Source organism: Pelecanus crispus, chromosome 10 (genome assembly GCF_030463565.1).
Source record: "Pelecanus crispus isolate bPelCri1 chromosome 10, bPelCri1.pri, whole genome shotgun sequence".
NCBI classification, from domain to species: Eukaryota; Metazoa; Chordata; class Aves; order Pelecaniformes; family Pelecanidae; genus Pelecanus; species Pelecanus crispus.
In genome coordinates, this window is record NC_134652.1 from 28,732,713 (window position 1) to 28,804,445 (window position 71,733).

General features: G+C 41.0%; 3 protein-coding genes and 1 pseudogene across 3 annotated transcripts in view; 1 reads left to right on the plus strand and 3 right to left on the minus strand.

The window, feature by feature from the left end:
* PLAC9 (placenta associated 9) overlaps window positions 1-5,332 on the minus strand; it is a 6,297-nt gene extending 965 nt beyond the window's left edge. The window contains exons 1-3 of the mRNA XM_075717925.1: window positions 5,299-5,332; window positions 2,956-3,056; window positions 1,301-1,421 (exon numbers count right to left, since the gene is read on the minus strand). Of these exons, the coding sequence (XP_075574040.1) occupies window positions 1,301-1,421; window positions 2,956-3,056; window positions 5,299-5,332 (256 nt within the window). The remainder of the gene's footprint in view (window positions 1-1,300; window positions 1,422-2,955; window positions 3,057-5,298) is intronic.
* Window positions 5,333-26,613: 21,281 nt separating this feature from the next.
* Window positions 26,614-57,421, plus strand: LOC104031036 (L-threonine ammonia-lyase). The gene is made up of 12 exons (XM_075718002.1): window positions 26,614-26,747; window positions 30,940-30,966; window positions 34,268-34,610; window positions 39,038-39,154; window positions 40,121-40,362; window positions 44,610-44,775; window positions 45,258-45,354; window positions 46,238-46,313; window positions 47,512-47,637; window positions 48,886-49,053; window positions 49,368-49,425; window positions 57,323-57,421. Exons 1-12 carry the CDS (start codon window positions 26,614-26,616, stop codon window positions 57,419-57,421), a joined length of 1,653 nt encoding a protein of 550 aa, XP_075574117.1.
* Window positions 46,669-46,815, minus strand: LOC142594503 (U1 spliceosomal RNA; annotated as a pseudogene).
* Window positions 57,422-67,391: 9,970 nt separating the features above from the next.
* The window catches only part of TMEM254 (transmembrane protein 254), a 5,748-nt gene continuing 1,406 nt past the window's right edge, over window positions 67,392-71,733 (minus strand). The window contains exons 2-4 of the mRNA XM_075717955.1: window positions 71,137-71,240; window positions 69,855-69,914; window positions 67,392-67,512 (exon numbers count right to left, since the gene is read on the minus strand). Of these exons, the coding sequence (XP_075574070.1) occupies window positions 67,392-67,512; window positions 69,855-69,914; window positions 71,137-71,240 (285 nt within the window). The remainder of the gene's footprint in view (window positions 67,513-69,854; window positions 69,915-71,136; window positions 71,241-71,733) is intronic.

The window sequence follows — 71,733 nt, forward strand, 5'->3', positions numbered from 1 at the left end:
TGCAAGCTCCATCTGAGTAGTACTTACTATAGATGTGCTGCAAATATGCCAAGGTTGACTTAGGATTTCCATTTTAAATTCACTGTGACACTTTACTGGAGTACTTTTCTTTTTAAAATAAATTATCGTTGCAGGGGAGTAACTTAGTTGTTACCTATTAACTGGCCCTCACAGAAAACTGGAAATTTTAATGAAAACAAAGTTGGTGAGGACATATCAGTCATGGTGACCAGATCCATACAGCAAGAACTAAAAAACCAACATTACTGCTGTCCACTTCGAGCCCACCTTCTGTCATGTTAAGTGCACTATAGTATGCACGTGTGTATGTACCCATGTACAGCTACCTTAAATGAACAAACAAGAAAACCAACACTGACAAAACTGACTTCACAAACATGTCTGTGGATGCTCATACCTTTCCACAAGAGGTTTATTTTCCAGCAGGAGTGTCTCTCACCTTGTTAAATGCACTATTGATATTTGGGCAGAGAATGAAGGGGACAGAGCATTGTAAGAAGCTGTGTAGAACAGGTGGTCTCATCCAAATAATTTCTGTTGTGGTTTAATTTCTTCCAAAAATGTTTATCCGGGAGCATGTTTTGTGTGAGGGGCTTGCGTGTCAAAATTGGATTTAAGATACCAAAATGGTAATACTTCCAATAACTTTGATTGTGTTTTGTTGCCCTCCTTTCATTTGTCACACACGAAACTGAAGAATCACAGGATCTTAAAACAGAAAGAGACCTTGAGATTGCTTAATCCATCCTGCTCTTTTAAGGTGTGATGCTTTTTTAACATTTCCAGTAATGGGGAAACTACAGTCATATCATTTCAGTGGCTCACTGTCCTTGTAAGAAAGCTTTGCATTGTGTTTTGCTTGAGTCTTTCTTGCTGCATTGTTTCTTGTTTTATTCACTTTTGCAATGGGGAAGAAAACACAGCTTTCATCTTTGTGGCAACCTTACTTGTTCTGATGGGATACTTCGATAATTCTTTAGACTAAACATCCCCTATTTAACAACCTTTCTGTGTAGCTCATGAATCTAGCTCCTTGGCTGGGTTTTTGTTTGGTGGGGTTATTTTTTTCTCCCCTCTTCTGCCCCCGCCCGCCCCCCCCCTTTTAGTGATTGTTGAAATCTGGGTGTTCAAAACTGGACCCAGTATTTCAGCTGAGGCCTTAGCTACCCTGAATTGAATGAAGGAATTACTTCACATCTTGGGGGGAGAAAAGATGACATATTTGGTAATAACATATGCAACACATTTCAGCTTAGTTTATATCCCACTAGATACTTACCATCAAAAATGTCTATAAGTGGGGTTCCTGGAGCGATGGGGATATTCGATGTTGTCTCACTGATGATGTTGAGGAGCGATTTGACTTCTGATTCTAGATGCTCCACTGTTTTTATTACCTTCTAATGAAAACAAGGGAGACAAATGAAGAAACAGGGTACTCATAAAGGTCAAGGGGAAGGAATTGTACCAAATGCACTAGCAGTAGTGCAATCTAATGTCCCATAATGCTAACAGCTAATTTAATTTATATTGCGCATTGCAGATTTAAATATTTCTTGTGTTATGCTGGCCTCTAGTGGCATGAAGTATTAAAACTTTGTTTCACAAGACTTAGATTACAGCAACTCTGTATAGAGAGTCACCTGCAATTTGACTTCTTGGAGGGAACTTTGCATTAATTTGTTTTTAATTCTCTCTCATTTCTGAGCCACCATCATATCCAAGAAGATGGATGCATGGAAGATGAGAGGAGCTAATGGGGTGGAAAGAAGAGGGCTGGGACTAGATCAGGGAAGAGGTAATGTTGCCGTTCGAGAACCAACAGCATGTAGTTTGGCAGCTACCCAGCTGGGAATAGTTAGCACTGGACATGTATCTTCTGAGTGCTTAAGACACTGTCCTGGTTTTGGCTGGGATAGAGTTAATTTTCTTCCTAGCAGCTGGCATAGTGCTGTGTTTTGGATTTAGGATGAGAATAATGCTGATAACACACTGATGTTTTAGTTGTTAAGTAGTGTTTGTACTAGTCAAGGAGTTCGCTTCCCATGCTCTGGCAGGTGCACAAGAAGCTGGGAGGGGGCACAGCCAGGCCAGCTGACCCAAACTGCCCAAAGGGCTATTCCATACCATACGGCGTCATGCTCAGTATAGAAACTGGGGGGGGCTGGCCGGGGGGCAGCCATTGCTGCTCAGAGAGTGGCTGGGCATCGGTCAGCAGGTGGTGAGCGGTAGCATTATGCATCACTTGGTTTGTGTATTCTTTCATGATCATTATTATTATTACTATTACTTCCTCTTCCTCTGCTGTCCTATTAAACTGCCTTTATCTCAATCCACGGGTTTTACTACACACACACCCTCCCCCCACCCCCCAATTCTCTCCCCCATCCCACTTGGGGGGGGGCAGGGGCGAGGGTGAGCGAGCAGCTGTGTGGTGCTTAGTTGCCAACTGGGGTTAAACCACGACAGACACCAGGGAAAAATACTAAAACTTTGCAGCTTTCCTAGAATCCCAGTCATAGAGTTAATTTAGCTCTTGAGTGTCTGCAGGAGCAAGCAGAAACTCCTCCGTCAGTCTTAGAGTCACCTGCAGAATTCACATCTAGCCATGAGCAGATGTGAAACTACAAGTATCAGTTCTGAGATTGTTATATTAAAGGCACAGTTATAAACATTTTAGAAAAGGCTAACATGTAATAGTGAGTGATTGCTTAATCAGTTGTTTGGAATTCATCAAGTTCTATATGTTTCTGGTAATAATGGCTTTATGGATAGTTACAAACCATGACATCTTAAAAAAAAATAGTCAGCCCTTGAATAGAATAAAATCAAGAAGGGACAGTGCCTGGGAACATCATTCTTCTTTCTTTTCTTTGGTCAAAAGGATGGGGCAGAGGTCTGGTAAGGTCCAGGAGCCAGTGCAATAGCTCTTACCTCTTCAATAATATCTAAGCGTTTGTGGATCATATCATGTTCATTACACCAGTGTCCTCTTCCCAAACTTCCAGGTAACACACTGACAGGATCTGCAGCAGCTGGAAAAACAGCCACAGTTAATTAGCAGAAGCTTTTTAATAGCAGTCCTTGCCTTTCTGACTTCTGAAGTGGTATTTTGTATGCTAAACAGCATTGTTTATGAAACCAATGTAGGAGTCCCAGGTAGAAACTGAACCTCTCTCCCAATAACTACAGCTATACCCCAGTGCTGTGAATGTCTCCTTGCCCTTACACATTGTCACAGTGGGTTGGAACAAGGTGTTTTCTATTGCCAGGCGTAGTTTTTTGTTTTGTTTGTGTGTGTTTTATGCAATCTGTTTTTTCCTACCTGTGTAGGAACTTTGTCTCTACAGGTATAAAACCCAAGCATTGGGAAGATCTGCCTTACGCATCAGTTCCTCTTAGACTTTCTCCAGAAGCAGCTGGTACGGTTAAGCTTTGAAGAGTAGCTAAGTTTGTTTGTTTATGCCCCGAATGGATACAAGCCGGTCATTCCACTGTGCCAGAAACCTGTCCGTAACAGTTTGATTTTGCAATGGGAAGGGAAACAATAAAAGTGTGTACAGCTGATGCCATTTTCTGACCAAGCCGCTCGTATATGGTGCTATATACAAAGTCACTTATCTCTGTCAGTTGTCTGTATTTACCTCTCAGTACTCATGAGCTCTTGCTCTTTGGACGTTCCATTCTGCTGGCTCTATTCCACGAAAGGTCAGTGTCTGCTAGTGTCCATGCTTCAATGGAGCCAATTTCCTTTTCATAACTTTTGTCCAACATTCAGTAACATTTAGATTTTAATAGGTGTGCATAGAACCGTAGCGGAGTATTTTAAACCCCACTAAAGCGATAACATATCTTGCTCCATGTAAAGTTAGGTATTGTTCTTGTTTGAGGCGTGAAGAAGCTATGATAATGAAAAAGCAGCAGTAACACTTTCTGTTGTCGTTTGTAACAAAGAAGAAACTGTGAGCTTGTGTTACAATGAACAGTAAGAAACATGAGAAGAGCAACTAGTTCTGTCTTCAGTACTGTTGTGTGAGAGCAGTGATTTGGAACTGCTGCAGTGCTTCACTGCAAGTCTGTGCCAAGATTTCTGGAGTGTAGGTATCAGATGATGGCAAACACATGTCAGTAAATATTGTAGCCATTGCAGTTTGATGGGACGAGAGATGTACTCTGAGTTGGAATGGTATCCTTGAAATTGGAGGGCAGAGGGCGCAGAGGAGGAGAGGATTAAAATGTGATCTGATGTGCTAGGCATTATTTAGAAATTGGTTTGGCAGAGCTTAAGAGAGGGTTTTTGGTTGGTTGGTTGTAACAAGATTTTGATTTGGGTTTTCTTGGTGCATTCACCAGGAGGTGGTGCTGTTCGGACAGAATCCCAAAGAATTAACCTACCTGTTTACAGAAGACTGCTGAAATATGGCAGGTACTTAAACACTAGCTGCTTTGCAGTTGCTCTTTTTTTACCCTTTGCTGCCGTTGGTGTTTTGGGAGTGTTGTTACCTTGTAACTTAGTGGTCAAGTGAACCATCCTACTTTTCAAATTTTTTGCTTATTTCATGGTTTTTCCATCATGGCTGGAACAATATGGAGATACTGAAATTCTGTGTCAGAAATGGAGGTTACAAAGCAGTGGCCAGTCTTTGTCTACAAACCTTGGCTTTCCTAATAATAGGATAATGTCAAGGTAAGCTCCATTTTACTGTCAGAGATTAAAAAATTTTCCACCTTTCCAATATTCCCAGCTCTAGCTCTCAGTGTCAAGCCTGATGGCCCAGTTCAGCTGTACCCTGAACTGCCACCCGTCATGTTGGAGAGAGGACCAAGGGCAAGCAGAAGGCATGGTGATAAGGCAGCTGTGGATCAGTTGTTGATGGGTTGGGAACATTCCCAGATCTAACTACAAATGAACTGTGAAAAGAGGCAGCAGAAATCATTAGGTGGATTAAGAGCAAATGGAAGAATTTAAGAATCCCCCAGGAGGTTATTTTTCACTGTATTTAACCTAGCTGTAGATGGCTGGATCACAAGGTTGGATGGAAAGTTTGTATGCAGTTGTTAAAAGAGCTTTTGGCTGGCCCTAAGTTACATGTCAGGCTTATTTAGTTTTGTCCATTCCCTAGAAATGGAAATGCAAGAGGGTTAATGTTGGCTAGCTCACGTTAGTGTTGGCCACTCCTCTTTCTCTGGTCATGCATCTTGTATCATGCTGGTCCATTAAAGAAAGCCCAGAGCTCTGCTGTAGGAGAAGCAGAAGTAGCCAAATCAGACTCTGACCCAGAGACTCTCTTTCCAAACTGCCTAACGGCATGGTGGGCATGCCTGCTGGCACTGTGCAGGGGCTCCTTTCACCTTTTTCCTGATACAGGACCTTAAATCCACAAAGTGACTTTTTGAAGCAGAAATTACATAAGGTCTTACCCAAAATACCACTTTAATCATTCCTTTAGCTTAGTTCTCTGTGAAAGAGGATTCCGTTCAGCACAAACCTCAGCATTGTGCTGACTGCTACTCTAGGCAGGTGTATGTAGATGGGGAGGTTAGATATGATGACTGTCATTTGTTCAGAGCAGGATGTGCCATGATAGGTATGTATAGCCAACATAAGGTTGTTGCATCTCACTGTGAGGTTAGCAAAACGCTTTGTGTGCGCATGCACAACTAAAGAACTAGGTAAAGGGGTTGCTGTGAAATGCAGGACTCAGTAGTGTATGGTTCCTTGGGGTGGTTAGTTCCTCTCCTCTGACATGGAGACAGACAGCTTTTCGGCACTCGGAGCACATTGCTGCATTGTAAACTAATGGGCTTACCAAAGGAGGAGGGAGTGTCTCGTCCTAGTTTGATAGGACTGTAAGATGTTACCCAGAACCACAGGACTAGTGCAGTGCCTAAAAAATTTGACAAATAGTCCAAGCCTAAGTGTCTCAGCAAGCACCTGATAGCTGTTGTTAGCAAGTGGTAAGAGACAGAAGAAACCAAAGTGTGTCTAGTTCCCAGACCTCACAGTATGGAGTTGGCAGAGGGCAGACCCAGCAGAAACCCTCGCAGCCAGGGCCTGCATGTCTGTGTCTGGTTAACAACTTTCACGCCGGCGCAGAGGTGCTTTTGCACTTGTGATTGCCCCTTCACCACCATGCCAGAACAAGGTACTTCAGGTGAGCAGTTGCTGCTGCTGGCTGGGCAGCCGGTGCTTTGGTCAGTGTAGTCGTCTTCTGTTTTCTGAGCCTTGGCTTGAGGCTTTGGCTGCTAAAAACCCTGATTGTTATTTTGTTGTCTGGCTTTAGCTTTTAACCCACAGCCGTTTTCTCTGGGATGGGCTGTGCACAGGACACAACCAGTCCCTTGTAAATATGGCACGTATCTGGGTCACTACAGTCAGACAATTCAGCTGAAGCAGTAATTTCCATGTGCTCAAAGAGAATCACATGTCACTTATGAGCGCTGTCCTTCTCTGTTTTGCAGTTGGTGAAAAAAAATGACACAGTCTGCCTTTGGCACTGACCTTCTCCAGCAGCATCTCTACCTCATGTAGTAATAGCGGTCACCTCGTAAAGACAGTGAAGAATGGAAGGCTGCAAGCCATGTAAGCAAAAGACTAATAGCCTTTTAGGATACTTCCATGTACTTGCTCTCTTGTTGCTCAAGAAACATTTTAAAAATGTAAATTAGAATTTTTACTTGTCTATGTGTCAAAGCACATGCATAAATGCAGAAAACGTTGACAGTAAATTTTAAAGCTTTTAAAAGGAAACTGTTCTTTGTATGCTGTATAAATTACATATTTAAAATGTGTGGGTATTTGCAACTTCTGACAGCTTAAGCAAGTGTATAGGAGGCATATTTCAATGTCTTAAATATCTCATTTGAAACCTTACGGAGTACTTCAGGCAGATATTTGTTGTAATGTTTCAATATGGCAGAGAGAACATTACCTTTCAGTTAATTTCCCATTGCAAATTCCCACCTGATGCTTCCTGCAAGCGAAATGCTTAGTTCAATTCTTGAAGTCCATTCTATTTGATATATAGGTGGTTATTTTCCATCAAGAATCAGAACTCTCTTGTTCAAGATAAGAAAATGACCCGTGCCTTTTTCCGCTGATTCAGTCCTCTATGCTACGTTGATGGTGCCCATAAAGCTGCGTAGTTCTGACTGTCCTGTGCTGTGATACAGTCAGACACCAGTAGATGGAGTAGGAAAATGGAGAATGAGTTGGTTGCTAATCTGGATATGTTTAATAGAATATGCTTAATGTTTGAAAGAAGTAGGTTGAGGAAGAGTAAAGATCTATGTATCATGGTCAGCCTGACTGTACAAAAATTGATCTTATAGCAGGGGATAGAAAGAGCAATGAAGTAAGAATTAAAACAACCTCAGCAAACAGGTTAAGAGCAAAGGCCTTAGTTTGAGAATACCTCTCAGTTAAGCTCCTCTGCCTCCTGTACATTTGATATATTCCCCCACACCCCCCCCAGGATGTTACTTCTACACACTCCCTGAAGTCCCCTTCTAGGACCATCAGGATTCTGTCTACCCAGATGCTGTTAAACGGTTCATTTTTGATCATCCAAGTAGTTGCTGATGTTAAGCATCAGAATAAACCTGAGCAACTGTCTCTTCACTGTCATTTGCTGCTGTTACTAAGACTGACAGAACTGAAGTATGCGAACACACAGATCTCGTAGGTCTTTATAAGTATCCTTCCTAAAGAGGTATTGCTGGTCAAACTGAAGTTACAGGCTTGATACAGAAATTACTAGGTTGCATTCTTTGGTCTGTGTTATGGAGAAGGTCAAGCTGAGTAACCATAATGTTCCCTATTGGTCTTAAAGTCTGTAAAATTCCTTTTGCATCATTCTATGATCGGTGTGGTTTTGAAAGTCAACTGAGAGTTCATGCTGTGTTCAGTGGGGAGGGAGGGGTAAAACAAAGCAGGCCACAAGCCAAATGAAAGACAAGTGAGATTGAAACAGGAACCAGATGGCAAATAAGGAAGCCTGAAATCATGTGAAAGACCAAGAGAACTAAAGAGGAACATGTATAACTCTTCAAGAAGGCGTACCATGCCGTGTGTTCTTGTTTGCACTGCCTTAGGTTTAGCAGTATCATTTTATTCCTGGAACATATAGCATAAGGTGGTCAGATAGCTTTTAATGAGAAAATGAAGGGAGCAGTAATGGATTTATGTTCCAGTAAGAAAAAGGTCATGAACTTGAGTATCGAGTTCAAATGGTGAACCCCCTAACCAGTTTGGGAAGAATGCAGCAGACCTCTGAAGGGATTTGCTGATCCTCGCTTAAATTATTCCTTGTCTAAATATAAGTGTTGGAGTCTACTTTAACATATGTATGTAACTTTGAAGTGTTAGCTCAAGAAATTACACTGTTTACAAAAGTGGTTGGTGAAGTTAACTTGCAGCTGCATACAGGAAAGTTTCAATTGCTTTGAACCTAAACTGATACTCATACTATGAGTATTAGTGCTTTCAGACCTAAGACCATGTTAAGCCAAGACTGTTAGTCATTTAATTTTGGGAGCTGTTCTTAAAGGCATCAAACTTAGTTTCCAGTTGTGTCAACCCTTAATTACATTGGCATCCTTAGATACGGAAGTACTGGATTAACTTTCTGTACCACTACTGGTTTCATTATCACCAGTGTCCCCAAATTCATTTTACGCTCTATTACATATAACTTAATCCATCTCAAATTTTACTGTTAGGACACCAAAGATAATTGGTTTGGATAGAACGTGTTGTATTGGAAATGCTTTTTAAAGCACAGATTGTCTTCCAATTCTTACATGTTCAGGAGCGTATCTTTAACTGGACATAGGGCATCTTCCAGGCTGTAAGTCATAAAACACTGCCTAATGCTTAGCTGTGATTTAGGCACCTCTGAACCTCCTTCTAGAGTTTAGTTTCTAGCTGCTTAAAGATAAGAGAATTCTTGCCTTTAGTGATTGCAATAAAGACTGCGGGAATTGTAATAAATATGTAAAATGTCTTCGCTTCTTACTCGCATAGGTTACTGTGCTTTATACTGGAGGCAACTGCAGGGGTTTGCTTATATATACATCCAAATACATACACACACACGTAAATATACGTATGTACACACACCTTTATTAGGCTCTAGCTTTTGTGACAGAACGACATTGCAAATTCCCTACAGGGCAAATGTGGAATATCCAAAGTGGGAGACGGAAGGTAGGCATTGTATATTAGACAGAGAATGGACAGTAGAAAGCTCTTCTGGAACTTGGGGGGTGGGGGAGGATTGGTTTGGTTTGGCGTTTTTTTTAAAATTGTTTCAAGAAGGTACATTGAAAGTTTCTAATGCCTGATTAGGGATTAATCTGTAATCTACACATTCACTGTATACTTCAGCTGCTACCTGAATGCCAAGTCTTGGAAAGATTTCAAACATGGAACAAAATCCAAGGGATTCTTCTGGTATCAGAGATTCATGAGCCTCTGATAATAATGTAAATATCCTGAAATAAGTTTCTTCCATGAAACTAATTATTTTTAATACTAATTTTAGAAGTTGAGTAACCATATCAGAAAGTCAAGTTCCAAACTTGCAGACCTGCTTCATACTCTGTCTATCAAGATGTAGAATGCGCTACTATGAATATTATTTTAGATCCTAGATCAGCTAAGATTGAACTTATTTTAATTCTTTTCTTTCCCTGAAAGAGAAGGACCAAAGAGGACTTATGCATTGTGGGATGTATTGCATTAGTGAAGGTAGGTCAGGGTATCAGCCTACCAGTTCTCCCCTCTCTAACTTGTCTGTCCCATCAGCCTACACGTGAGATGCCATGTTGTGGTGTGTTCTGGTCCCACCGTGCCTCACTTGTGCTTGTGAAATACACAAAATCAGAAATGGGACTTGATAGAATTTGTTCCTGACTAGGAGATGGCTGCCATGTATTTCTGCGTAAAGCAACTTAGTTTGGAAGAAGTTTTTGCCATCGTGGTCCATGTCATTCTTGTTTCTTAAGTGAGCTTCAGCTCTTGCTTATCCAGCAGTGGAGACTGAGAAGGAGTGTACAAGGCCAGGGATAGTTTGTCCTGCCAGTGGGCACTGGTTTTTTCAGGCACAGCAAAATCTGGGGCCCTTGCCATGGCTGTCTACCAGAAGCAAAATTACTACTTGAAAAACCACTTTTCTACTTCTGCTGTGTTACCATATTTGTGATTGTAAGAAGCACTTAAGTTTTGTATACTTTCATTCAAGGGAAGGAGGATAACAAAAAAATGTTCCTGTGTGGGAGCTGTTGGCTGGAATATGTTTCCAGGATGCTGGTGTTCTGAACAAGCAGCTGGGGAATATCCTCTTGTGCTTGTTGCCACAATGGAAAATGGCTACAGGGAATTGGACTGATAAGAGACGTGAGCTACGTAATTTGCAGGTAGGTTACTCTCATTCATTCTATAACTTATTGATGGAATACCCTGATGCTTTGGGCTGCAAATGAAGTTTCCCTTTACTATGTGTTTATTTCTGTGTGAATATATATTTGTTTTGGAAACTAAGGCAAAGTGTTAGGAGGAGGTTTATAGCTAGTAGCTGTATAGGACATACTTGTGTGTGGAGAAGGGGATGAGCCGTTTTAGGAAGAAGAGGAGCCGTGTTGTAGCATATGTAAAGAATGTAAGTTGTGTAGAATGAGTGAGCTTAAGGCTGGTTTGAGAATGGAGGAGGTGAGATACATGGGTATTTGATGCCACCACCAATTTGAGGATTACTACTGGTATCTGTGGTTAAAGAGTTTTTTAATTTTATGAGGACATGGCTTTTGGTCTGTGTTTAGTAATAGGAGCTACAGTCATGGGGAATGGGTGAGGTGAATTTGTGACTTATTAGTCAGCTCTGTGGTTGTGTGGTTTGCATATGAGTAAGTTATGGTAGTAGAAAGAAATATGATAGTACAATGAAAGAATATCCTTGTAGGTTTTCTTTTCCTAATACTTAAACAAGTCTAAGAACTGCTGTGTTTATAAATACAGATGCGTGCTGCAGATGAACAGCAGGAGTCCTGTATTTCTAAACCCCTGACTTTGAGTTTGATATTAACCTTTGCTTTACACATGGAGGTTACATAGTCCACAGAACTTAATAAATTCCTTTTAACTAAATATAACAAAACACGGGGTTTTACAGATATATAACATCTGTAAAAAGGCTCACTTCTGTACAGAACCCCTATCTTCATATGCCTCATGGTCTTAAGAAGCACACCTACATCTGGGTACACTTTGTTGTGACAAACTTTCTTTCTCCTTCCTCATTGATGCTGAGAGATGAGTGTTTGCAAAGACTGTAATCCTTGCATTGGAGACAATAATGCTGGTAGGTTGCTATAAGGACAGAAAATACCTATAACATGGGGTATAGGTTAAACCACTACTAGTTTATTAGTAGAGAAATATGAGTGCAAGTCTGGTTTAAGATAAGACATCTCTCATAAATTTTTATTGTGGATTTAATTCTACAATGCAGTAGTTTAATCTCCTGGAGGCAAAATGCTGTTCTGTGAGAATGCAAGTGGTCCATTTTGGGCAAAAGTAGGCTGTTCTGAAGGGATTTTTTTCGCTCCAGTTTCTAGGCAATGGTCTAGCTTACAGATCTCAGCTTTGATACTCCATGTGGATATCAGAGGATCCAAAATATTCTGAGAAGTCATGATATGCTAGCTGAATGAAGAAAAACATTCTTACACTTGGTTTACTTTAACTTGTCGTTAAAACCGAAGGAAACTTCTGCTGTTTAAAAATAAATCACGCCACAGTGTGGAGTGTTGAGCAGCAATGCCTCCACTGGAGCTCTCCCGTTGCTGTCTCCCTAGTAGCATGCTCGGTATTTGGTTTGCACAGCTAAATGGAGCATGTCAGTGGGGCCAGCCGGCTGGCCAGGTACTTGTTTGCCTGAGGACTCCAGGTCACCTCTCTGCCACGCATAAACATGCAGCAAAGACTTTGCTGTTGGGGTGCTGCACCCCTCAGAACAATTTGCCTGGAGATTTCTGTAAGAACAGAAACACGTTTAAATGGGGCAGGTATCGAATGCTCCAGTGCCCTGGGCTACGTTGTATGCTACATTTGAGCAGCACCCCACAAACTAACCCAGCAACAACAGCAAAGAACTAGAAACTGCAGCCATTAGGCAGGAGGTCGTGGTTGCATCCGGGGGGCTCCCGTGCCATCCTCTCCTCTGGGTACTAGTCTCCACTGCAGTTGTTATTCAAGTACTATTCTATTTAGTTGGATTTTATCTGAGTTTGCTAATGATTTCAGCTTAAAACCATACTTTTGGGGGGAATAAACAAAAACGCTCTTCCAGCCTTTTTTTTCCTTCTCTAATTTCACAATTTTTTTGTGAAGCTTGCAAAGCTCACGAGAGGATAGTGAGTACTTGTGGAGTGAAAACAAGTTAGAGTGCCCTTGCTGGGGTATTGATATTTCAGTTCATTGCTGATAAACATTACAAAGCCAGTTGGGTGGCAGGGAGTCAGGGCAAGGAAGAGTGACTAGGACTTGGGGGCAGAAGGGACTAACAGTTTTTCAGGAAATGTTTTGATTGTAATGGAAACTTACTACCCTGCCATGAAATACAAACATTGTGTGTTGTCAAGAAGCAAGAGCAGAGGGAAAATAAAGCTGAGCCTCAGCTAGCAGAAAACACGTAATACAAACAGGCTGGGAAGCCAGGTTTGTGGTTACACAGGGACTATAAACCCTTGAACTAGCCAAACTGAATAGCTTTCAGTCACACTGTCAGCTACAACGTGATTACAGGTTATTCCAGCACTAATGTGTTGTTAATGAAAGTAAAATTCAGATGCAAGCTTATCAGATGTTCTGTGTTTATACTTCATATTCCCAAGGCATTTGGAGAAGGCGTTATGTGCCTCAAAATCTCAGGAATAAGTAATCCAAAGCAGAAGAGGAAAAAAATGCAGTGCTATTACCAGCAAATCTAAAAAGAAGGGTTAGAATAAAGGAAAATCTTTCTCTATTCACCTTGAACTTCGATCTCATTTCTGAGTGGATTGGTGTGTATGTTAATAAGGCTGCCAGAACAATAATTATGGAAATGCAGGGCACTGGCTGCAGCACCTGAATGTGGTTCTGAATTTCTGAAAATACAGTATCTCCCATGAGAAGTGAAAAATCTCTACCAAAGCAATATGCCTCCACGACTACAACAGCACAAAAATGGAGTTTTTCCTGTTAAAAACATATTCCCACAGACTTTTGGCACATACCTGTGTCACCTTCATATAAAACTCAGAGTAAGCAATTCTTTACCTCCCCCCCCACCATGCAAACGCTTTGACAATGCTACAGTTAAGCTATAGTTTCTGCTTTGCAAGCTCGGAATCACTTACCTAAAAGATTTTGCTCCTGCAGGACTAAAATAAACGCCAGTGCCCAAAGGAAAAGCATGGCTTCAGCCTCTCCAAGCTCTGCCGTAGTCCTGGTGGAGAGCCCCACAGCCTCCCTTCCCAGCTTCGCATCGACTCCTCCGTCCAGCCCTTGTGCTGAGGTTTAGCCAGAGTTAGGAGGAAATATGCCCAGGCTGAGCCAAGATTCTTGAGCTGTTCTCTTCTGCTTCCCTCCTTTTAAAAAACACTCTTCCAGCTCCACGCAAAGGCCAGTTATCCAGGCAAGCTGGCAGTGGTCCAAGCTCCCCAAAGTTATTTTTCTTTACCCTTGTATTTATTTACGCAGACTACAACTGGAATGTGCTGAAGAGCTTTGGATCCTGTAAATACAGCAAGCGGGGCAAGAAAAGGCAGGGGAAAAAAGGAGGAGGAAGGGGTGCTGGCTGTTTGTTTCCCTCTAGGATTTCATCTAGGGTGGGGAAAAGCAGGAACACTGGAAAACACAGTATCTTTAGATCTTGTGAGCTTACAGGGCTTTTTCCATTATTTGCTCATTTTGAAGACTGCCAAAACATCTTTTCTGGGCAGTACGAAGCACGGCAGTGTTGTGGTGGGGGGCAACTGTCTGTGGTGCTTTATGTTTGGAGGGTATCATAGGAGCTCCTGAGGAGCCATCTGAGCTCTCTTCAGTTTGGCAGGTTTTTGAAATAGGTTACACTTGGTAACGTCGCATGCAAAAATAGCACTGCCAATGGTATTCTGACAAGGTGTGTGATTTTTAGCAGGATCTTAATTAAACATTAATTTTCTGACTTGAGGGTTCATGGGTGCTGACTGGATAAGCGCCAGTCTTTGATACAACTACAATGGTGTTTGAAGACTTAAGGTATCTCCTTCCTGGTATTGTTTCTCGTATTCATTTAAGTTGAGTTACCTTTTTCAAACAATTGCAAGTAAAAGGTGAAAGGCCATTAAGGTGTCCTACTTAATCCTAAAGGCCATTGTCCAGGATAACCAGGTTGTCCAGGATAAACAGTGTTCTAACTATTGAAAATAAAAACCTGCAGACTAGAACAGATTTCCTTAGTCTTTACCACCTCTCTAGCAGTCAGAGAATCGTGTTATTTGACTAAGATATCTGAAAGTGAGCCTGTAGAGATGCTATCGTAGAGTTCAAAGTATAATCATCCTCAGTGACTTCCAAACTGAGTTAGATTGTAAGCTCAATTACAAGGCAAAATAGCCTTGTAAAGATTCTGCGATTGGAATTTAGCTGGTAACTTTGCTGAAAAACGAAACAGGGCACAGAACAACCTCAGTGTGTATTGAGCCCTCAGGGCTGGTGCTAGTAAGCTAGCATTTTTATCAAATAAAAATGAAATTGGTTATGAGAATTAGAGTGGCAGCATTTTTCTGGGTGTTTCGGTTTAAATCACTACATAGCAATACTGCAATTTTTACAAATTCTTTTGAGAATAAATATGATCATGCCTTCTGAAAAACTACATAAATTTTAATTTTGTTATAAACAGGTCTTTAGAGAAGAACTACGACAGGTAACAGTGAGTCCACTCTCTGGTTTATTCTGTGTTTGAATATGAGATGCTGACATGGCAGGCTATGATTTTTGAAGTAAGAGATTAGCTGCATGTTGTCTGCACTTTGGAGAGAGGAGACTGAGCAGCAGAAGAATATTTATTAATAGTTGGCTGCTGTTTTCTGAATGTGTTTGTCTTTTACCTTTGTCCTTTCTTAAGCAGAATCACCTGATGCATTCTCTGTATTGCAAAGGGAGCCTGTTTGTGGATGCTTTTCTGCATGCTCTCTGCCGTCCTCTATACAATACTATTAAAAAGCAATGAACGGTCATTGAATCAGTTTTCCCTTCAACACACTATAAAAAATAACGCAATTTCCATTCCAGACCATCTCTGCTGAGGTCACTCACCCCCTTTACAGCACATTTCCTCAAGGTTCCTCCTGAATTGCTCTCAGGCTCCTGGAACCGTTCAGTCCCTCTAAGGCACTTACTTCTTATTTTTACATATTGTGTTGTGTTTGACCATAGTGAGGTGCTGGTCTGATAGTCGTGGAGAACTAAACAGAATAGTGAGGGGTTTCTCTAGTATCATACTCCAGGGGTTGTTTCTGTCGTGAGAGAGAACCTTTTCCCAGTGCAGGAAAATGCAGCCAGGAAGAGTACTTCTGCCAAGTGGGATTCTGGTTTTCAGTAGGACTACCTGTCCTGAGAATTTTGATGATCTTGGTTAATTACTGAAGATGGCTTTTGTTACTTATAAATACTCAGAATGAAGCTACAGCTGAAGACAACTTCACTAGCAACACGAAGTACAAAAAATCCAGGGTGTGTGACAGAAATCATTAAACTGCAAAGTAGATTTTTCAGTGCAAGACAGAAGATTTGAGAGCCACAGAAAGAATGTGATACAAACCTATTTGTCTCTGAGAAATTAGTCAGTAACTGATTACAATCAGAGAAAGCATTCTTCAGCACATTCATCTTGAAAATGTCCATATATGAGAATATAATGAGATCCTATGAATATAGGTTTGCACAAAATCCAGCTGTTGAGATATTCCCAAGATACCAGCAGCCAAAAAAAGCATACCAGTGAACAGGGATGTGAATTTTTGCCAGCAGGCAGTCTGGTGAAGGGGAGAGCAAACATGAGGATTAAGTCTATTTTGGGAGTGGGTTTTTTTGTACAGTCTTTCTGTATCTCTTTCTTGGACAAGTCAAATGCTTGGCAAAAGCAATAAATAAGTGCACAGTGATCCCACTGAGTGCACAGGGAGAAGGAACAGAATAAACAAAGGGCATGTGTTGGCAGAGGACGTGTGCCATGTGAAAAAGATCATATTGTTATTGGGAATGAAATCCTGCAGCATGGGCCGACAGAGGATATAGCTGAGCATACGCTTGGCAAAAGCTGTAGTGCACTGTACTGCGGTCCCTTGGGACTTTAAGTGAGACAGAGAGAAAATTAAGTAGAGATTACTTCAGGGAACAAAAACATGGTAGAAAACCCATCCTTGTAGGGAGAGGAAAGCACCTTACACTGAAGAGAAAGAAATGAAAGAGAATAATCTCTATCCTGGATTTAACACTGGTGGATGATGAAATCATTGCAAGGTTCATGTGTCTTGCGTACCTGCCCCTGGGAGATTTCTGTCCATTAGGGACTGTGGAGATTCCTTGGGCTCTCGGCACAAGCTTAGTATCTGCTAGCTGCTCATGCCCAGAAGTTCTTGCTACTTGGAGGGTGTTCAACACCTTATGTAAAATGAGGCTTGGTTCGCGATCCTTTAGAAGAGGTCAATTATTTTCACTCTTTCAATTTACTCAGTTTCTGGCTGCTAGGTTGAAACAGTAGTTGGATAGATGCAGAAGCAGAATTTTGTTACCTGAAGAGGTTGATTTCCACAGAGCAGCTTGTGGACTGCTTCTAAGGGAAGCAGAAGTTTGCTCTGCAACCAGTACATCTGTTTGGTGAACAGATGAAAAGCCTCTTTCAGTGGTGACTTCACCAGAACGAAGTAGGCATTGCGATTTAAAGCTTTGGATAGTAGTGACCCTTAGCACCACATCCCTGACAGTTTCCACTGAGCCTCCATGTCTCTCTTGTTCATGGGACAGCCTCGGTGTTACAGGTCTTGCGGGCTGCAGCCTTCAATGTGTAAATACCATCGCTACTGCACCAGTGCAATCCCCTCTCCAGTCTGTTATGTATCAACTTGTCCTAGTGTTTATTATTTGATTTGCAAGGGACATCAAAAAGTGTGAAGTTCTCCTGCTATTGTCATAAAGGCATAATCTTTGACACTGTTAAAAAAGATATATCACATAGCAGATGGTATGAGGTACTGTCAAGATCAGCTCTGTCTCTAATTGTACCCTCCCTGGAGAAGGTAACAAACGTGTGTGTCGTGGAGCAGACAACTCTGATACAACCTTCTTCAAAACAATACATTTTGTACTACACGTAAAGCCAACAGTGAGTCAGCTACAGGAATTGACTCTCTTGTGTCATCTTGGTGCCAGCACACTAGGCTGGATTCTGTTTGCCAGCATTAGGTAAGCATCTGATGGCTTCAGGCTGTTTCGCATCCGTGGCTTCAGCTTACTGAGCAATCATCTGTGAGGAAACTGAATCAAAAAGCTGAAGGAAAAGGTGGGTCACATGGAATATTACTGAATGATGTTGTTTGTTTTGTGTTTTTAACCAGTTGTTAGATCCTTTCATTTGACAGATTTCATGCATTTGATGAAGCCTGGCCATGCCTTAGAAACCCCTATGAAATACGGTATGAGGTGTGCCTGCCCATTTTAGAGAAAGGAAAACTTTGTCCTAATAAAACTGGATTAACTCTTTTCCCAGCTGAATTAGTGACTTAGGAATAGACTCTTGACTCCCAGTCTTGTATTGCACACATGGTGGACTGATAGTAAGTGCTATATTTTCCATTACAGAAGGCTGTGTCCCTTGCTGTTGTAACTTTATGTCCACCCATTTGAGTCATGTAAAAATATGAAATACATCTGTGAGTCCATGGCAGATAATATCCTAGAAAATAATACTCATGGGGGAAGTACTTGATTATTCCCAAATTAGAATTACTCAGCTGGTGTCTTTAAGAGATCAACCACACCAATTAGATGAGATAACTCCTTGAAACTGGACCAACATTTTCATTCTGTGAAGGAGCAGCTAATATCTGGGAAGCTATTCATCTGTTGAATAGCACCTTGCTGAACACAAGTCATGACAAACAGCAGTAAAGCAGAGGTCTGGGTTACTTATCATGTATGTACCTTTCTCCATTAGGCAATGCATCAGCCATGTATATGAAGCTTTTGAATATGGGTAATATTTACCATATGAGGGATGTGTGAAGTGGAGATATCTAATGAAACAGAGAAAAAGCTGGAAATAAATCCCATTTTCTGTTACTAGTCAGCCTATTCTCCTTTCCTCTTAATTACCACAAGGTCATGGACAGATGCAAGGGGAAGAATGACTTGCCAGAGAAAGAAGCCAAGCTAATCACTCCACTGCCATTCCTCTGAAAATTTACAGTACATGTATTATTTTACAGCCAATGTAGTAAAAATTCCAGGTTAAGAGTTCTTTTAAAATATGTGTGTCAGAGGAAATATAATACGGTAGCAGGATGGTAGTAGTTCCTTTGTTATTACAGATCCCTCACAACTTTAGCTGCAATTTTTCTTCAGGCATGCTTTCAACGCATGCTTCTAGGCAGAGACTGAACAAGAATGTGTACGAATTTTTTCATCCTGCTGTCTGCGTAGTTAATCGCATGGTGGATCCTGTCCAGCAAGATTCCCCAACAGTAGAGCTAGCTATTACTGTATGGCACTGGCTTCTCACCTCTTTAATTCCAGCTGCAAAACTGCATTAAAGACAACTTAAATACTTACATAATGCCAGAATTGAATAGGAGAATTTGTGGTAGTTGCCATAGGGAAATTGTGTAATCATGAATGGGAAGAGACGTGCCTGTGAAAAAACGTGTATTAAAAGTTGAAGGCATGAAAAACCTTGTGAGAGTATGAACAAATTAATAGATTAACAAGACTAGCATGCACCACAAGCTCTGGAGGCAGGGCACTAATTCAAATTAATCTGTTAAGAAAACAGATGTGGACTCTGGATTCTTGTCCCCCACCCCTTATTCTGATTTTTTTTCTAATGAGATCTTTGAAGTGTGATCAGTTCCATATGTGTTTAGTGGGGAGGCTGATGGTGGTTACACCTGCTATTAGTTTGCTGCATCTGCATGGATATTCTAGCTAGTGTTAAGGGTGAAACAAATAAGAGCCAGAACTATCACCTGAAACAAAGTCCTTGCAGGAAATCAGGATAGCATGGATGCTGTTTCTAACACCAGATTTGGGACATCTTACCTTGCTTTAAGAGACCACTTGGCTCTAAGTATATTAAAAGATCTGTTACAATACTTCATCCAGATGTAGTAAAATGCTTTAAATTATCTGTCCCAACTGCTCTTTAATTCAGACCCACCACTGGAACTCATTGTAAGAATAACAGAAATATTATTTCTTAATGTAATTTTGGATTTTTATTTCTGTGCTTTCTGTTTTTTCCTTCTTGCATACTACTTTTTGCCATCTACACAATAACGAAGGGATAATTTTCTGCTTCACAGCAGTGACTATCTAAGGTCTCTTCTAATTAACATTGAGAAAAGAGGAAATAGAAGATTAGAGGATGAAAAACATGGAAGGGGAACGGAGGGCTCATTGCATGTGTTCAAAGAATAAGAAGCATCAGAAGTGAGGATAGAGAAGTCATGTGAATCATCAGGATGCTATAAATAATTCTGAGGTAATCTGTTTTCTTTGAACTATCATTAGGAAAGTGAATTAGGAGAAGCTGATAGGACAAGAGCCTGTGGTTTGAATTTAGAAGAAGAAATTACACCAGTCCAGGGTGCAGAAGGGATTGTGCTGGTGTTAGACACTAAGACCAGGAAACAACCACCGGGAGGGACCTGATTGCGCAGCCTTGATGGAGTCAGCGGAGAGCGAGCGTAGGGCTGGGCAGCGGCGAGGCGAGGTGGGCAGGAGCAGCCCAGCAGAAGGGCAGGGAAGGAGTGCAGGGAGCAGGCTGGCGAACACGGGTAGACTTCACCTGGCAGCGAGGGAGCTGCCTCACGAGTGGCTCGGAGGTGATCTGTTTCTGCCTGCATGGCCGCCAGGTTACCCCAGGAATCGCTCCGTGTCCCACCCCGTCTTTAGCTCAGGCGGCTCCTTCGTTTTGCTCTCGACAGAGCTGCGGGTCGGGCTGGGTACCGCCTGGGTGACTGATCTCCAGTGCAGTGTGAACTGCAGCCGGGAGCTCAGTGTTTTAATTAGACGCAGCAGGAGGGGAGGGAAGAGGATTTAGATCAATGAGAGTCTAGGCCAAATGAACATCCCCTGAACTGTTACGTACTTGACCTTGAGCGTGCTTAGGCTGGCAGGGAAGCAGAGGCGTTCACATAAGTGCCAATGCTGAGACGGGCTGGTGTCTGGCACCCCAGTTCAACAGAAACCATCATCTGTTCTTCACTGCTGCTGGATATCTAAGCAGTGACGTGTCAGACATCTTCGAAGGCTTTTTTAAGCCTCTGAAAGCATCATGTAGTAGTTATCTACAGACTGTGGCAAATCAGAATCCCTTTGAGAGTAAGTCTGTTAAAAAAAAAAAAAAAAGCTAATTGTGTCTCAGCTCACATTCACTTGCCATTTGAATGCTTGGTGATCTTTGGTAGTAAAAATGAAGTTAATTATTATAGTAGTAATTTGAAATTATATGGTGCTGCTGTGATGTTTTAATGCCATCTGAAATAGGGGAAGGTGAAACTGCTGATCACAGTTGCTGTGCTCCGCAGACAAACTAATAAGTATTTTCAGGGATTCACTGTATGAGCTTCAGCCGGTGTACTTTTCCTCTAATGTGAACACAACCGTGTGACCAATGCCCAGAAGGACAAAAAGCCTGGAGTCAGTGACAACGTAAGGGGTCTCATGTTACCCAAAGATATCTAGGCACAGTCTTTGCTAATAATACCATTTTGTGAGGTGGATTCGAATAGATTATTGGATACTTTCATGCATCTGCAATGGTAATTTACTGCCTCTGCATGTATTAAAAATGTTATCCTACAACTTGAAATTGAGATAAGCAGGATATCACAGAGCTACATATCCCAAATAGCAACCCAGAATGTTTTGCTGGTTCTTATCAGTTATTTAGTCTCAATAGTAGAGAGCATGCATTTTTTTGTAACAACAAAGCACAAGCTTTGTGCTGGAGTTCCCAATTTTTGCTCAGCTGTTGAAATGTATTGTTTCAGCATCTTAGAATTAGGCCTCTTATGGATATAAATACTGTATTGGGGAGATAATTTTTGGACCTCTAATGTAAAGTGTTTCTCTTTGTCTTGAGGAATACCTCATCCTTTCTGCAAAATGTTTACCCGATAAGCAGATACAGTCCGTCCCACACAGTAACTTTGCACAAAGCACACCCAGGCTTCCCGCTAGCCTCTTGTGCCAGCAAATGTGTTCTTTGCATTGATGCCTGCCCTTTCTCTCAGCCACTGCAAAATATAGCTTGAGGAAGCTAGATCTGTTTCCACTGATTTCAACCTACTTTATCAAGTCTTTTCCCAGCTCCCTAAAGATAACGAATGGGAACATGACATTTCACTACCATGGGTCAGCTGCGATCTGATAAATAGAAACACTGGGGGCTGAAACTCTGGTCTGCTCTGTAAATATTGATTTATGCAGGAAGTGAGATGGAAGTTAGACTACTATGCTAAATTAGAAGGAAATGTGAGGCTTTTTGGTGTCTATTCCTTCTTTTTCTTTTTTTCTAAATGGCGATTCTTTTTGAATTGTCTATATTTATTTATCTATACTGATTATTATAGTGGTTTACCACCACATTTGCATCAATACATTGCAGAATCCTAAATTATCATTTTGGTTTTCTGTGTTGCTACTCTCTGAACAACTTTTGTTGTTTTTCTTGGCTTAACTGCAAGCTGTCTCCACCCTCTTTCCTTCTGCAAATGATCAAATTCTGCAAAGAATTCTCTGCTTTGGATAGACTATTGCTTCCCACCCATGCTGTTCTCACTGAGGTTGGAAATGTTATTAATTTTATTTAGTGTGGGGAAAAACTTGGCTAATCCTTCAAAACCATCTTTCAAGTCCTGTAATTCAGTGAAGTCTTTATTTACAATGGTAATAGCTATTTTTCCTAGTGCTGTCCAAACTGAGTTCTCTCTGGTTACAAGAGAATGAAGCACTGTTTTCCATTTTCACGGCAAAATGGTCCTATTTTAATTTTCAGTTTGGGGCAAAAGCAGCATAACCTTGTTTAGAAGGTTTTCTAGGAAAAGAAGCAGCTGTTACTTTCCACATTATGCTATCTTTTAATGGCTTTTGTGGCAGGGCCTGAGGGAGGAGGGCAGGTAGTCATATACAGCCTGATGAGTGTAAAACTGTTATTCTGAGACTTGGATCTTCCACTTCTTTCCAGTCCTAATCCTTGATCTTGCACACTGGCACATGAGCACTGAATTTAAATTCTATCCCTTGATTAAAGTGGTTTTTTTTTTTCCTTTGGACTCAAAATTATCTAAGTACAAGATGATAATATTGTATGACGATGTGGATAAAAACACTTCTCAAGGATTGCCATTTCAGATGTATACAGTGGCCCTGATAGAGGCTGGTTTACTGGGGTCTCAGGTACGCCTAAAGCTGTGCAGATATGAATGATGGCTTCCTTCCACAAACACAAAAAGCATGAGTGGTGGCAGTATGGAAGATGTAAATGAAACCTTCAGAAGGCACTGGCTTTCTCCCCTTAGGACCCACCGGAGAGCAGCTGGGAGGATGTAAGAAACTTTAGATTTGAAAAGAAACATGATCTGGGGAAGACCTGTAATAGCGTCATCTTTGACAGTTTCATGGCAGTTGTGGTGGATTTCATTTGACTATACCAGCAATGTAATCACATCGTCCCTATTTCTGACTCCCCTTCCGTCCCTCCCCGCCATATAACGGGAAAAAGTCAAAGATGAAAGGTAGCTTTTCGTGCCTGTGGTAGTTGTGGTGTTTTTCGAAGCACTGTGAACAGATTTGGAAATGGCTATATTAAATTATTCCAGCTCATGGTTTAAGAGAAGTAGCGAAATGGTTATTAGAAGAGTTTGGCTTATTTGGAAGTTAAATAACGGGTCTCCAGACAGGCTATAGCTCAGATCAAATCAATGCAAAAGGCACAGAAACGTCAACCCCGTCCTATCCCAGGACAGCTACTTTGTTGTTCATGTGTTAATTCTTTGGTTAGTCTTCTGGTCCGTATTTTTAAATCTTCAAGCAGTTAGTGGACCGATCCCTAGATACTTAGGTAACTTGTTCATTCTCCATGTGTTTTGGTCTGCTGGTAATGATTAGCTTGATCCTATTCAAGACGAGTAAATGTAATGAAAAGAACGTATTTCAGTCTGTTAGCTAAGAGGCATTTGGCTTTTCAAAGCTAAGAGCCAAGAGTGAGGTTATATGTGAAAGGTTTGCAGGATCAGTTATTAAAAGGCGATACGCTAGAGAAGTTTTTTGCTGATTAAGTGCAAAACCAGAGAGAAATGAGGGCGTGCTGGGATTTCAAGTGCAGCAGACAACAAGCCCTTGCAGACAGTTGATTCAGAGGCATGCAGTCTGAAAAGGGAATTGACAGAAGATGGTATCAGGGAAATCACTAATAGGATGTAGCCTTTATAGCCAACTAATTCAAATGCATAACTGGTCTACCATGACCAGTGTGCTTTTTGATGTAAATGAAGTAGACAGCATGGTAAGTAACAGGATGGATTCCCTCCCCACACCTGACTAGATGCTCTCAGTGGCAGTGGGAACAAGGCTGTGCAACACCCTGCTGCTGTGACTTCCGCTGTGTGCATCCACCTTGTCGGTGGTAAAGCTCCTCTAACAATTGCAGGGCTCTGCTTGGAAAAAACGTCTGAAAAGACAATGAAATCAGGAAAGAGCTGTAAACTCCATCATATCGCTTTTGTAATAGCTGCTAAACTATGGGTTAATCTAGTTCAAGTGTATTAAACCTTGAATCAAAAAGCATAAAATATGTACTTAAGTTCATCCCCAGCATAAGTACTTTGATCTGAGACTGCCCTTAAAAAATGTCATTTACGGGGGTATTGCTTTCTGCTGGAGAGTCCTGGTTCTTGGACAGCAGCAGCAGATCTGCCAACTCCTGCTAATAATTGCTTTAGTAAGGACAAAGGAAATAAATAGGAATTTCCTGGAGAAGGATATTAGGAAGAAGTAGGATACCAGATTAACTGCCTAGATGAAGGTGGCAGAGTTATTTAAAGGATTCAAGTAACAACAAAGAAAGATGTCTTAGTCAGACACAGATACTGAAAAACCAGTGCCTGTGAAAGGTGACAAAATCCAATTGCTCTAGAAAGAGAAAGCAGGACTGCTGAATGGCCATCCTCTCTGTGTGCACAGATAGCGAAGGTGGGTACATGAAGTGGCGGACAAAGCATGAGACGCTTGTAAGGACAATGAAGTTTGACAGGCAAGAATGAAAGGAAGACACATCTAATAATAGTGTGTGTTTAACCGTTGATCTCTCATTAAGGAAATAAGCAGCTCAGAAAATGGTCACAGTTAACTTACAGCAATTAACAGCGATGCAGTACCTTCTAAGACACTGCACAGTCAGCGTTTCCAGCACACGCTTAGGTAAGGGCTTTGAATGAACGTTTGATGTGGGCCTAAATCTACAGCAGAAATTTCCAAATATCCTTTTTCCCTAGTGGGCTGCTTGTTTGGGAGTGTTTTAGAAGGGCAGCAATTCAGTGCTTCGTGTACTTCTGTCCTGAAATAGCTTAGTGAATTTGTTTCCAGCTGCTTGGCCAAATGGTCCCAAAAATCCTTTTACTGGTTTTGTGTGGTCTACAAGTGCCAATCACAGATCAAGGCCTTATTTTGTGGGGAGCTGAATTCGTGCCGAGACTTGAGTGCATCGGTCTGGACTCCCAGACACTCGAAAGCCTAGGTATTGTGATTTTCACTACTTTAAGTTCCCTTTCCTGCCCACCTTTGCCCTTCAGATGTGTTATGAGCAAAGTAATAATTCCACCTGCCTTCTCTCTGTGCTTCAAGGCACTGGTGAAGTTGGCCTGAACTTCACTCTGGCTTAGAGCTGCAAGCGCTGGCAGCGGCTGACTGCCTTTTTGTCTCTTCACTTTTAGCAGCCGCATGCTGCTGGGTTGCGGTCACGTGTAGCACGTGCCACCTCCACAACCTGCACATCCACTGCCTGGAAAGGGAAGGATAAAGGGGTTTTGGGTGGGAGAGACAGGAAAAAGTGGTGAATCTGGAGCTTCATTTGTACTGATGAAGTCAGGGGAGCATGGACCTGCCTGCCAGGGAAGGCTCCACCAGCACAGCTCAGTTTCCTAGAGATCCCAGAAGACTATCTGATCATTTATTCTGGCTCTCCCATGTAAAGCAGATGATAATATTTCTCACGGTACTCTGCGGGCAGGGTTAGGTCACAGCTTGGGTTAGATTTTACAATGTGCCTGTTCTCTGTCTTGGAGGTTAAGATTTTGTATACTATCAGCAGAAAGCAGAGAGTACTAAGGGACCACTGATACCTGGAAAGGGACACCTGGTCAGTCCCCAAGCAGCCTGGAGCCTGCGCTCCATCAGGACTATATTCCAGAGGAGTGGAACCACAGAAGAATCTCCTGCTCCCATCCCCACTGCACAGCCCTCCTGCATCTGGAAGTGTGGCACTGCCTTACGCTAACGCTCTCAGGGCAATGAAGAACAGATTTAGATGGGATTTTTTTTGTATCTGTTGCTGCAGTCTTCTCCCTAGATGATCTTTTCTTTTCTGTCTGTATGATCTGGATATCTCTGTTTTTCTGCCACAAAGACTTGTGCCAAGAGAAGACTGGAAAGAAGTAATTGGTCTCCTCTGTGCCTCAGTCTCGAAGACCCGCGTCCCTTGGTGCTGCCTTAGAGGACCCCTGCAGGTGACTCCACCACTGCAAAAAAAGGCATCCCTTTCTTGCTGCCTCTGCCTACCCAAGTGCATGCCGTTAAATCACGGGCCCTACAGCAGGTCTAGATCATGCTCCACAGCTAAGCAGTAAGTAACTAAAGCTTCAAGTGTCCTGCTAACAGAGCGTCACCCAAGCATAATCCAGGCCCTGACTCAAATTGACAAGGACAGGTTGGCCTCTGAAATAATCTCTTTAAATAGCAGCAGCCATCTCTCTCAAAGGCACTTCCCTCTCCCAGCTAGCGCTGGAGAGCTGCTGACAGCACGTCGCCCATTATTTCCCACCCAGGCATTGCAGGGCTGGCACTTCTCACAGGCAAGTGTGTCCCCTGCCCGCAGTCTCCCAGTTTTGCTTTGCACCAGGAATTACTATGAATTTTGCAGCACAGTTTCTCTACTCCAGGGTGTTAAAAAACAGAAGTCCCAGGGACCGCTCCAGGGAAGATGAAGACTACGATCCTTTCTGGCAAAGGTTGGAGAATATTGCTGTCTGACTTAGAGCTAGAGTGCTCCTTTCTCCCCCTCAGGGGTCATGGTCAGCCCTCGGGGTCCACCCAGGGCCAGGCCCACGGACATGACAACCCCTGGACCCCTCCTGCCTCCTTACGGTGTCGTAGTTGGAGTTTTGCTTCACCTCGTTGTTTATTTAGTCGCTGTGCTGTATAGGTAATGCTTTCTTTTTCTTTTCCTTACTTTCTAAAAAAAAAAAAAAGAAATTGTTTGTAATTTTCCAATATATTCCAGAGTTCTGTGGGTATGAGTTACTCTTGGAGTCATCCACTAGAAGCAGTGGAGATTTGAATACTTTAAGCCTGTGGAGTTCAGCTTTTTTATTTCTTCATGAGTACAGTAGTGGAAATAACCCTAGACAGGCTGATGGACTGCTGAAAATTTATCTTGGGATAGCCTGTATCAGATCCTGTTATTACAGGTGTTCTGTGGTTGTCTTTGTTATGGTGCTTATGGTCTGGAATTCCTGTTTTCAGGCTTGGATGGTGCAGACGGAATTTAGGAGACGTCCAGTGCCCTTGTGTAGCACCAGCTGGGAGGGTGTGCACCTATGTGGCATGGTTGTGTTTGTACAGCCTCACTCTTAACCTTTTCCATAGTTGTTTTCTCCCCCAATTTTATTATCTGGACAGTGCTAGCAAGATCACAACCTGGTGTTGCCAGATGTGGTATATACAAGGGGCAATTCTCATTTCCTGCATCCTGCCAATAGTTGCAGATGTTGGTACTGTTTAAAACATAAATTGTTTCAGTGGGCTCAATACTGTTAATAAACCCACATGAAACACCAAAGGGGAAGACAAGATCCCAGTTTGGCATTGGAAAAATGGCTTGCCCAAAGTCACACGTGATGTGATGTGTTCTGCAGCTAACTGAGAATCTTAAACCAGTCCTTTCACCACGGGACCATTCGTTCCTCTGGTTTGGGTTATGCTATTCGTTCTTTATTACAAGTGAATTATGGAGATGTGTTCATCACCAGAGAATCTCTGAATTCAGAATACATTTAACTTAAAGAGGAAAAAAATTTAATTACTTGAAGAGTTTTAACTGCCAAACTGTGTGCAGTGTTTGATAGTGATCATTTGACATTCACAGCCGTGAATGTCCTGTAAGAACTCCTGGGAGGGATGGGTCTGTTGGAGGGACACTTGGAAGGTGTTGAAGCAGAGGTAGCCAAGAGGGGTGACCTTCTGAGTTGTTCTTGCTTTCAGATTACTACTTCTCATGTTATCTATTTAGCAGCTGAGAGGCCGTTGCCATTGCCAGCAGTAAGCAATGACATTTCAATAGTGTGTACAGAAGACTTCCAGCGGATTATGACCACAGGTGAAGGCAGATATAGTACTAGGCTCAGGCTCTGGTAAATCTGACTTACTAAAAGTAAGGAGATACTTTATTAGAAATGATAATGCAGCTTGGTTGTTCCCTGCATGAGCCTGAGCTTTCTTTGCATTTGTTGCTGGTGTAACATCACGTGGTTTTGTCAGACCTGTACATAGTGAGTAGAGTTATAAATGCCTGCTCAATCTCAGGACTTGGATATTATATACCTATCTATGCTGGATGGTCACAGTGCATACATCCCCTAACATTTGTGTCATACAGGCTAGTAACTAAGCCCTGATCTCTTTGTCTTTAAGACGCTCCGATAAGTAGCCCTGCTACGAACTTCCTGCGGGAGTCTTAGGCAAGTCACTCGATCTGTCTGTGCCCCAGTTTCTATCAATAAAGTTGAGCTAATATTTACTGAATTTGTCTTTCTGTTTAGGGGAAGATATTGGTGATTCCTATGTGATTTAGGAACAATCTCTTTGCGTAGGGTTTGGGTATCCAAATGTCAGAGATGCATTTTAAATTTCCATCCTGTAATTGCCACTAGTTGGAGTGATACAGTCTCAAACGGGTATTTCTAAGTACTAGTATTATACAAAATAATGATAATTTGAGAAAGTAATGTTTGAGTGCAGTGTTGTCTTTGATCTGTTTTAACTGTATTGTCAAAGAGAGATCTAGCGTGTTCCTTCCCCATGCCTGGGGGAGTTTAGTTGTCACCCTATAGTCCTGCAGAGGACACACAGACACTATACAGTGCAGTGACCTAGAATTGCTAGCAGTGAGGGTGATGCTTCTTGCCATTTATATCTCAGCAAGCCTCTATAATTTCTCTTTCATAAAGACCCGCTTCCACAAGCTGCTGAGACGCCTTTAAGAATTGCTGCTATTGCAGAATTTGGATGTATTTGGGGAGGGGGGGGGGGGGGGAAAGTAGAAGGGGAGTTTAGGAGCTATTGGGAAAGACGATTGCAGCAGACGGGGAAGGTTTCAGAGGGGGGTGAGAGGCTCAGACATCCAGAAGGGTCAGAGGAGACAGGGCTGGGGACATGGAATAAGAAGGATTAATGGAGCTGGGGAGGTTCTGGGTAAAAGAGGGATTTGGATGAGGGAAAGGGCCCTTTCTGTGATATCCTGGGATTACCTTTTTCTCACTCCTTTAAGAGGAGATCCCAGCCCTAGCCACATCTCAGTCATAAGCAGAGCAGACTGCTACCTGCAGCAGGCTGCTCCCCCTGCCTCGCCCCCCAGTACATGACCTATCTCTGCTCAACACTTTGAGGGATGAGGCAGAAGGGTCTTTAAAGGGGTCACTTTTTGCTGTAATAAGTATTCCAAACTTGCAGGCAAAAGATCTGAGCCCATTTATCCAGAAAGCAGATAAGTGTGTCTAAAACTGTATCTTACCAATGTCTGTTGCTTGGTGTGCTCGAGGAAAGTATTCAGGGAGCCTGAAGATGATGGCAGCATATAGATATGAACTTAAGAATCCCCTACACCCAAAACATCACAAAAAAAAATATAGAGAACGTGTGTATGTGTGCTGATGGGTTAATTACAGGCTAGCCCCAATCCATTGGGATGGTTTGAAGTGGTATTCAAGCTTAACACCTTGCCAGTTTGCACTATGCTGCTGATCAGTCCAAGTTAGGCATTGGAGTTTGAGATTCTTGTTGTGGCGTAGACCTATAAGGATGCTAAAATACTCTAAGAACTTGTACCGCACTGTCAGTCCCTCTTCATGGTGAGTGTGTATCATTGTGAATGCAGATGATAAAAACTACTGTAGAAATGCCAAGGAAATGCTGAGTTGTCAGTTTGGTACTAAAATTTCTTTGTTTCCTTTTGTGACACTTGAATTTCTCTGTGAAGGAGCACAATAACATGGGAATGTATGTCCATACTTCCAGCTTCGTTTCTGCCTCAAAACATGTTGTTGTGACTCATTTTGTAAGAGGTATAAAAGCTGCCAGATGGGCCAAATGCTGACATGGGGTACATCTGCAATCAAAATGGCAACACCAGGTCAGACCAAAGAGCAGTCTACCTCTGTGTCTTTTCTGTAGTGGTGGCCAGCAACAGGAGCTTGGAGAAAAACAAAAGCCACCTAAGATGCTTTCTCTCATATGCTTTCACGGAGTGTGCCAAGGAAGTGCTTAGGGGCTTCCTGAATCACAGATTACTTCTTGAATGATGTGTTTATCAGTGGTTAGACCTACTCCATATAGTTTTTTTAGGAAGCCATTTATACCATTGTGCTTCATAGCATCCTGTGTCAATGAGTTCTGCGAGCTAATTGTTTTCTGTAAGAAGGGAACTTTTAAATTTCCTATCTGATCCTTTCATATGATCTCCCTGTAACATTTATACTAGGAGAAGTAGCAACTAATCCTTCCCAGTTTGCTATTTCCTGGACATCTGTGACTTTTTGTACATTTTTTGCTTCTTCAGTTTTAGAAGCTGAAAAGATCCAGTATATCAGTTTAATCTGTTTAGTCTGTTTCATGGATCATGAGGAAGGCAATCTGCATGTGCTTTATCTGATGGGGACATGTAACTGTCCCATCATTGCAGGATAACTGTGTGGGCATTTCTTTCTCCTTGTAACGAAGGCAACAGTCATGGTCTTTAGGTATAGGTCTCTCCCACCCCCCCCCCCCCACCCCCCGCAGATAAAAATCTTCTGAAAATTATTTTTGTTGGTTTTATTAATTTCTTCATTTATTAATATTACTATTTTTCCAAACTTGTTTTCCCCAGTGCTGTGTAACTTGATGCAAATTATCAGGATATTAAAAAAACTAAGTTGGAAACGGAAGAGTTATTCATTCAGAGTTGTTGCTTTTTATCATTTTTATCATTCTAAGAGTATGTTTTGGCACGCAGTCTCTTTGCATTGGCTTTGAGACTTTAAACCATGTAAAGCTATCTGCTTAAACAAATTATATTTTTTCCAGTTCCTTAATTATTCATGGAATGTCTGCATACAGATCTTCTCTTTTATTTTTTGCAGTTATGCCGAGCAGCTGTTCTTGAAAAAGTAGGTTTTTAAACTGTATTTTCATGCTTGCTTTTACTAATTGCTTTAAAGGTAAAATATTGTCATTTATAACCATGTAACAAAGCTTGCCAGCTGGATATTTGTTTTATGGCTGGAAATAAACAGACTTTTAAATGAAAACTTTCCTAGGCAAATTCCAAAAAAGGAAAAGCGATCCATTTGAAAGGATGTTTTATAAAGCTGGGGCTTAGTATTTATATTGGCTCCGATTTTCATCTGGTGGGCATGGTCACTAGAATAGGGGCCATACTTTGTTACTGTGCATGAGAAGTCACGTGCTGTCTTTTTGTGAGCACTTGCATGCTTTGCTGCCAGCTTTGACTGTTCCTGCAAAAGAAATTCATACTGAGGTGATCTACGCCAAGCGTACAAACTGTGTTCAAGGAGAGAAATACATCTGACCAAACAGGGTTATTAGTTGCCTGTTAGTGATGGATTAACAAACATCAGCCCGCTGTTTAGCTGGGGAGTTTGAGAGTTCTCAGTGGGTCTGTGGCACACCCAGGCAGGTTCAACAGGGAAAGATGTCATTCGCTAATGTAAATGAAAAATATGTACACAGAAGGAGAATAAAAATTCATCTGAAATAAATATATACAATACATACATATGCAATAGGATGATGATATTCCTTTGGTAATGACACTGCTGGCCTTTCAGATGCAAGTGGATGATAGTTTCCATATCAAATGTTGAGATGGTAATGTTTCAGATGTGCTTTAAACCTATCTCAAGCTTGAAAAGCCTACATGTTTTTTATAGCTGTTTGACTTTTGTTCTTTTTCAACAGTCATGAGGTGGTGTCTCCATCAGGGTCCTGAGCAGATACTCACGGTTCATGAGAGCAGTGCTGCAGATCAAGAACTGAGAATCTGATTGTTCTGCCAAAAAAAGGAAATCCAAGAGTAGGGCCAAAAATCAGTATCCCATTTTAGTCTTTCTATTTGCAGATAAAAATATTTGGTGGCACGAGTGTTGTGAGGCATTACCCTGTAGTTTGTACTTTCTAGCAGAATCCTAGTTCATCAATGGACTTTTTGTGGTCATCTTTGGCTGGGTTTTTTATGGATTTTTTTGTAGTTAATTGCAACAGATATAAGGAAAAAGTGTACATTTATCTCCTATCTCAAATGCCAGTCAGTAAAAAATTTTGACCTAGAGAAACCATAAATTTTTGATCTACCTATGTATCGTACCCTACATATACCCTTTTAACCCATTGCCAGTGTAAGAAATATCATTCATTGCTAATGCTTGCTAAACATTTTAGATAATATGTTTAGAGATAAGATCTATATGTTCTTCTCTTTTTGGAGTGGTTATGGGCTACTGTGTTATGGAAAATGTTTCTTTGCAGGGCAGGTAGGGAATGAACTCTTAACAGTGATGTGGCCTCTTAGATGATGATAGCTGTTGTTTATGCCAGGGGCTGTGCTGTAACAAGTTCACAGGCAGACAGTCTGATCTGATTCTCATCTTTGCATTAAGATAACTAATATGCCTGAGAACTAACACTGCAAGCTTAACATCTTCGTGAAATGTTCCAACCCTCTAACCCCAAAGGACCAGAAATGCAGAAAAGTATGGACTAGAGCTACTTGATAAGCTAGTTAATTTGAAGGCAGAATGCCTGCTGTTTGGGTGTGTCAGCTTTAAGATACGGTATTGGGAATGTATTTTAAATCACAAGTTTCAACATAAACAAGTTGCAAATGTGTAAATACTTTATCTTAGGAAATCAGTGTTGATCTCATTAATTTTGGAGAGAGAAGACATTGCTACAAAAATTGTCCTTTTTTATCTTCTGTGAGGATATACAGGTTGATGCTACTGGTATATCACTTGATTCAAACAGGAGAAGCTTTTATGTTGCCGATGTTGTTATGTGAAGTCCTCAGTGGAACAACTGGAAGTGTAATAGGAAGCAGAGCTACAAGCACAGATTATTTGGACCACAAAGAAAATGGATGACACTGCCAAAAATGGGGCAATTGCTCAAAAAGCATCTGTTTTTAAATGTTTTAAAATTCTTTTAGGAAATTATTACCATGCATATTACAGTGCTGATCGCTGCTGTAAAACTAGGGCAACATATGCTTTAGCCAGCCCTGCTGATGAATAACTGCATAACTTAAATCCAAATAGTTTTGTGAAAATGGTAAATATTTTTTGTTGGGGGTGATGCCGAAAACTCTGACATAATGTAACATGTATATTTTTTAGAAACCGCTTTCTTCCAAATAGATTAATATTGAGTCCTTCGAGTAGAGGGGCTTATACCATCTGTGTAATCATAGCCACAGACCAGGAGTGGTATCGGCTCTTTTCCAAATCACTGGTCTTCTGCTTAATGCTCCTTTTCCCCCACATAACTCTCCAAATTCCAAGAATTCCTAGAAGTTCTGCATTTCTTTGTTAGTAGGGCTGCAAAATCCTACACTACAGTATATTATCCCTTGTGAACTCCTGAACACTGTGGATCATAGAGTAAGGTAGTTGAAGGTAGGAAAACTGGCAAATGTTTGTAGCAGTGTTGTCTCTCCAAAGTTTCTCAGGGAAGGAGGTTTGCGTGACATCACGGTGTCATCTTATCTACAGGTGGGTTTATCTATGAATTGTTAACTTGCAGATCAGGAGACCTAGTTCTTTAGCTCTGTAGTAGGATATTAATTGTTATCCCTTATCAAAGTAATTTCCTTCCCCTCATGAGGCAGTTGACGGCTGTCAAGAGTATGCTCTGCAAGTATGCAAAAGCAGGGCAGCAGACCTCTGGTGTACAATGTAATGACATTTGTTACTGCTATTAATAGTATTGGGGAATGCTCTGCAGCAGCTATTTGCCTTTTTTGAAAAACACGGAATTGCATGCAGCAAATACCATTCCAGTTATTCCAAAAATTCTGGAAGCACTGAACTGGGATCGTTGCAAATTGAGACTGAGTACTGAGGAAGGTCTGGCTGCCCAGACAGCATGGATTATAGCTTTCTTATTTTCTTGGGTATGACACTTTCCCAGTTTGTCGACATGCTAGGTTATCTGTGGCTTTTCTAAAAACTGGCTGGTTACAGTAGCTTTCAATACACCTACAAGAGGTCCCTTCCAACCCAAAGCATTCTATGATTCTATGATTTCAAAGAGAAGGTAGTATGACAGTAATAATTCAGCCTGCCTATTTGAGGCTTGCAAAGAGCAACTGAGATTTGGATCCTTCTTAAATGCTAAATGTCAAGCCTTTAATCATCCAAGCTTTCCTAACAAGTTTCTTTTATTTGTTTTTAGGGATGACAATAAAATAAAGAAACAAGACACCCCGGCACTTTGTGATCTTCACTGTTGCAAAGATGGGCCGATAAGAAATGGCCTTATTGGGCAGAAGCCACCCTCTATCAACCCTGAGAGACTGAAAGATTTTGGTGAGGAGGATTACCTGAACGGGGATGTGAAGACCTGGGAAATGAAGATAGTGAGCCGTAATGAGGAGTTACTTAGAGATGCCCTGTCCCGCATCCCTCAGTCAAGCAGTAGGACCAGCCTGTCAAGCTATAACAAGCTGATTCGATTTGAAGATATTAGTGCAGCAGCTTTCAAAATCCAGTGCGGTGTTCAGAAAACCCCCTGCATGGTAGGGAGTTTATATGGCTTTGCATTCTCTCAGCATTTCTTTTATTTTCTTTATAAAAGTTGATCAGAAATGAATGAGGAGTATGTGTGAGTTGCAGCAGGTAGATCTGTGTAAGATGACTCGTTAAAATTAGTTGTTCTTAACTCTCAATAAGTATTTTCTTCTCACCTGTTTACGCTAACCTAAATCCTCAAAGATTGCAGTGACCTGTAAACAAAGGATAAACCACATTAGGCATGGACTTAATGCACTGTGGTATTATGCTCCCGGTGAAAAACTCTTGCTACAAGGAACCTGAGTTGGAGATGGCAGACTTTCAGTGTTTCGGTAAGCAGTTTTGTGGGATGGTCTGGTTTGGAACCAGCCCTCATTTGGGAGAGTTTGAAGGTACAGATTTTCCTTCCTAGCCTGACCAACCTGGCAAGGCTGGATATGTTCTGTAGCCAGGTGGTTCTGCCACATGCATCTTCAACAAAACAAGGACATTAAGATATATACACACAAACATCAATCAATCCGTCTGGGTATGAAAATGACTGAGACCCTCCCATAAATGTACAAGCGTTTGCTAAAGCATAAGGGAAGTACAGCGGCAAGCTATTTAATTCATAGCGTATTTCTACTGTTGGGAGCTCTTCGTGAAGGCTACTGTAGGCACTCTGTGGCTAATCTCTTTTCCCTGCAGTGGGTGAAAAGAGCGTCTTTGCCAAATGGCAATTCATGGCAGCAGCCCCAAATCGCGCTCTTGATGAATCCCTGCCTGTTGCTGACCCGGGGCACCCCACCAGCCTCACCGGCTGTGGATTGTCTTTCTGGCCTGCACAGGGAAAGGACCTTGGTGTCTGAGCCGCTGCTTGCGGTTAACAGTCCCTGGAGCAAAGTGATTGGGTCTGCAAGGCGCAGCAGTTCTCCCGGTTCCCAGATGGTGCCTGCTGATCCGGAGACATCATACTTACTTTCAGTGCATTTTTTTAGCTTAGAGTTCCCAAAATAAGGATAGCTGTGCTTTTTGTAGCATACTACTGAAGAAGTGTCTCATGACAAAGGGTATGATACAAGACCGTTTGGGGTTGTAATGTGGCACAAAAAATTTGCAGGGCAGTGTTGGCCGGAGTGCAGGGAGTCAAACTGGATGCATTTTGCATTCATATACTGCCTGTTCAGAGTGACTCAGGAGTAAATCACCCTGCCTGCTGTACCTGGATTTCCTTCCAGAGTGGAAAAGTTGGCTTGCTCGCCAAGGTGGCGGGGGGAGTGAGCAAACACATGTGCAGCATGGGTGGTTGGGGGGCCAGGGCCTGGGTGAACGGAGGGAGCGTACCAAGCTCTGCACATTGCATTGGTTGTCACCAAAACTCTCAGACTGTCATGCCTGAGAGCACAGTCAGTGCTGTAGACAGGAGTGTCAATCTTCTGCTTTTGTAGAGAGACTGTCCCTGGAAGAGATTTGCATTTATGTTGCAGGTAATGAGCACTGCACTTCTCTGTAATCACAACTCTGGTTATATTTGTTAGATGGGTTTAATCTTGCTGTACAAAGGTAGGTCTGTGGGCAGGGAGAGGGACAGTGTCAGGGCTTAATTTGGAAAGCAGAACTAGCTAGCTCTGTACCCTTTGATAGCCTGGATCATCCCTTCCCTGCATCTCATGGCATCGTGTACTTCTGCCAAACTAGTAAAGTCTATCTTGGCCCCATCCCCTGAGCCATGTCCTTGCTCTCAGCCCATCCTAATGCAGGAAGAGGTGAGACTGCACCACTGGGTCCATCTTCTGCTCCTGCAGGCATCCGTGTAATATGAAATTTTTCATAAACTGAGCGGGCTCCTGCTCACAAGTAGTTAAGCTCTCTTTGGCCAATTCACACCATTTGTTCTCAGGCAGCTTTGCCCCTCAATGTAAATAGTTCTTTTCTCTTGGGCATCCCTGGCAGATTTATGCAACACAGTTGTATCCCCTTTCTGCATTTACTGTGCCAAGCTAAACAGGCTAACTTTTTTTAGTCTGTTTTTATGAAATATGCTTTTTGGATGATCGGAATAGTGGAAAACCTATATCCCCCCTTGTTTTAGTGTGAAAATAGCCCATGACTTGCTCTTCAAAGTAGTGTTCGCGCAGAAGTCATTAGTAAGTGTTTCATGCACTGATTTAAAAGGAAAGTATTGAAAGCGAAGAGTGGTGTCAAGGAAAACACAGATAACCTTTATTTTAACTCATCGCTGAGAGGTAAGAGCCCCTTTCAGGCACATTTGTTTGGATTAAAAAAGTGAGCATAACTATAATCCATTCAGTTAATTGAATGGAGAAACACTTCACAGGGTGACTCCTAATCTGCAGGTAAGACCATGGATGGAGCGTCGTGGATCCTTATGCAGGAGTTTGCCTGGGGCTGAGCTATGGCATCATGAATGATTGTAACAGATGTTACAGAGATTTTGAGTATAGGAAAACAAGGAATTAGCATTAAATTGGGCACTTGGTTTGATTACTGATGTAGGAACTTCAAGCGTTGTTTTGTGTTAGCTTTGTGGATGCCAAATGGAGGCTGTGCTGTGTGTTGTCCATTAGACACAGTATCTGTAGTCCTTGGATAAGATCCCAGTGACAAAAGGGAAAACTTACAGGCTGGTTCAATGAGTCTTACAAGGTCATGCATCAGGTCAGTACAGCTGAAAATAGCACTGACACCTCCTTTGTTAGAAGTAGTTGCTATATTTCGGCTACATGAAAAAAAGCCTCAGTTAAAGGAAGCAGAAAAGGATAACCTAAAGAGTTAAAATATTGAGTATCAAAATTAAAGAAAAATAATTTGAAGTACACCACCTCTGTGGTAAAGAGTGACTTAATGACACACATTTTTAAATGTAGGAGACTTAGCGAGTTTATGAAGTCGCAGGATTCATCTCCTTAAATCCTTTTTATTGTTCACTCGAGAATGCAAGATTCTCTACAAAAACAAAAATGATAAAACCAATATGGTATGTAAAGAACCAGTAAAGCAGTGTTTCTTGTCTAGTGTTCTTGTTCTGGTTTGCATAGGCATTCTCCATAGATTAGGCTGTTTAGGATAGAAACTATTATCCTATTAGTGTACTAAGCACTTTCCATTCTTTCAGTTCTGCAGCCAGATTTGCAAAGGAGCAGCAAGGGGTAGGTCCTGCTGCAGGATTTTCAGAAGCAAAATAGAGAATCTGGCCCCACCTATGGGTGAGGAACTTAACATATGCTTGTAAATCCACTAAAAAGCCTTGAAACATTCATCTGAAATAGTTTAACTGTGTACCTTAAAGCAAGTATCTGCTTCAGATATATTTAGTTTATATAAATTCACTTTGAAAGTCCCACAGTCTGAAAAATATGTCAGTACTTATTACTATGTACGCTATACACCATATGCATGACAGTGCCAGATACCTTTTGAGATAAATATTTAAAATATCTTGTCATGCTGTCTTTTAATCTACCTCTCTTTGTGACTTATCCTAAATGAGGGCTCGATCCCCTAAATCCCCAGGTCCTCGTTTGCTTTGGCAGCCAATGGAAGAAATAGAGCCAATTACGAAATAGAGACGCAGTAAGCCTGGGGAACTGGAACCCACAGGCTTACTGCAGCTCTATTTCTTAAGTTGTCTTGTTTAAAACTATTGTTTTAGGTAATATGGTAATAGGAAATGAACATGATGATGCATGCTGTCTTGCATGTCTTGCTATAAAAACTGGTGAAGCTTTGCCATTAAAAAAATAACTTAAAAAAATCATGCACTTGGACGCTGCATCACATGTACTATGCTTGCTACTTCCTCTCAGCTCAGGGATCCTTTCTGTTTCAAACACGGAGCATTTTCAAACAACTGCTGCTTACACTTGCAATCCTGGGAAATATTTTTTATTATTTCCATCATTCTTCAAATAAGAAATGTCTTTACTACTGTCATACTGCCTTAGGAAGCAAAATGGACAATATTCAGTAGTGAATCAGTGACAGAAACCATAGCAGAGTCATAATGGGACTCAAGGAGGAATTTTCCAACTGCTTTTGTATCTATTAGATGACGACTTTATTTTTTGGGTATTCAATATTCAGTTCTGGCAAGTGCTAAAACCATAGGGTGGTTTTTGAAATAATTTAAAATACTTACTTTAATATCTGTATTTGAACACTAAGACCAAAATAAGTGCTATTTTCAGAATTCATAATGACACGGGGCACATATTTCACTGCTGCGAGTTTGAAAATTACTTCCATAAACCAGAAGAATCTGGTAGGTAACAACACACTGTCATGTAATTCTAAAGAAACGGATTATGACATTTACGTTTTAGAGCTCATATGTAGCCGTTGAATGCATGCCTCACCAGGGAGCTGATGGGGTGTGGAAGATTTCTCTTAATTTTAGATACATCCCCATAATAACATTTCTATACTCCAGTATTCTAGGCTATCCAAGCAATATGGAATGGACATCTACCTAAAGAAAGAGTTCCTCCAGTACACAGGATCTGTGAAGGAACGAGGTGTACTTTACCTTCTGACATCGTTGCCTCAGGTAAACAAAATGTCAACGTTCAAAAAAAAAAAAAAAAATTAGATTAGTTCTGCTTCACAAAAATAGAGCGAAATTAAAGATAATTTTACCTATAATGTCTATGGAATTGCAGTGTTTCTTGCCTTTTGAACCATTGTGCTGAACAACATAGATAGGTCTGCAAGTATCTGAATGTAAAATACTTTACTCTGTGTGTGTGTGTATATATATATATAAAAAAACCCCTTTATTTACAATTGGACAATCTGCTGGTGAAATGCTTAAAAATATTTGAAAGAAAAGCTTGCAAAATGTAACATCAGCGTTTTTCTGTGGCATTTAGATGAACGTGTTTGTATGCGTGCTATGGTTCTGACATGTTGAAACCACCAAACTTTAAGCGATGATGAAATTGAGTTACAGTGGGTGATGAGAAGGATCTATGAAGGATGAGAAGATCACCAATTGATTTTGTAATGAATTTCAGTATCATTACATGAATAGCTTGTTTATCATTTGTCGTAGGAGGTTATTGAGTCTCTGCAGCAATAATAATTATAATTGACATGATACAGCAGACCAGTAACAGTGGTTATTCCTGTACTTTTGTAATGATATGAATAAATCCTTCTATTAAAGGGGAACCTGCAATGAAATAATTTCACACAGGCAGGGAAGAAGGACCACATATTGGCTCTGAGGGGCCAGATATCGGCTCTTCTGGGATCAGATAGAGTTTTGCACTTAATTCCAATGGAACAAGAATTGAACCCAGAGGAGTGCAGGAACAGGGATTGATCATGTGCTGTCTTAGCTCTGTGTGCAAGTCCTCAGATCACACCAGACATGCATGTGCTGTATCATAATATCATAATATGATCAGCTAGTAGAGGAAAAGAAGGAAGTCGGACCACTAGAATGATCCAGGATCATATGTGACAATTTTGTGACACTATATAATGTGCAATAAGCAACCCTGTTTTTTAGGATCAGCAAAGAAAGGGGGTGATCGTGGCTTCGGACAGTAACTTTTCCATGGCTGTTGCTTACCATGCCTCAGAGCTCCGTATTCCAGTGTTTGTCATCATGTCAACGAGCACATCCCCGGCCAGAGTGAAAATGTGCCGTGAGTACGGTGCCATGGTTATATCCTATGGCACTACAGCTAAGGATTCCCAGATGCATGCAAGAAGGTTGGCACAGGAGAATGGTTACCTCTACCTCGAAGAGTAAGTGGAAAGTCAGGCTGACTAGAAAGATTAGATTAGATACTTGCACAGCTCTGCAAAAACAGTTAGTTTCATTAAAATTTGATCACAGGTCATCAAAATGTCCCCATTACCTGGAGTATGGACGGTTACGTGTTCCCAGGCACAAATCACAAATCTTGCTGTAACAGTTGGGGATGGAAGACAAAATGAAACACTATTCTCTTGCCCCAGATTAGGTGAACTTTCTGATTAGGAATTAGATGGGCTAGTATGATAATCGATATATGTTAACTCTTTATGAACCTTGTCAGAAAGCATTAAGGCTAGCATTGATTTTTGGTCTCTCTGGAGTAACGTGGGTAAAAGCTAATCTTTAATGCAAAGGGTTCAGTGGCATAGTGTAGAACAAGAGGTTAATGCTGTAAAACTTTCGCATATCTGGTGTGAGTGACAAAACTGATTCTGCCTTGAAAAAACGATTAAGAGGCTACTTCATGCATATATTTAAAGTAGCTAAGGATGAGTATAAATTGAAGTTTGAACTATTTGAGGTTATTGAACAAGCCAAATCTTATAAAAGCATGATTAAAATAAGACAAGACAGGCAAAAATATTTAGAACGGAGCCATTTTCCATTTTTTTTTACTTTCCTCTCTGCAGTCTCTTCTGCCTTTCCCTTCCCTTTTCTTTTTTCTTACCTTTTTTCAAGTAAGATTTCCAAAAGTGCAGAGGGGTGAATCATTAGCATGAGGGAGCTGGAGGTCCCTTTGATGCACTGAGCTGGAGTGTTACTCTCCCTCCCCATCGCCACCTCTGTGCTGGCTTTATCTACCACTTTGTGCTTGTACAGCACCTACTGCAGTGAGTGCCTGTCCCCTTCAGCTCCTAGGCACTACTGCATTAAACATAGTAGCAATGAGTAATGTTGCTTGGAAAGCGGATCCCAGAATGAGCAGAATGGGGAAAGTCCTAACTTCTTTCCAAGTTGGTTTAATGGGAAGGCAATATTAAAAACTGTAGTCTTCAACTGCACTGTTAGTTCTGCCGACAGCAAGTGGCCCACAGGGCTGGTTGATGTGCTGTGTGTGTCACCATGGGTATAACGTTGTCCCAGACTGAGACTTTTAAAGAAATCCAAGGGAACGAAGTGTCCTAGATCCCAATGAATTTTAAACCCATTTAGGTTCTCTTTGAAAACCACAGCTTTCCATAACTTTGTGATTTCCAAATTTCTGTCAGTGATTTTTCAACTGATGTGTTAACGCCCAGCTGGCTTGCATCAGCCGTCACATTTGCACATAAGAACTAAATTATTTTATTGTGATTTCGTGTTTAATCTTCCCCTCCACCCCAAATAATTATTTATGTTACATAAGGTAGATATTCTCCAGGTTCATGAAGCTCCAGGGACAATGCATGTGAAGGACTTCAGCATCTAGCATTGAGGAACTCTAAATGTACATGCTACCATTAATAATATCAAAGCACTCTGATTTATTTCAGGTTTCATGTTACAAGTAACAGGTATTTCAGGTTGCAAGAAACAGAGTTATTCAGTCTGTTACTATGTTTGATTAAAACCTCGCAGATGCAATTTTTCACACTTGGGGGGGAAAAAAAAAAAGAACCCCCGCTACAATGGTGAGCCTTTCCATAATGGGATGCCTGAAACATATTTTGTTAGGTGCAAGCTGGGAGAGCTTTCCCAGAGAGATGTATGCATGTACGGATAGCCAGTCTTCAATGTGTGTGTCTGACACACATTCATCACTTGCCAAAGCTGTCTGTAAAACATCAGCTGATCTCCTGTCCTTTAGAATGGAACTTCTGAAATGTAATTTTATTTCAGTTTAATTCTAGCTTCCATAAAGTCCCTAGCAATTTGGTCTCTGGATCTCCTTAACCGACAATTCATTCTTTCTTTCCTGAAGTAGTCATTACGTGACTGTCTTTGGTTTTACCTGCATGGGTAATGTCCTGTAGTTGGGTGTGTCAATGTCAGTTCTTCCCATTTCTTGAGTGCAATTACAATACTGAGTTATGAAAACGATTATGCAAAAGTTCAATTAGAGGAAGGAAACTTTTTATCCAACTACAACTTCCTGTGAAATTCCAGGAAGGAAATGTGATTTTTCAAGTTGGAATTCAGTCATTAAGTCTACCTAATTGCTGCCTGGGTAACATGGGATTTTTAATAACTACAGATGTTCAGGACCTCATTATAAATGCAATGTGAATATTGCCAGTAAGTAACACAGTACCTCTGGGATGATGTAAGAAAGATTGATTTGTGAAATCAGAGATGTAAGAGTGCTACAGATTGAATCACACACCTTCCTTCCTTGAGAGTCCAGTTTTTTCTTGTGCAACTCCATACCTAAATACTGATCCGACCTGATCCTCTTTCATTTGTGATCTGGTTAGTCTGTTACTCCAGGAAGGACAGCTGATAGCTTTCGGGCCCTTTATTTGGAGAACAAGGGAACAGAGCCTGCTAGCTGCCACGTCAAAATTTCATTGGGAAACTGAAGCCTGACAGCCCATCTTTGATTGCTGATGTATCACACATTTCAGAAGGCAAATGGCCAAATATCTAGCTCTGACTCAAAAATCCTTGTTTAAATCTACAGCCTTTAGATTTATCCGCCCTTGGCCTTGATTTTCCTTCAATGGCATATGATACTGAAAGGGATGTGTTTGCTTTCACAAAGCAAAAGTAATCAGTCACAGTGCAAATAAAATAACCCATTTTATTATAAAAAGCCGAAGGCTGATCAGTGAACTGGTGTTCTAGCTAGATGTTAGCAAGGAAAACATGATTATCTGAAACTTTCATTCAAACCGCTAATAAATCTCCATGCCCAGAGCAGTCCCCTTTGGACAGAATTTTCAGTTGTTAGGGAAGTTTTACTCGTAAATTGAGTATCCCAGGTCCTCGTTCATTTTTGCAGGTTGCCATGGTTTCCTGTGTAACCATGGCAGGAATAACTCCACAAACTCAGTTCTGAATCTTATTTGCGAATAAGGCTCCAGAAGAATTGTTCAGGAGACCAGTGATGTATTTTGTCACATATAAGAGGATGAGAGAGCTCCTTCAGTATCTTGATAAAGACAATAAATTCAAGGGTTCAGTTACCCATCCCACTATGATTTCTTGCCTTTGTCTTTAGCTGCGCTACAGGAGTGAAACTTCATTCAACCCATCCTTTCTTGTGGTGTTATATAGACTCTCACCCTGAGGAATTTGATGTGTTTTGCTATATATGTGAGGTAACTTCTCAAGAGGGCCTTGGTCTCCACCTTGCAGGCATTCTGTGCTCCTGTGCTGAGCCTCTTGGTGCATGTCTAACAGTAATAAAAACATAGCTTCCTAGTACCCAAATGTCCTGGGTCAAGTAAATCAAGTGAACTCGTTGGATCTATAATTCTGTTTGCTTATCCATTTGCCAGAAAAAGCAGAACATACAGGCATACAGAGGTCTCATTTCTTTTGTTCATATATCATTCTACATTTACATCATTGCTAACTTTTAAATAAAACGCAAAACAGCTTTTAGAAATAGGTCCAAGTCAATCGTGTGACTATAGAGTGGACTTTTCTTCTGTCTTTTGACTCTCTTTGTCCCTGTTCTGCTCATTATATTACCTTTGCCTGAAAGCGTTTTGCCAGTGACTATTTTGGCACAACTAAATGCTTCTCTTACCCTTCCAGAGTCTTCCAGAGTAATATGAAGGTACCAGATACTGGCCCTGGATTGTGGAAAGACTTAACTCTGTAGCAATCTGTTTAGTATTTGTGAGGTTGAATGCGGTGCTTAAATTTCATGAAAATTCTCATTTATCACAAACACTAAATTCCACCTATAAATAAAGAGAAGGAGATTTCCTTTGGAGACTTTGCTTTTAGTTTGGCAGCAACATTTAAAATCTGTGAAGCTGAAGGAAGTGATGGCAGTGGAAACATGACTTCCGTCTTACTAGCTCTGTAAACAACTGATACTGGTAACAACAGATGCAAGTGCTCTTCAGCATGAAGGCTCTTTGAGGGGTTTGTCAACAGCACAAGTTTTCTTGCAGTAGGTAACAGCACACGATGGTCTGTCTGATGGTAGTGTCCTCTTGTATCGCCTCCTCCCCTCGCTGTGCTGGTGACTTACTCTCACAGATATCTTTTTCTGCTGAACGATGTCTTTAAAGTAGTAGATTGAACTGTTACTGTGTTGACAAGTGTGAACCCTGCTGAGCTGTGCTCTTCCTCCCCACAGGGAGGATAGTGCTGTCTACCTGTCGGGCCTGGGAACCGTGGGGCTGGAGGTGTACGAGCAGGTGCCAAAGCTGGACGCAGTGATTTTCCCTGCAGGAGGCCACTGTGGCTTGCTGGCAGGGTCGGCTGCTGCACTCAAACACCTCAACCCGCATATTTCTGTAATTGTAAGTTTCCTTTCACCTCTAAAGTGTTGCATTTTGGCAGCTTTCGCCACAGCTATTTTCAAGAGGCGCTGGTATCTAGTGATACCACTGCACTGGTATCTAGTGATACACTAGCAGAGAGGCTGCATGTGCTGGGGACAGGGACTATCTGATCCCGTGGGCTTCACCTTGGAGAAGAGCCTCTGAGAGCCTGGAAAGCCTCCTGTCCCTTGGCTGCTTGGCTGGATTTCAGAAAAAAATGTGGGAAGACTCTTCCAAAGCAAATGAAATCCAGTTCTGTGTTTTGAAATAATTTCTTACAGGAAAAGTTTGGCCCTAAATAAGCCACAGGATAGGTTTAGTGATAGCACAGTTATTATGCAATTTGAAATTAATTGTTAATTTGAAGAGGAAACCTTATGTAGCTTTTTTGGTGTCCACTTTGGTGGCAACTTCTGTTATAACTGGATCAATAAAAAAGTGACAACATTTGTCTTCCCCAGGGTGTTGAATCTGAAAGTTTCCCTGTATTGCAACAATCCTTAAAGGCTGGCCACCCAATTGAAGACCAAGCTTGCAGTAATCATCACTTTTATGGAGGTAAGAAAATGGATTATTCTTTTGGAGGTAAAATAAAGGTTGTAATTGATTTCTCCAACCATATAATTTTCTCATTAATTCAGTTCAAACATATTTTAAAGGAAATCTCTGAAGAGTCAGAATTTAATTCAAGTTGTAAGGGCAAATTTTGCCACGTCTGCCCCACCACCACCCTGGACTACAATTTTATTTTCAGTGCATGTGAAATGTTCAAGTGAATACTTAGAAATATGAGAGTATTTATCTGACCATTGTGCTCGCAAGCAGCATCTTAACCAGTGAAGTCAACGGGAAAGCTCTTGTGTAAAAGACGAATTTGTGAAAAGGCAGCAAAATGCAGTGCTTAAATATTTAGGCTCACAAAACTGTTCTCAGAACAACACTGTTTATAAATGATACAGTTGTTTCCATACCATTTGCTCAAAAAAATTCAGCTGTTAAGCAATTTGAGAATATCCTGTTTACTTGATGTTCAAATTTCTGGAAGCTTTGGGTTAAGTGGAGTTTTATAAGCAAACAACTTCTTAAGTCTCTTGGTTAGCTCTGCCTGTCTCTGCACTCATTTGCTAACTGTCCTGTTGTTGCAAACCCAGTGCCATGCTTGGTTCTTGTCTCCTTCAAGCCTTGTTGAACACTGAAAAGCACTGGGCTGCAGGGTCACTCTTGCAGTGCAACTTAGAGGTCCAAAATGTCAAAATCTTCCTTTGTGATTTGGTCTTTCGTTACCAAACGCATTTTTGTCACATAAAAAAATCAAGCAACTTAAGATCATATAACAGCAGTGTGCTGCACTCATTAAGGGCACAAAACAGACAGGATTCTAAAAAATGTTGAACTTGTCTAAAGCAGCCAGCTTCATATTTTTGTCTTTTGAAATCTGCAGATGTGAGCGGACTTTGCTTTGGCAGCAATTCTTTGCAGCTGACTGGGAAACTTGTGGATAAAGTTGTTGCTGTGAGGTAGGTGAAGAAAAACAGTGAAATGAATAATACTGAGTGAACATAGAATCATAGAATCGTTTAGGTTGGAAAAGACCTTTAAGATTATCCCGTCCAACCATTAACGTAACATTACCAAGTCCACCACTAAACCAATTAAGGGGGGAGTAGTAATTTCATGTTTCCTGGCTTGGTGGCTGTGTTATTTATAATGAAAGTAAAAACTAGGAATCATTAAGATTGGAAAGGACCTCTAAGATCATCAGTCCAATTATCAACCCAACACCACCATGCCTACTAAACTATGCCCCAGAGTTCCACGTCTACCCATTTTTTGAACACTTCCAGGGATGGTGACTCCACCGCCTCTCTGGGCAATAAAAAAATATACCACAAATTATGCAGTCGAGTTTCCTGCATTTGGGGAAATCGCAGGGGTCAGCACACCCGAAGTACAAGGGATGAGCCTCGCCCTGGGAAAACCACCTGCCTGAGCATGGTGTCTCCCCTGCCAGGTAAGTATTTTCATATACAACATTGTTGTATATGAAAAATGTGCTGTATCACTAAGGGTACGGTGGTTCTTCATGTACAGTGGGGAGAGCAGGTTGGCAGGAGTTGCCATCATGCACACACTGTGAGAGCGTGGTGGCGATGGGGTGTCTTTACTTCCAAGAGGGGCACTGAAGACACTGAACCCAATCCCACATATCATAGAATCATAGAATATCTCAAGTTGAAAGGGACCCATAAGGATCATTGAGTCCAACTCCCTGCCCCTTGCAGACTACCTAAAACTAAATCACATGACTCAAAGCGTTGTCCAGACTGACCCCTTTGGCCAGAACTTCACCTGCTGCTAGTACCTGGTCATGTTCTCGGTGTAAAACTTGTCCTTGTTATGTTCTGCAACACTTGAAGGCAGCCTTTGATAAAAATCTTCTAAATCTTCAAAGAAGGGCCAAGCTGGCAGAATATACTTACCACTAGGATTTAGCTGGCACAGTGGTTCTAGTAAAAAATGCCATCCTGTCCTTCAGTTAATAACAAGACTGAGAATTACATTCACCCCCAGCAGCACAGCTTCCTGGAACACCACCTTGGGGTTGTATGGACCTGGGAGGATGGAAGGAATCCAGTTATACATAAATGTATTGTCCTCTGCTTTTGGCAGCTGTTTTGTTTCTGTTTTGTTTTGACACAACTCTTTTGCCTTCAGGGAAGAGGACATCCTCATTTCAATGCTGAGATTGCTGGAGTATGAACGAGCCACGGTTGATGCAGAAGGGGCCATTGGACTTGCAGCACTGGTTGCAGGGAAGCTGCCCGAGTTGAAGGGTAAAAGGTATGGCAGCTACAGCAGACAGGGAACTGTGGCAAAAGCATGGGGTTGAGTGCCTTGGTCCCAGGAAATGGAGAGAAGCTACTTGTTCTATGAGTGATGAGGCAGTTCCTGCCCCTGAACTGTCAACGGGCTTATCTATGGCATCTACTTCAGTCTGAAGAGACCACTCACAGGTCAGAAGACCATGTTGAATGAGACAAATGTCAGCCTGGAGACCTGACAGATCTTGTCATTTTCCTGTATTCTCAAACGGTTGGGGGAAAGACAGCTGCATACAGCTCCACAAGGCATGGTCACATCTGCCAGGAGAGCATCCTGCTCTTGTCAGCCTGTTGCCTTCTCTCATTCCACTTGTGGAACTCAGCCCTGTCTGTGGTGGGACAGGAGCTAGGCTGTCTTCTGCAATCGCTCAGTGGCACCTGCTTCCTGGCCCCGAGAACTCCTGCCCAGATAGTCAATGGGATTGCCCTTGTGCTTAGCATTAAACGTGTGGGTAAGTGCCTTCTTGCATCTGGGCTTGAGTACTCAGTACTTATGTGGATTGAGCCTTGGCTCAGAACATAGTCCAGAATGTGTTTAAGCATACAAGCACTCAAGACAAAACCAAATTTCCAATGCACAGCATTGTATGCTAAAATACTGCTGAGGCAGTTCTTCAGAAGAGGCTGACAGAGTGCATACAGAGCAACAACACATTTCAATTCAGTACAGCTAAAATAAAAGGGAAAATGCAAAGGTTTTGTTTTAAAGAGGTCAGGTTTGACTCTGCAGAGGGATATTATCACGGACTAACCATGTGGCTCTTCAGTTGCTCTTCAAACATTTCTGCACCCATTTTGCAGGGTTGAGATAGATTTAATTAATGTTTACAGAAAGCTTTGAACATACATGTTACCTAACCATTAAGAGGTTGAGACTTGGAACTTCCAGGGAAAAATGATGTCACATTTTTAAAATTTGAAACAGACCTAGAATTCTCCAGCTAGTTATCTCTAACAAAACTAAAATCTCCAGGAAGTGCAAAATGAAAACAAAGTTTCAGACCAACTAATGCAGCCGGCTTCTAGGCTCCCACTGCCTGCCCACAACTGATACTGGGAGCCAGGAGCCCCTCTGACACGTAATACATATTTATCGAAGGGCAGTCCTAGCAGATCTTAAGCTGATAATGAATACATGTCTGTCATTTATGGTTCCTTTGCACAGGCAAGTGCTAATCAAAACCCCTATTTTTCTCTCTGTTTCCAGAGTGGCAGTTGTTATATGCAGTGGAAACTTGGAATTACATTTGCTGCAACAGTGCATAGCTCGTGCCCTGGCCCTTGATAACAGAGTGTGCAGATTTTCCCTTGTGCTTTCTGACTGCCCAGGCGACATTTCAAAGCTGCTGGAGATTTTGGCTCGGGAAGAAACAAGGTAAATCAGTCTAATAGTAGGGAAATATAAGCACAGAATAGCACAAAGATTATTAAAGATTTGGAGATGTTTCCAAATGTTCTCTGAAGGCAAGTCTGTGAGCAACTAATTAATCAAAGGGTTTTTTCTTGGTATATTTTAGAAAAACTTTTATTTCCTTCATTTTTGTTCCAATGCAAAAGCACCTTTGCAGCATAGAATAAGTGTCTAACACAGAAGGCAGCAGAGATAGTTACTGTCCAAAGACCTACAGAAACTATTTTTCAATGACAAAGGATTGTCGTGATCTCTAATTTATCCCTTATTTGGTCTAGAGTTTTGGATATCAAACAAGAACGTGCGTTTGTGACATCTGAGCTCTTCACTGTCAAGGTAAGATGAGATGCAATTTCCGTTTCTCTAGCAGTACTGACCTCCCCTAGTTTATTCTGCTTTCCTATATCTCTATATGATTATGTTGGAGAAGTCCAATAGAGTGTGCGCAGTGATTTGGGGAGCAGTGTGACAAATAATTTCTTCTGTGTTATACAGCATCTTGCCTCACCAAATACTTAGCAGGCATATAAATAATACAGGACCTGTTTTACCTGCTGTTGCAACACCGTGGGTGAAATACTCCAGCTGTTACTGTTGCAAACCTTCTTTACGTGCGTGGTGGTGTGCCAGAGGTGGTGAGCAAGCTGCAGCGTCAGTCCACAACTTGAAGAGCCAGCTGTGTAGGCTGCCTGTAATTATCTGAGATTGATTTGCCTGAAAGCATTTTAACTAGGGCCACAGTTTTGTACTTTATCCACAAAAAGCACAGAGCAAAATCATTATTCCTTTCTTGAATATTTGATACAGTAACAGTGAGGAGGTGTTATCCGTTAATGGCATCTCTTAAAAGGATCATTTGTCTCATGGCATATCTCTTATTTCAACTGGTTTGGCAAAGGTGTGATTCCACTGATGTCATGCTACTGCCGACTGAGTCCAACCTGTCTTAGTTTGTGAAATCACAGGTGGAAGTCAAATTAGGGATCTTTGCTAAACAGGCTCATAACTGGAATTCTGTAATGCTGTTGAGTAAGCAAGTTCTTCATTTTCGGCATTTAAATCTGATTTCCCACCTGGATGCAAAACCCAGCTCAGTATTTTCACTTGTGGATATAAAGAATAGGTTAGATTAAAACTGACTATAGCAAAGGACTAAAATGAAGTTCACAAACATCTTTCAGAACATGATATTATCAGTTTTCTCAAGTGTCTAGGACTAAAACTACATTGTTCCGCAGCGTGCTGTCACGATAGGCCAGTTTACTGGTTTGGGTAACTTGAAGATAACGTGACACTGCATGGGGCAGACAAATCCCTCTGAATCAGTGACTAACTCAGCTCTGAAAAACCTTTTTACTGAAGGCTAGATTCGACAAACCCTGTAACTCTTCTAAAGTTTTCAATGTGATTTTTATGAAGTAAGGCTTGTAGGTTTTATAAATGCTACTAAGTAAAGTAAACAAAGTCCACTCTCTTCAGTTTTGGTTGAGAATGTTAGAACAATTTTCCATTGCTCTTAAACCTCTCCTAATGAGGCAATTTTATCAGAATCTGTGGTAAATACAGTCCCCGAATGAAAACCAGCCATGCGCTATTGTCTGCACTTTAAGCGCAATGTATTTTCACTGACTGTCCACTTCAAGAATCTGAGTGTTGTACTACAGGAGGGTTGAAAGGAGGAATTTGCGTCTCTGAATAATTTAATTGGATGTTGGATTTGCATGATGGCTTTTAATCAGTCTGGGGGAGGTTACTGGATAATTAGTTGTGAAGTACAAAGTAGTGATCCAGATTTATAGACCTCAATGACTTTGGGTGCAGCTCTATCTGGTGACATCTAGCGAATTGTGAAGCTTTTCTTTGAAAACTAAACCAAGGGTAATCAAAAAGGGTAAAATATCAAATTTATCTTTAAGCATCAAAGTTAATTTGCTCTAAGTAGATACAGAAAAATGTACATATTTTCATAGTCAAGCTAATACCCGTGGGGGAGGTTTTTCTTTTTCCTTTGTTCCTTGTAAGGGCCAAAGCCCTGTGTCAGCAAAACATTTTAACCATTTGCTACTAAAGCAGACCTTCAAAGAACTTTGTATCATCTTCATCGGCGTAAATCACAGCACGTTAACTTAAGCATGCATTTAAATCTGGATCAAGAACCAAAATTATCATGTGTTGAACCGGTGGTAATAAGAAGGAAGGCACTACAGCTATACCCACTCCATTCTAATACATACTTTCAGCTGTGGATATAGATGAAGTGTTTGACAGAACAGAGCAGTAAGTGTAGTGGCTTATTTGAAACACTAAATCACTCCTGTCAGGATTGTCGTCTCAGTATTTAATCATCCTTTTAGATGTATCCCTTCATTTCCAAAGGAGAGAAACTTGACTTCTAGCCACAGCTTATCAGGAAGATAGAGCTTTTTTTTTTTGTCCTTCTAGTGCAATGCCTTGCTGGATTAGTGTTTATTCATCTGGCGCATGCTTGGAACGCTCTGTGGGAAGATCCTTGCTGATAGTCTGATTTCATGGAGAGTAAGGACTTTCTAAAATGAAGCTTTGTGTTCAAACTACACTTTCAGAAAAAATCACTTTTTGGAACATTTTACTGGCAAAAATAACAGATTTTTTTAATTAAAAAAAAGATTATGGCTACATTAGATTCAGCTGATTCTTAATGAAGTGCCTTGTGCAGTGGGATCAGCTGGTCACATTCTTTGGAACGATACCGGAGTTTCTTTTGGATACTGCCTGCTACATCCAGTGTCGATTCTCTTGTGGCTCACACTGGATTTCTGTCTTGCAGAGGTCTACACCCTAATTCACTCCTCCTTGAATAGTTAGGAAATGGCTTCCGAAGTCCCAACATTAACATAGATAACTCATAGCAAATCATACAAATAACCGGTCTGGTAGGCTTCACATTTTACAGCTATTGAAGCAGGTTAGATGGCCAGGAATATCTAGACAGTAATAGAGATCAGAGCTAAGGAAAAAAATCATCTAGCATCACCAGCTAACTGGATATAGAGATCTAAAGGATTACCCAGTTCATGGGAGGAAGCTACAACTTGCTTCTGTGAACTTTCCCTATTCTTTATCAGTAATATTCCTCAGATTCAGTGTGGGACAACTTAACACTTAAATTGCTTCAACTGTAAACCTCTTTTTAGCCATTTAAATCCTTTTATTTTCATATTATTATTGACTCAGAGAAGTCAATGAGCAAAATCAATAAACGACTTAATAAGGTAAGAACTATCTTTGCTCTGAAGCCATGCAAAGCTCTGCTATAGATTGGCAGTTTGCCTGCTAAATGGGTGTCTCATATTTGGACTCAGGCAACTCGGCTGAAAAAAACCCATCAAGTTTCTAGAAAAGCCTTCTCCTCACCACTGAAAGTGCAACATAACCAGACTGGCAGGTACAGGAGGGTCCTGGAACAGAGCAGCGAGGGCCTGCAAGGTCTTGAGGTGCTCCAGCAGCTTTGCAGAGAAGCAGCTGCGGTGGCAGCTTTCCCTCTGACCTTGGTCCTGCTTGACGTTATGGGGCTGTGTGGTCTGTTCACTTCAAACCTCTCGGGAGCTTAACTCTGCTGTGGTTTTAAATAACTCAGAAGAGACCAGTTGTAAAAAGAACATCCATCATATTGCTTCTCCCTCTGACTGTACAGCAAAATAGTAATTGGTAAATCAAATGTTGCTTTTTCTTTATGATAACATTATACATTGTCCCAATGGTGCTGGGTTTCCTGACTCATTTTGTGTGGTGTAATACCTGTTTTTTCCATACAGTTCATTCACCTCAGGCCAGAACTCATTAAATTATTTTAGTCTGCTCTGGTCAATTTGAGTAAATTCCTTTGGGCCAACTTGTATTTTTTTTTAGAAGGCTGGAGGAGAATATTTTGGATTAGGGTCCCCAGTTGCCAACATATTCCGTGTTATTGTCCTGTGAAGAGAATACAGAAGAGCAAGCAGCTGTCCAGCTACGAGAAGGATGCTATCATTCCTAAAGCATTTCCTGCATGCCCCTGGGCAAGGCACTGTTTCCATGATTCAGTTCCCCATCTGCAAAATGGAGATACTTGGAGTGGGAAGTTAACAATACGTTTCTTCTGAGGCCCTCCAAAAGAATTCAGTCATTTTCTTTAATGGCATTCCACAGCAGGCTAAGGCAGTACAGAATAGCCTGCCCCAGCTGTAGAAATAAGAACCTGACTCCGGGGAGGCTGAGAGTAGATCTGTTGGATTATTATCTGATTTACGTAATGCGATGGTAATTTGTTCATGCTCATGCTCACCGACCTGAATGAAGAACATGCCAAACAAGGGCTCAGGTTGCAGAACCAAGTGACAGCTGTGGCAGCTGTTACGTTCTTCCTCAAGCATTGCACCGACCGTGGCGACTATCTGGCAGCTGATCCCCAAACCATAAATTGAAGTGCTGTTGCCAAATAATCTGTAATGTGCAGAAACCTACACTGGCTATTTACTGAATAATTCAGAAAATTGCCCGGTTGATTTTTTTTTTAATAGAAATGGAAAGCCTTGCTTTATTTATAGAACTGAAATGAGTGTATATAAAGTTTTCATTTCTAACTCCAGTGATTTTCGTGTAAACAAACCTATACTGTTGCTGAGTGTGGTGTATCATGAATATTAAGCTATGTGAATCCTCCAACACCAACAGCTTAGATGAAGATGGTGAATATGGTCTCTAGGATTAAAGAAGCGGGATACAAAGGCTCAATGGATGAGTCAGGGACATAAGGAATTGCACTAGCTGGTTACAATCTATCTTTACATGGAGCCTGGAAAAGCACAGAAGACAAAAGACTGAAATCTGTTGCTTGATCAATGCTACTCACTCTTCCTCTGCTCTCTAGCACTGGCTCGGCATGTCCACCCAGTATCTTTATTTGCACACACAACCTACAGTTATCAGGCATCAGGGAGCTGAGAGGCATGCCAAATTAATTTTTAGTGTCTAGGAAAATATGATCTAAAAGGCAAAATGTCCACATGTGAGACTTGCAGTTAAAGGAGAGCAGGCGTGCCCACCCTGTTGCCCAAATTATTCAGCACAGGACTTTGCAAATTCCCTCCTTTTGTGAAGTTATGAACTTTCCTCTCTTGGAAATGGAATTAATTCCTATGACTATTTTAATTGTTGTGTCTGGATTTTGGTGTTGCACAGAGTAAAAACCTGTGATCAATTTTTTTCTTTATCTTTTTTTCAACCTTTGTCCTGCTCCCTCAATTATTTCTAGTTATTAAATAAAACCCATAAGACATCAATATTCAGTGAAGACTGTTCTGTCTTCCATTACTTGTAGGCCCGCTATAAAAAAACCCAACAGGCTAACTAAACCCTTAGGCTGGAATCAATCTTTACGTTACCTGCCACAGAGAGTGGAACTCTAAATGCAGTGAAAGATCCCTCTGGCTGGTTATTTTAAAAGTCTTACAGGAGCAGATAATTTTACTATTATTATTATTATTTGTAATCCAGCAAGGATATAATAGGTAGGAGAAAAATGCATAAGGTGTACTCTTTGTTGTGGTTGGTTTTTGTGGGGTTTTTTGATACGCAGAAAAGAAAGATCTACTGTGCAAACACGGTCCTGCAGTCCATGAGAGCTCTGCTGGATCAAAAAGCCTATGTCTAGTACTGAGGGCTTGTGGGTTTGAAATGAATTTAAAGTAAGGTTTTCTCCAGTCGTTGTGGGTTATCTTGTCTGGAGTGTAAGAAACATCAGGCAATAGGTTTTGGCATTTGTTCTTAAATAAGACCAATCTGGAGCACTCACTCTTTGTTCATCAGTAGGTAGGCAACCTCCTGTAGCTAGTAGTACCTAGGTGACTATTCAACCTAGATAAATATAATCCTCATATACCTCCCCATGAATATGAGGATTGCCCTGTTGGACACTCCTATAAATCCTACTTCCCAGGTGAAGCAAATAAGAGAGAGGAGTTCTGTGAAGGTAAAACTGCAGTGTCAATTGGCTTAATCTGAGCAAGAAAGCAAATTCCTGCCTTCCTTGCCGTTTAGATCTGTAGCTGCTGTAAAGTGTAGTGTGATTCTCTGTTCGCTCCTGCTGTGAGCAGATGTTCTCTCTTCCTCTATTTGACAAATGTGAAAAATCAGGTAAATTTCTGGAGTTGTTTATTATTTCTGCTGCTGCTGTTGTTACTACTTTTGTAATACACTACAGCGTATTAATGGCCATATCACATGTTGGATGCTGTGCATGCACAGAACAAAAATACAGTATTTGTCCAAACTGTTTACAAGCTGTCTGGCTTCAATCTATCCAAGTCTGTCTGGCATCAATCATTAGCAGAAAGAAAAGGGCAAAGAGGAGGATAGTTAGCTCTATAATCAAAATTCTTCCCCATGCTTGCTCCGAGGGCAGAGCAACTGCTTGCTGCCAAATACTCAAAGCTGAATCTGGCAAGTCCAGGCTGGTTCCAAATGCAGCAACTGATTTGCTCAGGACAAAATGATTGCTGTGGAAGGGGGAAAAGGTGGTTTTTTTTAGTTACAGACTCAGTGAGAGATGAGTATACGCTCTTGAAGATACGACTGCAAAGCTTTAGGGATTTTATGTGAGCCATGGAATGGATAAATGGGTATTTGGTGCTTTGGTGCCTAGATATCCTTTAGATACTTTTCCCAATCTTTGTGTTGTCTCCCTCATTATTAATTGTCTTCTGTGACTGTTCTTCTCTTGAGACTAAATCCCACTTTTTCAGAGGAGAAAGCAATTAGCGTCTAATTTGCATTCCAAAGAACCAAACAAAAATAGAACTATGTTCAGGTTAAGCAGCGAAGAATTACGGAAACAGATCAGAAATGTGGCTGATTTCATGATGGATATTTAAGAAGCTGTAGCCAGTTTTCTAATTAAGTGAGCTCATGGCTGTTTAGAATAACCTGGAGTTAGTGTTTTATCTTCTCATTCAGCAGTTTTGCTAAAGGTTTATTGTTGTTTTAAGCCCATTCCTGGAAACACAAATTCACAAAGTTCTTATTTAGAAACATCCTCATAAGCATATTTGAGTAGAGACTATTTTATTTTTTGCCTTGTTGATTTCTGTAAAGGATGCAGCTCCGATAGGAACATTATACAGGGCATCTGTCTCTAGTAGTCCACCTTAAGGCTACCATGACCAATTTTTCCTTTATTCTCTGTAGATTTGCCTGTTACAATAAACTCTCTGTTGTTGCACCATGACTCATCTTGGATCCTTTCCTCGCTAGATTTCCATGTTTCTGTGAGGTCTTTTTTTCCACGTGGCACTTTCATCATCAGTGATAATTCCATCAGGGCCAGCGGTGATGGAAGTTTGTAGTCTAAAATTGTGAAGTATAATTTTCCTTCTGCACCCTTGCATTGGTGCCTCACCTTTGGTAGTGCCCAGATTTTCAAATGATGCAGTAGAGATGTGAGTATGTAAGAAAAGAGAGATTAAAGAAGAATTGAAAAAATGACATTGAAGTTATTGTTTTCAGTGGATGCATGACAGAATTGTCAATAATACTTGTGGAGGCAAATGAAGAACAAAAGGAAAACTATCAAGACTAGGTTTGCCTGGGTTTAGTTTGATTTAGCAGCAGAGCAACCATAACAGAAAACTAGAAGTGAATCAATGAGCAAACTAAGAAATCAGAGTAAAACAAGAAGGTGTGTATGAGTAGATGAAACCAGCCAGAATGCTGCGGAGACAATAAAGGACTGGGGGGCAACTCCGTGAGAGAGAAGAGGAGGAGAATATAAAAAGCTTGAAGGATGGAACAAACGCTGCCCAGAAACACGGGAGATGGGGTAAGGTAAGAGTCAGAGACGAGCGAGGTGACAGCAGCACCACGTACGTAGCCCTGGGAATGGAAAAGAGAAGCTGCTGACGGGTGACTTCAGGGAGGCCAACAGTAGACAAGTACTTGCCCAGGAGCCAGCAGAGGATCAGTCTATCTTCTTCAAACTTTGAAGGCAATAAAAAGCAGGGCTGTTGGAAGGTTTTAAGACTGTGCAGAAGGGCTGGAAGAGCCCCAGATATCTGCAATGTCAGTTTTCTTACCTGTGGAGACAGGGGATGCAAGGTCCAGAATTTTTACGTTGAACTGATTATTTTGCTTTTACGAGTGTATTTTAGGATTTTGTTGGAAATGCCATTGTCTGAGATTGCTGCCATGCCGTCAGGAATGTTCCTAATTCTTTTCCCAGGTCACCTGCACCGTGGAGACCAGAGACAAGATCCACACAGCCCAGCTGAGGAACGCGCTCCTGGAACGCTACCCAACAGCTGCCTGGACCGAGCGGTGATGGGCACAGCACAAGGGAAAGGGCCGAGGCCCTCTGACAAGTATTTTGCAGAGCCCTAATCTTGAGGCATTCAGAACAAATATTATCTTTCAAAGCTGAACAGTTAGCAACTAGTTTCAGGATATTTATTCCCTGCTCAAAATGTAGTGAATGTCCTTGGGAATAGAGTTAAACTCAAAACTTTAGCTTAGCTAAGGGAAGCTTCTAGTCTCTGCTGGTGTTGGAATTCAATAATTCATTATCAGCTGGATTTTGGCTAGTATGTAGGATCCAGTGGTATTCAATAAATGAACAGGGAGAAGGCATTTTTCTTTACACCTGAATATAGACTTTTTTGATTTTGATGGCCCTAGTTAAAGTAATGCAGCTCCTTCTGCTGGCCTTTGCCATATGACTAGTATAGTAATTTTCCATTTCCAAGCAAGAAGCAGTTTCCTATTTGCTGAATCTCTTTCAGAGATACATACGTGTGTGTGAGTGCTGTGGGTTTGAACACACTTCTGTTCTGATCTTTGCTATCATGTGAGGAAAAATTATGCTAATAAAATGCGATTTAAACAAAACCAAAAAAACCCTTGGAAGACAAAAGCCAATATTGTATTCATTTTTTTTTTCCAAGGGAAAATGATCCTATTTATAAAGGAAAGTTCCAAAAGATGTTGCAGCAATAAAAAAAAAAAAAAGTATTCTGAATATAGTTAGACCTCATATGCGTAACACAAATGTAATTCTACCCTCTGCTTATGGGGACGTGGTATAAAAAGTAGCATATAAAATGGCTTGTGTTTCTTTATAAAAAGGGATCTCTCCACCCATGTGAATTTTGTAATTAGCATTCCACTGATCATCTTAGTCTGCCTAAGACAGACTCTATCCATCTCACCTGACAGATTAAGTATGCTGTTAAGAGTGAAATATATTTAAAGACCACATGTTAATAGAGAAAAGGCAGCGCCAGGAGAAGAGGAAGCCGAAGTCTTAGGCACATGGCTAATGCAATTAACAAAGAACATATTGACCTAAATACCGTTTTCTTCACTACAGGCAGAGACCAACTAATAAGGTAACAGAGTGGGATGGCAAGAAACATAAGAGCAATTCAGGCTCTCTCCTGAGTGTGTGTATAATGGTCGACTTTCCACTTGGGCAAAATTCAATTTAAGGCCAGCTGCAACAGAGCCAATACATACCATTCCACTTGGTTGAATTTAAGGAGGATTGACCCAAATTTGGGGTATAGGTATTTTAATGAGAGGTCTTGATCCTGCCTCTAGCATATCAAGTTGGTAATTAAGTATACAAAATAAATTTGATGTATTTAGCAATGCCCTAGCAGAGCCCAGCTGAAAATCCAGCAAGATCAGAGTGAGCATCTCCACGAGCTGCGTGGGATCAAATCATTCCAGTTCCCACGTGGAGAGCTGGGTGAGCTGTTGCTCACGTTGTCCATGAAACCCAACTTTTACTATAGCTTTTGGGGGAGAAAGATGCTGCGAGCCCATAGGGACATTCCTTTTTTGTCATATTATGATTTATAATTTGAGCTTCCATCTTTAGTCCTCCCCTGCAGTTAGGAACGGGCTTGCTAGTACGTTTCCTTTCCTGGTTCTGCAACGGGAAACTTTCATCTCTAAAGCCCAAGCAAGAAGTCACATGTGGAAGAGGAGATGCCCTGGGGTAAGCGAAAGCTTTCTCTGCCCTCTCTTAACTCTAGTCCATCTGTAGGCTAGGAGGGGCATCATCCAGAGAGTTAGAGGGTCCCTATGGACTAAAAAGAATGAACTGCGTATCCAATCTTATGCAGATTTCCTCTGTATTGGATCTACTACTTAGAGATATCCAGCTATATCTATAACGTAACTTGTGCCTGCAAGGTGGGATGAAGAGGGCAGCATTCTGGCTGTCTCTGCAGTATTTTTTTCTGGGAAATAGTCTGTTTGTTCCTTCTTATTGTGGCTCATGAAGGAGCAGGAGTAGAGAAGAGACTCTCACAAATGGTGGACAAATAATAGAAATTCACTGATTCGGTCTATTTTTGGAAGGACCATGTTGGTTTGCACATGGAACTAAAAATTACTGATGCCCCCCGCAATGGTTAGTTACTTTCCCTTCTTGTCATGCAGAACGATGGGTATAGGGCTAGGTCTCCAGAACATGTCCTGTAAATCACAGGCTGTCAGACACAACTCCTTTCTTCACAAACAGAAGAGTTTAAGAAATCTGTATAGAAATATATGATGACAGACTACATATTGTGTACGTGCTACTTCCATTGAAACGAGCAATGAAGCACATCATCAACGAGCAGATTTGGGGATCTAAAACCGCTATAAATAAGGGTCTAATTATCCTCTCACCTCTTTCGGCAAAACTCTTAGGAAATTTTGAGGATGTCTCGGGTATCTACATGAGAAGAAAATGCGACTTTATAACCAGCGTTCTCAGTAGTGGCCAACAGCTCCTGTTGTCCGAGTCCTTGGTTTATCGTCCTGCATTATCCTGGACTTTATTTTTTTAGAAGCTCAGAGCATTAACAACTTTTCTGATCAGTGGGAACTGCATTTAGCAAGTCTTCACAAAATGGGGGCAAGAGAGGTAGCAGATAGAGCAACCAAAAATCAATGCACTCAAAATCACTGTATGATTTTGAAAATGCATTCTGGGGGAAAAAAAGAAAAAAAAAGGGGGGGAAGTGATGTCTAGAAGTTACTCAAAATGTCAAACATGATATATGCAGTTTGGTTTTAGTTTTGTTGTGTTAAGTATAAACATAAATCGTATATCACTCTTCAGTGGTAAACACTTTACATGTGAATATAATGATACCAGAGTTGATTTCCGTTCTATATTGGTTTTATGTGAGTCCATTGGCTTTAAAGCTAAGACGAAATACTTCTAAGGGAAAAAAAAAATCAAAATTAAACATTTAAATGAATGTATGCAATTGGAAAGAATACTGAAATATCTGTGCTGCTAGCCTTTTTGCATTATGAAATATAACAGGACTATAGCATTTCAAAGATCTAATAATGTGTTTTTAAATGTTTCATTTAAAGAATTATTTTTATATAAATTGTTCTTATGTACCTTGAAAAAAAAATAACTTTAATGATTATGTAAAAATTTCACAAATTGTTAAATTGGCAAAATGTAAATCCAAGCATTGTGTTTATTTGAAAAATAATTAAAATTATGCTATGCCGCCTCAGCAATGAAAGAATTGTCATTCTCTCATACGGTACTGATAGCAGCCTTGCATTAAAAATTCAGAGCTCATTTTTTTTCCTTTCTCTGTCATTGACATCGACACAAAATCCACATCATTCGTGCAGGGGGAGCTCTGGGCTGCCAGGGAGGTGAGCGCAGCTGGGCAGGACGGCTGCTCTTGCCCTGTGGACTGGGATGGGAGACTGCCAGACTGCTCAGCAGCATGGCTGGGTGAGCATCTCTCCTTGCTGGCTGGGAAGGAGATTCTGTGTCACGTACCGGGCCGGGTGCAAATGCCACCTTGCTTGTACCTGGCAGTGTTCCTGGGCAACGTGTAGGGTCTGGGTGCAGAGGTATCCTGGGCTGGGCTTGTGTGGGTGAATTAAGTCCCTGATATCTGGTGAATCAGATCTCAGAGATACTCATCACAAATATTGTGAACTTTGGTAAACCAGTCCTTCAATTTCAGGGTGCTGCAGACTCCACCAGCTAAAATGCATGTTTGTGTCTCCAGTGGAAGAGGATGCTCTGGCCCAGGTAATTCCGCTGGAGCTAAGCTGCTTAGCTTTGGGAGCAGTCCTATGAATACAAGGTTTGTCAGGGGCACAGCACAACTTCTTCCAAGGACTGATCTTTAATTGAAACAAAATTTCTTCCCACATTGATTCCTTAATTTCTTCAGCCAGGTTGTTAGCTCTGGATGAACATCTCAAGCTCTGCCAGTACATGTTCATGTAGCATCAGGAGAAGTTCGTCTCCCCATGCAGGTGGCGTGTCCTCACAAGTAGCACCTTGCCATTTAGCCTACTACTTTTGGAAGATTTAGAAATGTGTGCTCCTCCTTCCCATCCCAAAATGCAGTAAGTGTGTTTAACATGCTGTAGCAAACTTTTGTTAGGTCCAGACCTGGGCATGTGGTTTAGTGATTGGAAAAGGAAACTGCAAGACTCCAGGGTTGGGCTGTGATTCCTGCCAGTCATTTATTTGATGGCCTTGGTTCTCCTGTCACCTTCTTTGCTGTTTGTTTAACTGTAGGCAGTCTGCCATGTATAGGATATTGAAGTTTGCAGAGTTTCTTTCTATTACAAACCTTTGCTTTCATGTGCTCCCAACTTTTTGCCGCATCCTAGTGGAGGGGGAATTCTGCTGAATGTTGTGCCCTCCTGAGCTGATGAATTTCCCATTTTCAAAAGCGCTTTATTTATTTGTTTTAAATAAAACCACAGCAAAAATTGATGGATGTGGTTGGAAAACGTTCTAATAAAATATGTGTGTTTTGAAGTAATTCAATAACAATCCTACATAGCAACAGGGTCCCTAAGCTTACACAGCCAGTCTCTCTGAAGAAAGGAGGAGCTGGGCAAGTCCTTGAGGGGCAGAGCCAGATCAAGCACACCTGGGTGCCTCCATGGGAAGGATACAAGGGGCTTGCCCTGCCCCTGGGGGGGAAGGGTATGCTGGGGAATGGTTTCAGCTCTGCTCCTGGTGTTGCCTGAAAGCTCTTCTAGATGCAGGTACTCTTATTTGCTTTTTTTGCAACTGTGAACTTTTTAATCTTTCACGCTTCTGAAATTTGTGGAAAAGGGTGTTGTTTGCGTGCGGTTTTTCTTATCAAAAGATAAGAGTGTCTTTAGGAGGAGATTTCAACTCGTGTGGTTTCTAAACTTGGTAAATTGGTTTCCCTGTCTGTTCCCTCAAGGAGCACCTGAGAGGTTTTGCTTTGAGAGAACAGTCTCGAAGACTGCTGATAAATGATACAACGGAATTCCTTATACCTCTCTTTCCTTCTCTCCCCTCCTCCTCCTCCTCCTCCTCCTAGCCGTGCACGTGCTGTAGTTCTGCTTGGAGTTGCAGGGGCCTTGTAAGCTCTGGTACAGCATGCGGATTGTGCTATATTTCTGCATCTCCTCTGAAGAGCAAGAGTAAGGAAATGTTGAGGGGGGTTTTGTTTCTTTTGCTTTCAACAAGCCATGACAGTTTCTTGAGCTGTTTATGCAGGCCTTGCATACAGGCACCAGTCTGAATAATCATGTTGCTGACAAGATAAACTGAATGTATGGGCTGTTGGCCATATGCTAAAATTTTTCATTAAGTCCTCAAATGAATGGAGGAATTTAAAAAATCTTGAGAAAAATATCTTTATTTTGTACACAGAGATCACCTCGTGGGAGGCAGGGGAATACAAATGCACAAGCTTGTAATTAACAAGCAAAAAAGCAAAGAATTTTTTAAACTGTGTAGCCTTGTAAATACTGAAGAGAGACTGATGGCCTCATTAAGGAGGGCTCATATACAACAGTACTGTAGTTAAAAAATGTGAATTGATGTTCCCTTCTCTTTATTCAAACATGAGGTATAAATATAGGAGGAACATATAATTCAGATTTTCTCATTCATAGAAACGTTACTGCATCAGTTATTTTTTCTTTGCAAAGCTCATTTGCCTGGAAACCTTAAAATCAGTGAGCTAACGGTTGCTTTCCATACCATGTTCCTCTGAAATCTACTGTATTTCTGTGGAAGGTCTGCAATTTCTGCCCCCCACGCCCCAGAGATCGTGCCAGAATGCCCACGAGCAGCAGACCGTAGCACTTGAAAGACCTTGCCTGTAGCGGTCAAACGTACTGCAGACTGGAGGACGGTGGTGGAGGTGGCCATTCCGCCAGCTTTAACCGGGCTCTCTTGCCATTCGGGAGACCCGCTGCCCAGCCCAGGGCAAACTACATGTCCTTAATGGGTATTTCCAAAGGCTGGCCCAGCTGACCTCTGCTGTGTTTAGAAAAATCTAGGTCAGCATGAGAGGCAAAGTTTCATTGCTCCCTTGCAAAAATGAGCTACAGCCCTTAAGGCTTTAGAAACAGTTCTTGGGAACAGATGGGAGACATCTCATTGCCTCTGTCCAGACTCAGCAAAGCTGCTGAGCTGATGCTGCGTTTTCTGACCCAGCTTCCTATCAACAGAGCTGGATTTGAGCTGTGATTTGCCAAGCATGCTGATCTGGATTACTCGTCTTACTTTAAGAAACATCATCATCATAGAATCATAGAATGCTTTGGCTTGGAAGGGACCTTGAGAGATCATCGAGCCCAACCCCCCTGCAGTGAGCAGGGACTGAACCTGTGAACTTGGCGTTATTAGCACCACGCTCTAACCAACTGAGCTAACCCCGCTGGTCATGTTACACTCATTTCCGTATATTCCCATATATTATGATTTAAAGGTGAAAATGGATCTGGGTGGTTCCTTTGCGTTTTCCCCTGCAACAAAGTTACCAAGCGATCACAGCATAAAAGCACTGTTGTAAGAGCTGTGGTTATTTGTGACTTGTATGGAATTATTTCCTTTGAGCACCAAGGCAGGCCAAATAAATGACGACTTATTTTTGTAGATGCCTAGAAAAAACAAGCACTGTTGTTTAAAGTTTTCTTGGCATCTACTTTACGTTATTAGCATAAAGCATACCCAGATTTGCACATAGGCTTTCATAGCAAGGCTTTTTTTCCTCATGCTTTCAATTTGAAATGGATGGCTAAACAGTTTTTATTTCTCTTCAGTACTGTCAACAGCCTAGATGGCAGAAGTATCCATCCTGAAAAACCTTTCTTAATGTCAGCTTAGCTTTCTTGGTGATTTACCTTCTTATTTAGTGGTGTTCTTTAATAATAAAAGACCTTCTGTATGTTTCATTTGGTTTTCCTTTTGGTGGGAACTAATATTTTGAAACTTTTTTTGTTTTTTTACAGTGAAGTACTAATATTTGCAAGTGTTTTTTTGGCAGGCTGGGTGGGTTGGGTGTTGATACGGGAGACGGTTTGATACTCAGCCTGGCCTTTGAGCTGCTGTAAGAACATAGGGGCACGCTTGCATTGCTCTCCCCTTTTGCTGTGGAAAGGGTATTCTGATGGCAGTGGAAAGAATTGCTCTACGTGGTTAAGAGTAATCCTTTGTTGTCGCTATTAGGACAGCCTGGAGAAATACTTACACCTGGTATAACCAGCGCTGTTTTGGAAGAGCCTGTTATTAGCCATGAATGTATGTCTCTCTATGGGCTTAGTGAATTGTTGACCTGGATTCATGCTTCTGCAGGCTTTTTTTAACCAATAATTTTGTAAAGTATGATGATACGTTTATCTTGCTGCAATGTTAGGGACACCATAAACACATATTCAGAAATTGTATCTCAATATTATTTTTCGTCTTGTCATTCTGCGCGTTTCTTTTTCCTCAAGACTATTTTACATTAAAAGCTAGTTGGCTTTGCTTATCCCGTTCTGAGTTGGGGATCTCATGGGCTTCAGAAACATCAGAAAAGAGGCATCCATGCTGCTTACAGCTCTGGGACAGAAGCTGAGACTAAATACTTCTTTTTTTTTTTTAAAAAAAAAAAAACAAGTGGAAAAACTGAATTGCTGCCAAGCAAGGGTAGGGAAGAGAAAATGTTTGCAGGTAGATGAATATGACGTAGTTGCATTTCTAAAAAGTTTGATAAGCAACTCCCAACACCTCCAGAGAGCTGCTGAGATCTGTCAAGCTAAAACAAAAAAACCACACCAAACCAAACAAAAAACCCCAGAGAGGCTTTTCCTATTGCCTCTCTGAAAAGAAGCCCTTCTAACTGAGTCTAACAGCAAGCCGTTAACTTCTCCAGGCTGTGATTTACCTATAGCCATTCCAAAGCCCTCCCGGCAGGGCTGTGAAAGCTGTGCTGGTGAGCACCACAAGTGCTTGGTGTGCAGGCTGGTGGTGGGAGGGAAAGCAGCGTAGTAGCTCTGACCTTATGTACAGCTCCACTGATGGAAAGTGAATAGTGGCAAACAAGAACAGACAAAAATGCCTATTAAGAAGAAAAAAGTCTTTTACCACCTTTCCGAAGTCTTTAACTAGCTTCGGTGTTATTGTTACACCCTTTCCTCTGAACAGGAACATTATCATGAAAATGTTGAACCAAAGTTATTCCTTTTATCCCTTCACATTCTTAAATTAATTCTCATTAAGCATTCAATTAGAATTCATCTTGAAACACAAAGTATTACAGCTATACATGTTTTAGTGCCATGGAGAAATTTTTTTTTTTTTTTGGTAGAGACAAATCACATCAATACCTTGCCCTGTTAGAAGTACTAGACTTCTGTGGGACTTACTCTGGAAAGCATACAGCCAGCTCATCCTATATGTTCTAGGTGTGAATACTGATATTGGTGTAAAGATGATGCCTATATATTTTTGCATAGACACTTATTTCCAGGATAAATTAAAAAGAAAAACAACTTGGGTTTGTTTTTTTTTTTTTTTTAATCTTTATTCCAGGGTCACAGACTAAGATAAAAGGTTACATAGTAAAACATAGCTCAGGGTTTTGCTGTTCCTGTTGGATTTCTAGCCACTAAGCAGGAGTTTCTACTTCTCTACAAAATGTTAATGCTATCAGTTCTCCATTTAAAAAAAAAAAACAAAACCAAACCAACCAACACCACCAAACCAAACAACCATTTCAAACCCTTCAGTTCTCCCTGCTTTTAGTACCCACTGAAAAGCAAAAACTTTATGTACCTGTGCTTGAATAAGACTTCTCCATCAGAAGTGTTACAGGCTGTAGGTACTGCACAAGGCATAAGTTTGTTTGTTACTGCCTCATGGAGCTCTTTATTAGAGGAAGAACAAGCTTTTCTTGTCCTTTCTTCCAGAACAGTAGCACCACAGGTGGCATAGTAAAACTTCTCCCCACACCATAGTTACTATTTTAAATAGTTATTACTTTTAAAAAAAGTGCTAAACCAAGACAGGCTAAATTCTTGTTCAAATATTCAAAGGGAAAAGACAGTATGATAAAAGGCTCACTACACTTACAGGAAGTACTCTGAGGGGTGCTTAAGGTGGTCTCTCAACCATAGATTTCAGGCCATCAGCATCTGGGAAACAGTGGTGTATGTTTACTCACTACATCTAATTTCATTCACAAATACAAAATTGTCAGCTAGGTTTTGGAATGGTAATTGATTTTTTTCTTGGACAATAAAAAAAGCTGCCCTCAAAGCTACAGGATTACTACTTTATGCTATGCTAACTCAAAGATTAAAATCTTCATTCAAAAGATGAGGTCATGCTGCCTGAAATTTAAGGCACATGTATTAAACCAAGTTAAAGTGCTTTATGTACCCAAGCTCATCACTGCACCTCAGTTTGAACTGAGACTTGGTTCTTTTAACGTGCCTGCAGCAATACAGCCGTCTGTCTTTTGTGGAAGAAAATAAGTTGACAAAACAAAGTACAAAGACCAGACTGTAACAACAAAAAAGCCAGTAAAATGTCCTGTAGAGAAAATATAGGGAAATTTAAATCCTATCACAAAACAGGTGCAAATTGCCTTGTGGCTGTAAATAACTCTCCCTGTTGTAGAAGAAAATTCCTCCATGTGAAGAGGTAATTTATCTACCACTCCTACCATCTGTCAGGGACTCTTCAATGACAATCAGACTATACAATCTATGTGAAAAACTGCAGAGGAGCAACTTTTGGCTTCTTGCATAATAAACGGGATGAAACGTTGGCAGTGCCAAAACTGCAGGGCTGAATTTCTACTGAACTATCCACAGGGCCCTGATAATTGTCTTGTTTAGTAAGAGGAGAGTTACTCGGGTGGGAGGGCACTGCATCATTCAGCAGGAATGTAATTTAGCTAATTACAGCACCTAGACATGTAAGTGAGGGTGTTTTCTGAAAAATGAGGATGAAGAATGTGAGAAGTGACTTCTTTCGCTGTCTTCTAGTGGTGCTTCTTGGCTGAAGGTTTGTAAGACACCAGAAGACCAAAGGAAGCGTACCCAAATAAAAGTGTCTGAACGAACCATTGAAACTGAATTGCCGAGTCAGTGATTCCTTTAGATCTGTAACATTAACAAAAGCATAAAATGTGTCAGAAAACTTATGGTCTTGCAGACTATACTGTGATACTTAAAGTAAGGTTAGATATTTCTACCCATCCTTGATACAGCAGACTTGAATAGAACATTTGAACTTAACATCATTAATTTCAATCTACTGAAACTTATTTCCTGTGCTAACTAAACATACCAGTTCTTGTGATTTTAGTGGATTTTAAGCTACCTACAGAACAAAGGTTCTTTCAGAGATTTCATGCATACAATTTCCTCAATAATATACAAATTGCAATCTCAGTCTATGCTATTTGAATTGACTTATCCTAGAAGTTTATGTACAAAGAACCAAGAAATTAGAGTAGCTTAATACTCATCTTAATACACAAGTCCGTATATAACTTTTTGTTGACTACATTCGCTGAAGGTAGACTGTATGCTAGCAGGGCAAAGAGGCCTGATAATTACTGTGTGATGCAGGATGGAGAAGCACTGTTACCTGAATTTGTGGCTAGAAAAAGACAGGTACAGAGGGCTGAAGATACCTGACTTGATTTATGAAGCAGGCACCTTCCTATGTCAGTTAGTTTTACCTTAGCATGCATGAATTTTTCTGTATATTACAGAAAATGTCACCTTTTCCTCCACTTCGTTGTTGTTGAGAAATACTACTGAATTTTCAGAGAAAAGAACTGGCATAGGCATGATGGCAAAACCAACAGGTTTCGCATTTCCAGTAAAGTTATGACAGGCGTAACTGTGCTCCAACTCACTAGTTTACAAGGGAGCTCCCTCTACTGACCTTTGCTAGAACAGTTCAGCATAGCCTCTACATGCACGAAGTGATTCTGTAGCAAGTGTTGATTAACACACCATTTCTTAATGTTCATTCTTAAATTGTCTTACCAGTTGTGAAAACCATTTTTTTTTTTAATAATCCCAGCTGCAGTGTTTCCAAATGAGTGCATAAACTGGAAAACTAGGGCTTAAGAAATTTACCTGCTAAAATAAAGCAAGCTTACTTGAATAGACCATATGCAGAAATACAGGCCAATAGCCAATGACAGTACTACTACTGATTAACAAATCTGTATCTGCTTCCTCCCTACTTCTTCCTCATGCCTCCTTTGTGATGGTCATAAGTAGACATCACTTTTACATCAGTAAAAAGTATATGGTGTTTGGTGGTTATAGTGAACTGTCTAATAACCTACAGAAGTATGCCTGAAGAGATGATGATGGACAGGCAATCTATGCTCGCTCCTTCTTATGGGCTTTAACACTACTCTGTGAAACTTCATTACTTAACTTGACTACAATACACCCATTTGGTATATTCACTAGTGATCAAGTTCCCTTGTACTGAAAAATCACCTTAAGCCTATATACCTATCTATCTGCAGAATCAGAGTTAAAGTTTTAACTTCAAAGCTACAGAGTTTAAAACTGGAAGCTGGTAGGAAATTTATTACTAACTCCCATTCTGAAGGCAGAAGGTGTTCATCTATATTGTATTATCTCGAGAACCACCTTAAATCGCTTTCCATGGAACAACATCCCTTTGCCTCCAAGAGATGTTACCCCAGAAGCCTGTGACAGCCAGCTGTGAACTGAACTAAATGAAGCTGGAAAGCCATCATTTTTACAATGGCAAACAGACTGTCCATCTGCTCTGTAGAGCATGAAAACTAGCATCTACGTTCTTCAGAATGACTACAAGCAAAATTCAAGTGAACAGAAGGATGATGTGTTTGGACAGCATACCTTTCCAAACAATTTGTTATCCTGACATAGGAGTTAGTTGGCCTTACTTTTATAGTCTGATTAGTCAAAGTATTTTATCCCACAAGCCTGCAGATACAAGTAGATCCCAAATAGTCCCAAATGGAAATGTCCAATTCTATTCTCACAGTATTGATGCAATCATTTAAGCAGGTAATCGGCAGTCTCAAAATTCTGATGAGGTAAGATCTGATGAAATTATAACACCTGAAGTTATTTCTACACTATCTATTGTTTCCTCTGCTTCCTAAAGTGCAATTTTACCCAGTGAACAGTTAGTTCCGAGGTAGACAGACAAGCTCTGGCAAACCTTGCTGCTGCCAGTTCTGCAAATTGCCATGCCTTGCTTCCCTTGCTTTTGCCACCCTGTACAACAATAACCACGAGCAGAATTTGCCGTAACGTCTTGCGCAGGATAGCAAACTATCACTGCAGCAAGAACTTTATCGGTATCCTCTGAACTAATATTGCTGCTGAGAACCACCAAAATCAGTCTGTAGCTTATGTCACTTGTATCAGAAATCCTTTTCAGAGAATCTGCGTTGGGATGAGGGGAGGGAACAACTTACTGGCATAACTTAACACTGTAGAAGGCTTCTACTACGTGAATCAACCAGGATACCCAGAACCTAATAAAAAGAAAACATGTTTTATTTTGTTGAAAATTAGGGAGAAGACTGTTGTATCCAAGGTGCATTATGCAGTGAATGTAAAACTGACATCTCACTTCAACCTAGAAAGTGAGGCATGTTTCTTATCGGGGGCAGGCGGGGCAGAATAATGCTTAATCTTAAAAGAAACTAAAGTCCACTGAGAAAGTTAGAGGAACTATAACTCATGCAATATGCCTGGACCTGCCATTTCAAGTATCCACTGCGTGTTTCCAAAACTTTCAGCACTTACATTAAGCCAAAAAGATGAATGCTTAGTGAAAGCAGTACAAGTTAATCTTAGTTAAGCGTGCAAAATCTATCCTTTTACTTACGCAAGTATTTTTAGTGGTCCTAATGAGTTACTGAATTTTTTATAGATTTAGTTCTATGAAAACAACTGTGTGTACAGATTCAGAATATATAATATGACTTGATTAGCCAAACTTGGTCTACAAATTTTCATATAGATGCTTTTTTTAAAAAAAAAGTTACACAGGCTATTCAGTTAGGATCAATTCAATACCTTGCTAAAGCAAAAGACGCTCTGAGCAAAGATGAAGGCTACACGATGCATGGTAAAATAAACAAGAAAGTCTTGCTGTCTTCCTGTCTTTACAGGAAGTCAGCAAGTGAGAGACCTAGTTACAGGAAAGTGTTTTACAGCTCTTTTGTTAATTAAAACAACAAAAACTAAGTTTTGTAATGCAGCAAAACTTAGCCCTATGCAGTTTCTTCAGCAGGTTATTTCTCACGTGGACAGGATCAGGGTAAATTAGTAGTAGGGCAGAAAATGTTCTTTAATTGAAGCTGGAAAAAGATGACTCCTAAAGAAGGAATTGGACTACTTGAGTTACAATTTGACAAAAAACCCACTTTTAGGAGGTGTTACAAATAAGTTTACATATAGACTAATAACTGTCTCCAAAAGTAGTATCTTTTTTTTTTTCCTTTCTCACTATAACAACACAGATGCCATATTCTAAGTTGAGTTTTTAAACTTTCATATTGGTCTTAGCCTGTCTAGTCTTCTACGTACTTATTACCTACACCCTTAGTTGTAATGAGCTTGAAAGGAGAGCTCTTTAAATGTAATTAACAACTGGGTTACAGGAAAGCTTGTTAACACAGACTAAGCAGAAGGGTCAGAGAGAGGCAACAGGAGACATGCAAAATAATTGTACAGTCAAATATAACTTACCCATAGCATACCCATTTGTGGTGGTTTTCCACTAAATAATTAAGGAAGCTACCAAATATTCCCAAATAACTATAAGGTATAGTTGAAGGCCAAAGCGTCACCCACTTAAAAAAAACAAACAAACAAAAAAATTAGTTAGCTTACTTCAAGGTAGAATTACTATCAACTTAACCTCCAAATTAGCTTTCTTTTTGCTCCCCCCCTCACCCCCTATGTACGTCGAACAGGGTTTAGGGCTCATCTATGCATGGTACTTTAACTCTTTCGTTCCACTAACCTTGTCCAACACCTATATACTTCAACAAGACCACCAGCCTTCTAAAGCACACTTAAGAAGGTTCAAACCTACGAGATTTCTTTTCCTTGACATACAAGATGCCAAGGTGACAAGTTTAAGGTTGCTATCTGTGTACAAAGACTGCATCTGCACATGAAGTGGCATTTAAGTTGTAAGCTCATTAGCTATTACAGGATTAGCTATTGGCAGCAAAAAATACATTGTCTCTGTCCTGAAGAAGTTAATCTGATGCAACTGACCTGAAGAATTCAAACAATGACTAGACTGAGAAGGAGGAATAACTATTTGCCTACAACTAG

What these genes read in the sequence shown, in the direction of transcription:
- LOC104031036 (XM_075718002.1), top strand. Translation starts at nt 26,614, where the DNA reads ATGGTCAGCCCTCGGGGTCCACCCAGGGCCAGGCCCACGGACATGACA. An exon ending in GAGCAGCTGTTCTTGAAAAA is followed by an intron (nt 30,967 to 34,267) that starts GTAGGTTTTTAA and finishes ATTTGTTTTTAG; the next exon opens with GGATGACAATAAAATAAAGA. An exon ending in TAATCATCACTTTTATGGAG is followed by an intron (nt 45,355 to 46,237) that starts GTAAGAAAATGG and finishes TGAAATCTGCAG; the next exon opens with ATGTGAGCGGACTTTGCTTT.